The sequence below is a fragment of the Salmo trutta genome, chromosome 27 (assembly GCF_901001165.1).
Source record: "Salmo trutta chromosome 27, fSalTru1.1, whole genome shotgun sequence".
Taxonomy (NCBI): Eukaryota; Metazoa; Chordata; class Actinopteri; order Salmoniformes; family Salmonidae; genus Salmo; species Salmo trutta.
In genome coordinates this window covers 8,638,279-8,705,497 of record NC_042983.1, presented here as the reverse complement: position 1 = coordinate 8,705,497, position 67,219 = coordinate 8,638,279, and the positions used below count along the sequence as shown (strand labels likewise).

At 41.5% G+C, this 67,219-nt stretch overlaps 2 protein-coding genes, 1 long non-coding RNA gene and 1 pseudogene across 8 annotated transcripts; 2 read left to right on the top strand and 2 right to left on the bottom strand.

The window, feature by feature from the left end:
* Positions 1-8,513: 8,513 nt before the first annotated feature.
* LOC115164253 (rab-like protein 6) lies at positions 8,514-39,381 on the bottom strand. Of its 2 annotated transcripts, XM_029716541.1 has the most exons (17): positions 39,203-39,381; positions 35,881-36,361; positions 35,633-35,767; positions 28,772-28,819; positions 28,513-28,542; positions 27,859-27,911; positions 27,584-27,672; positions 19,204-19,344; positions 18,885-18,990; positions 18,377-18,480; positions 17,826-18,235; positions 16,938-17,079; positions 12,023-12,259; positions 11,483-11,789; positions 11,034-11,241; positions 10,688-10,746; positions 8,514-10,605 (listed from the first exon to the last, which is right to left on the bottom strand). In XM_029716541.1, the coding sequence occupies exons 2-17, from the start codon at positions 36,008-36,010 to the stop codon at positions 10,414-10,416; spliced, it is 2,391 nt and encodes a 796-aa protein (XP_029572401.1). In that variant the 5' UTR covers positions 36,011-36,361; positions 39,203-39,381; the 3' UTR covers positions 8,514-10,413. The 2 variants fall into 2 exon arrangements, with proteins under 2 accessions (XP_029572401.1, XP_029572403.1); XM_029716543.1 differs by lacking the exon at positions 28,513-28,542.
* A 9,481-nt stretch (positions 39,382-48,862) lies between these two features.
* LOC115164252 (uncharacterized) lies at positions 48,863-49,386 on the bottom strand. Its single transcript, XR_003869893.1, has 2 exons — positions 49,318-49,386; positions 48,863-49,135 (listed from the first exon to the last, which is right to left on the bottom strand). It is a non-coding gene; the product is annotated as an uncharacterized LOC115164252 (long non-coding RNA).
* Positions 49,387-50,365: 979 nt separating this feature from the next.
* Positions 50,366-64,532, top strand: traf2a (Tnf receptor-associated factor 2a). 5 transcript variants are annotated; one of them, XM_029716538.1, is made up of 11 exons: positions 50,366-50,619; positions 51,083-51,161; positions 53,691-53,789; positions 55,486-55,647; positions 55,765-55,839; positions 56,963-57,037; positions 57,284-57,703; positions 60,050-60,227; positions 60,419-60,567; positions 60,831-60,863; positions 61,042-64,532. In XM_029716538.1, the coding sequence occupies exons 1-11, from the start codon at positions 50,432-50,434 to the stop codon at positions 61,258-61,260; spliced, it is 1,677 nt and encodes a 558-aa protein (XP_029572398.1). In that variant the 5' UTR covers positions 50,366-50,431; the 3' UTR covers positions 61,261-64,532. The 5 variants fall into 5 exon arrangements, with proteins under 5 accessions (XP_029572398.1, XP_029572396.1, XP_029572397.1 ...); XM_029716536.1 differs by having other exon boundaries at positions 57,197-57,703; XM_029716539.1 differs by lacking the exon at positions 50,366-50,619 and adding an exon at positions 50,632-50,996 and having other exon boundaries at positions 57,197-57,703.
* Positions 53,908-54,748, top strand: LOC115164251 (60S ribosomal protein L8 pseudogene; annotated as a pseudogene).
* Positions 64,533-67,219: the final 2,687 nt, after the last annotated feature.

Below are 67,219 nucleotides of genomic sequence, written 5' to 3'. Positions count from 1 at the left end.
CGACAATTCACCAGCTTTGCAAGCGTTATAATGTCAAAATACGTTCGTTACTCACCAAATATGTCTGCCTGCAAACTATCGATAGCTGCAGGCAGGAAAACCACATTTTGAACTAAAACTAAAAACTAGCAAATCGGGTCTGAAAACTAACTGAAACTAAAGGGAATTTGTAATAGAAAAAGAGCCTCATATAAAAACACAAAACTACAGTGAACAAAAATGTTTCATGAGCTGAAATAAAAGATACCAGAAATGTTCCATATGCACAAAAATCTTATTTCTCGCAAATTTGGTGCACAAATTCGTTTACATGCCACAGCCCCATGTCCACAATTCCTGGAAGCTGAAAATATACCAGTTCTTTCATGTCCTGCATACTCACCAGACATGTCATCCATTGACCATGTTTGGGATGCTATGGATCGACGTGTACGAAAGCGTGTTCCAGTTTCTGCCAATATCCAACAACTTCACACAGCCATTGAAGAGGAGAGGACAACATTCCACAAGCCACAATCAACAGCATGATCAACTCTATGTGAAGGAGATGTGTCACGCTGCATGAGACAAATGGTGGTCATACCATATACTGACTGGTTTTCTGGTCCACACCATATATTTTTTTAATGGTATTTGTGACCATTTTCAAACAGAAATCTGCGTCCTGTAGCACTAATTCCACAAAGTTTTGGGACACTGTAAAGTCCATGGAGAATAAGAGCACCTCCTCTCAGCTGCCCACTGCACTGAAGCCAGGAAACACTGTCACCACCGATAAATCTACAACAATCAATCATTTCAACAAGCATTTTTCTACAGCTGGCCATGCTTTCTTCCTGGCTACCCCTACCCCGGCAACAGCTCAGCACAGCAACTTGCCCAAGCCCCCCCCCCCCCTTCTCCTTCACCCAAATACAAACCGCTGATGTTCTGAAAGAGCTGCAAAATCTGGATCCCTACAAATCAGCTGGGCTGGACAATCTGGACCCTGTCTTTCTAAAATTATCTGCCAAAGTTGTTGCAACCCCTATTACTAGCCTGTTCAACCTCTCTTCTGTATCGTCTGAGATCCCCAAAGTTTGGAAAGCTGCCGCGGTCATCCCCCTCTTCAAAGGGGGAGACACTCTAGAGCCAAACTGTTATAGACCTATATCCACCCTGCCCTGCCTTTCTAAAATATTCGAAAGCCAAGTTAACAAACAGATCACCGATCATTTCGAATCCCACTGTACCTTCTCCACTATGCAATCTGGTTTCCGAGCTGATCATGGGTGCACCTCAGCCACGCTCAAAGGTCCTAAACGATTTCATAACCGCCACCGATAAAACACAGTACTGTGCAGCCATCTTCATCGACCTGGCCAAGGCTTTCGATTCTGTCAATCGCCGCATTCTTATCGGCAGACTCAATAGCCTTGGTTTCTCAAATGACTGCCTCGCCTGGTTCACCAACTACTTCTCAGTTAGAGTTCAGTGTGTCAAGTCGGAGGGCCTGTTGTCCGGACCTCTGGCAGTCTATGGGGGAGCCACAGGGTTTAATTCTTGGGCCGACTCTTTTCTCTGTATATATCAATGATGTCGCTCTTGCTGCTGGTGATTCTCTGATCCACTTCTACGCAGACGACACCATTCTGTATACATCTGGCCCTTCTTTGGACACTGTTAACAAACCTCCAAATGAGCTTCAATGCCATACAACATTCCTTCCGTGGCCTCCAACTGCTTTTAAATACTAGTAAAACGAAATGCATGCTCTACAAACAATTGTTGCCCGCACCCGCCCACCCTACTAGCATCACTACTCTGGATGGTTCTGACTTAGAATATGTGGACAACTACAAATACCTAGGCGTCTGGTTAGACGACTTCCTATTTTGCAGCAAAGCCTCCTTCACTCATGCTGCCAAACATACCCTCGTAAAACTGACTATCCTACCGATCCATGACTTTGGCGATGTCATTTACAAAATAGCCTCCAACACTCTACTCAGCAAACTGGATGTAGTCTATCACAGTGCCATCCGTTTTGTCACCAAAGCCCCATAAACTACCCACCACTGCGACCTGTATGCTCTCGTTGGCTGGCCCTCACAACATATTCGTCGCCAAACCCACTGGCTCCAGGTCATGTTTTTGCTAAGTTAAGCCCCACCTTATCTCAGCTAATTGGTCACCATAGCAACACCCACCCGTAGCACGCACTCCAGCAGGTATATTTCACTGGTCATCCCCAAAGCCAACACTTCCTTTGGCCGCCTTTCCTTACAGTTCTCTGTGGCCAATGACTGGAACGAATTGCAAAAGTCACTGAAGCTGGAGACTCATATCTCCATCACTAACTTTAAGCATCAGCTGTCAGAGCAGCTTACCGATCACTGTCCTGTACACAGCCAATCTGTAAATAGCACACCCAACTACCTCATCCCCATATTGCTATTTATCCTCTTGCTCTTTTGCACCCCAGTATCACTACTTGCACATCATCATCTGCACATCTATCACTCCAGTGTTAATGCTTAATTGTAATTATTTCACCTCTATAGCCTATTTATTGCCTTACCTCCCTACTCTTCTACATTTGCACACACTGTACATATATTTTTCTATTGTGTTATTGACTGTACGTTTGTTTATGTGTAACTCTGTTTTTGTTTTTGTCGCACTGCTTTGCTTTATCTTGGCCAGGTCGCAGTTGTAAATGAGAACTTGTTCTCAACTGGCCTACCTGGTTAGAAAAAGGTGAAATATAAAAAATAAAACAAATCTGTGACCGACAGATGCATATCTGTATTCCCAGTCATGTGAAATCCATTGATTAGGGATTGTTGCCTTTATATTTTTGTTCAGTGTATAATAACCTTGCTGCGTACTGAGCCTATCTGTTTGCCTTTTTTAAAATCACAAGTCAACCTAACTATGCAAAAAAGAAAAAACAGTTCTCTCTATATTAGGCAAGACTACTGTGGTTGGCCATTTCCTGACATCTTCCATAGTAGAGCCTGACATACTTTCTTCTGTGTTTTACTTCATATTTTGACTCCAGCAACATTCAGCAACAAAAATGCTTCTACTGATTACATTGGTTTTCTGGCTTGCTGGTAAGGACTACGTGTGTTTCATGTACATTTATTTGTATGTTGCCTGCACTTCATAGTAAATAGCTTATGACTATGTATTTATTTTGCATATTGTCATCTTTAATCTGACCAATGATGGAGTTCAGACGGACATTTTCAGCAATGTAAGCTAAATGAAGGCATAGCAACAAAAACATGGATTACAGAGGGATTATTGATTTGGCTGATATGATTTTCAATAATGGAATGAGTCAAGTCAAAACATACTGTACATTTCATAGTATTCCCATTTCTTTGTAAGTATTTGTTACAAAGTTACAACTCATACTGTCAGCGGTTTTCAAAATGGCGGTGATGTAGAGTACAAGTAAAAATACTTGAAAGTACTACTTAAGTCGTTTTTTGGGGTATCTGTACTTTACTATTTATATTTTTTACAACTTTATACTTTTACTTCACTACATTCCTAAAGAAAATGATGTACTTTTTACTCCATACATTTTCCCTGACACCCAAAAGTTACATTTTGAATGCTTAGCAGGATAGGAAAATGGTCTAATTCACACAATTATCAAGAGAACATCGCTGGTCATCCCTACTGCCTCTGATCTGGCAGACTCACTAAATACATGCTTCGTGTCTGAGGGTTGCAGCATGCCCTTGGCTATCTGTAAATTAAAAAAAAAACAAGAAAATGGTGCGGTCTGGTTTGCTCAATATAAGGAATTTGAAATGATTTATACTTTTACTTTTGATACTTAAGTATATTTAAAGCCAAATACTTTTAGACTTACTCTAGTATGGTTTTACTGGGTAAATTTTACATTTACTTGAGCAATTTTCTATTAAGGTATCTTTACTTTTACTCAAGTATGACAATTGGGTACATTTCCACCACTGTAAAATGGAGATGAGAAAATGATAGATTAAATTGTCAGTGTAATTTACTCCAAATGATTCAAAGAACAATTCATTCTTTTACTTCATGAAACAATTTGGGCTGAATAACAAGTTGCATTGTACAAAACATTCTCTGCTCTTGACACATGCCATATGGTTGGTTGTGATATTTGAGACAGGAAATTAAAAACTTTTCTGGGAACTTTTGTCTTGATAGATTCACTATATATACAAAAGTATGTGGACACCCCTTCAAATTAGTGGCTTCGGGTATTTCAGCCACACCCGTTGCTGACAGGTGTATAAAATCGAGCACACAGCCATGCAATCTCCATAGACGAACATTGGCAGAAGAATGGCCTTACTGAAGAGCTCAGTGACTTTCAATGTGGCACTGTCATAGATTGCGATCTTTCCAACAACTCTGCCCTGCAAGAGCTGCCCTGGTCCACTGTAAGTGCTGTTATTGTGAAGTGGAAACGACTAGGAGCAACAACAGCTCAGCCGGGAAGTGGCAGGCCACACAAGCTCACAGAACAGGACCGCCATGTGCTGAAGTGCACTCACTACCGAGTTCCAAACTGCCTCTGGAAGCAACACCAGCATAAGAACTGTTTGTCGGGAGCTTCATGAAATGGGTTTCCATGGCTGAGCAGCCGCACACAAGCCTAAGATCACCATGCGCAATGCCATGCATCGGCTATATATATATATATATATATATATGGAAGGTTTCATTCAAAACAAAAAAGGTTGCTTTCAAAAAGTGATTGAATTCAAATTGATTTACCCCTCTAACTTTATCAATTATCATAATTTATTCATGATTTTCCTTAATCATGGCATTATCAGGATTAACTTAAAAGTATTTAGAAACATCTTATCTACTCACAGAAATAAAAATACTCCAGTCATTATTTACCAATCATTTCCTATTGGACCAAAAAATATAAGAAACACAACCAAAACACACTGCTAATGCATCCAATGAGTGTGTAGAGTCACAAGCTTGATGTAGTCATTGTGTGCTAGGATATTGGAACAAATACTACACTTTTAACTACTATAATACACTATACATTAATTTTGTCTTCAAATGGGTGGACTAGATAGTGTTTTCATCTCTAAATGGTAAAAAATACATGTATAAAAATACCCTCAAATTAAAGATGACATTCTTTTAACATTTAATCCAAAATCCAAAATGCTGGCGTATAGAGCTAAATTGATCATTTTAGCTTCACTATCCAAATACAGTACATATGGAGGGGAGTGTAGATATTAAATTTTTCTAATATGAGTCTAAGATTTCTAATATTAATCTATAATTATATTTCACAGGTACATGTGATGGTGTGCAGAGACTTACCTGTCCTTATGATCTAAAGGATGAGGACCTCCCCAGGGTGTGGTGTAAGGAGACGTCCCCACAGTGCTGTTCAGGCTTCAGCTTCAGCAGGGAGAGCCAGTCTTTGGATGCAGGAAGGCTGAAGGTGACCCAGGGTGTTGATTCCTTCATTGTGGATGTCCTGGGCCTGGCCCAGGGAGAGGGAATGTATTGGTGCGGTGTGCTGAGCAGCAATAAAACCATCATCAAACTGGCTGAAGAGTACTTCTACAGCAGTAAGTGTGATACTTGTCCTTGACTGTGCACAAACAGACATTGCCAGATAATGTCTTGATGTAAGTCAAAGTAAATATGAGTGAAGAAGCGAGAACCCTGAAATGTAGCCTATGGTACCTACACTGATAGGCCTGCTAGCTTAATTGCTTTCCAACCTCTTACAAATCCATCACAAGGTCTTGGATTACATGTGCTCTGCTGTAAATGGTCCTTTTTCTATGTAGACGGTGCCTTCGGAAAGTATTCAGACCCCTTGACTTTTCCCCAAAAAAATTCTCACCAATCAACACAATACCCCATAATGACAAAGCAAAACCAGGTTTATACATTTTAGCAAATTTATTAAATAAAGAAAATGGAAATATCACATTTAAATAAGTATTCAGATCCTTTACTCAGTACTTTGTTGAAGCACCTCTTGGTAGCGATTACAGCCTTGAGTCTTCTTGGGTATGATACTATAAGCTTGGCACACCTGTATTTGGGGAGTTTCTCATTCTTATTTGAAGATCCTCTCCAGCTCTGTCAGGTTGGATGGGGAGCGTCGCTGCACAGCTATTTTCAGGCCTCTCCAGAGATGTTCGATCGGGTTCAAGTTCGGGCTCTGGCTGGGCCACTCAAGGGCATTCAGAGACTTGCCCCATAGCCACTCCTGTGATGTCTTGGCTGTGTGCTTAGGGTCATTGTCCTGTTGGAAGATGAACCATCGCCCAAATCTGAGGTCCTGAGTGCTCTGGAGCAGGTGTTCATCAAGGATCTCTGTACTTTTCTCCGTTCATCTTTCCCTCGATCCTGACTAGTCTCCCAGTCCCTACCGCTAAAAAACATCCCCACAGCATTATGCTGCCACCACCATGCTTCACTGTAGGGATGGTGCCAGGTTTCCTCCAGACGTGACGCTTGGCATTCAGGCCAAAGAGTTCAATCTTGGTTTCATAAGACCAGAGAATCTTGTTTCTCATGGTCTGGGAGTCCTTTAGGTGTCTTTTGGCAAACTCCAAGCGGGCTGTCATTTGCCTTTTACTGAGGAGTGGCTTCCGTCTGGCCACTCTACCATAAAGGCCTGATTGGTGGAGTGCTGCAGATATGGTTGTCCTTCTGGAAGGTTCTCCCATCTCCACAGAGGAACTCTGGAGCTCTGTCAGAGTGACCATCAGGTTCTTTGTCACCTCCCTGACCAAGGCCCTTCTCCCCCTATTGCTCAGTTTGGCCGGGCGGCCAGCTCTAGGAAGAGTCTGGGTGGTTCCAAACTTCTTCCATTTAAGAATGACGGATGCCACTGTGTTCTTGGGACCTTCAATGCTGCAGACATTTTTTTAGTATCCTTCCCCAGATCTGTGGCTCGACACAATCCTGTCTCAGAGCTGTACGGATAATTCCTTCGACCTCATGACTTGGTTTTTGCTCGGACATGCACTGTCAACTGTGGGACCTTATATAGACAGGTGTGTGCCTTTCCAAATCATGTCCAATCAATGTAATTTACCACAAGTGGACTCCTAGTTGAAAACATCTCAAGGATGATCAATGGAAACCGGATGCACCTGAGCTCAATTTCGAGTCTCATATCAAAGGGTCTGAATACTTATGTAAATAAGGTATTTCTGTTTTTAATTTTTAATAAATTAGCAAACATTTCTAAAAACCTGTTTTCACTTTGATTGATGAGGAAATTTTTTTATTTAATCCATTTTTGGAATAAGGCTGCAACGTAACAAAATGTGGAAAAAGGTAATGTGGTCTGAATACTTTCCGAATGCACTGTAGAGAACTTTTGACTTAATTTGTGTCTCCTCTACTCGCTTCGGCCTCAGGTTCCTACGTTTGGGACATTCTTCGCTGGATTCTGATGCCTCTGCTCCCCATGGTGATCATCTTTTCGTACTGTTACTCAAAAAGTAAGTCCTTACAACCTCCAAGCATGCAATGAGCCCAAATGCATACATAAAGTACTGCTCTTCCATTGACAAATACTAGTCCCATAACATTTTAAGTAACTAACTTCAACACTTTCTCTCCAAACAACAGGAAAAGACCAAAACAAGGTAAATTATGACATTAAAACATTGAATTCCTTAAACAGAATAGCAATTGCAATGTAGTTACTGTTTTTTCAACAGCTATAACATACACCTGGTATTTCTTAATTCAGAAGGAGGAGGGAGTATACATGACCATCACTATGATCTCAGATCTGGCACAAAATAATCCACATACTGAAGAAGAGATAACTGAGCTGGAATGATGGACATTGCCAAAGGGCACACAACATGCCGAAGGGGCTTTCAATTCTATGCTACAAAACAAGACAGCCATTACAGCTTTTTACAGCTACACAAACTGAAGTACTGTACCTCAATAAAAGGTATTAGTCTCCCTGGTGGTTACAAGAGCTAAGTGAAAATAATCTAAACCAATAGTTTGTCGTAGCTTTCATGATTTTCATAATGGGAAAAAATGGAAATGCCATCTATGAAGAAATATGTTTGCATTTATTAGGACGAGCCAAACACAGGTTCACATCCAGTGAAAATATGGAAACACTTCACGGGATGAGAATAAATATCAATTTACCTTTCTATACGTTATTTTGTTATTGTACAACATAAGCCTCATGCGCCAATTGGAACTTTGCTCTTCGCATTATTTTTGCCTCATGAACCACCCATTGAATGACACCAATAGACAGACAATGCAGCAGTATTTTAGATTAATGCATAGTTTCATATTTTGAAAGATACATTTTACATTTTAAACCATTGAATGGAATCTAACGTGACAAGATTGTAATACATCTAAATGTCTATTGTCTCGCCAGTTAATGAACATACCTTCTAACATTGTCGAAATAAAAGCTTCATGTACTGTATATCATTCCTGAATACCACCTGCATTTCTTTTCTTGTCTGATATGAATTCATGCTGCTTTTAATTGAATTGATGGGTGTCTGTCATCATTACAGAATAGCATGGTATCTTGGCAACGTAAACAGATTGGAATGACTGCTTCCGTCTGCAGTGATGCATTTACATAATCATTTGGGTGATGCAACTAGTCAACCTGCTTTAGCACACTAACACATGGGAAACATGTATACATTTGGAGCGGGCAATATAAACCTTATGTTGAAGTCAAACCAGATGACAATCAATCCCATTTGTATTTTCCTTGTCGGGAAAATATGATCATGATAAATACCATAGACGAGAGTACTATTAATGAAGCGTTGTTGTTGACATGTTTCAATCCAAAAATAGCTGCATTCAATGTTAGTAGGCTGCCATTGAAATATCTCCAAGAACTACTACAGCTATTGCCAGAAATTGTATTTCAAATGGACATCTGAAGCACAGGTTAAGTTCATGGAACCTCATGAGACAGACGTGATAACGGTTATGTATAGTTAACACAAGAACAATAGGAGCCTTGGAATGCAGAAAATGATTGAGAAAATATATATAGTAGCAGTTCATTATTTAAGTTACCTAATTGTGTAAGCAGTTTATGACTTTAGCAATCATTCATTTCTAAACTGGTAGGAGTCCCTTAACAACATAAATCAAGATTATTATCTAAAAGCAAAAGTTTACATATATTGTGTAGTGTGCTGCCAAGATTTTGGTACTGGCTTCAGCCAAAAAAAGACAGTATATGACACATTTCAGAGTGACATAACATTACAGTTCACCAATAGAAGGCACCAGACATCTCACATCTGTCTGAAGCTACTACCTGTCAGTTCTGATGCATTATAGTCTTGACTTCCTGTAAGAACACTTGACACATAGTTGATAAGGATTGCAGACATGTACGTGTGTTGTATGTCACTTCCTTTTAAGGCATCTAATTAAAACACACTGAAATGTGTACTGAGGCGGTAGAAAAGGTGACAAAGGCTACATCCCAAATGGCACGTTATTCCTTATAAAAATATTATGCATAGGGAATAAGGTGCCAATTTGGGATGCAGACAAACTGACAACTACAGTCACTGTAAAATGGTGCATTGGGGGACCTGTTCCATTGTGGGGGTGGAGGGGATTAAATGATCAAATGGAGCGAGATAGTACTTTGTCAAAAATAGAAAAAGTCAATTAAAGCAGCACAACTTTCAACAACCATTACATCACCGAGTCGGAGAAACAAAACCAGTGGATCAAAGTAAGAGGACAATCTTCAATATGTGAAATATGACCATCAAGCATGTATATGCTCCACTATGTAATGTCAACACTGTCAAGCAACCATCACTTTACAGGAATATGCTCTCAAGCAATTCTTACACCAAATAGAGGACATTCAGACAAAAACGTTAGCCCTGCCAAGCCCATTTGGAGTGGTTCACTTCAGGAGAGCATCATTTAAAAGGTTAAAATTAAACAGTAAGCAAATACACATTTTAAGTTAAACGTCTGAAAATAAAAAAGTCAAATCTTTCCTTAGTGGCTCTACTAATTATCATATAGTTTGTATCACACCACAGTGAGTGTCAGTCATCTCCTTCCTGTTTCTCATCAAAGGTTGAAGGTAACAAGATTGTATCTTCAACCTAGTTTCTCATCTCATCTCATTTAAAGATAATGTGTGACATCATCAGTAGTGCTCATGGGAAATAATATTAACGCATCATACAGCCCCAGCAGAGTCTAGATTTTTGCCTGGGAATGGGTGACTATGAACCATGGGTATGGCTTGCGGATGCTGCTTGTGCACAAATTAATCTGGTTCTAGGAACCAAACAAGTTTCAAATGACAACTTGGGTTCCGCATCTCTTTAGAGTCAAGTTCTAAAAATAAGGATGACTTTGGATCTAGAGTTCTTCATAGTCTCCGCCCTCTCTATTTGCTGACCCCTCCCCTCCAGCCAAGAAATCCTCCAAGTCATCCATTTTCTTGGTCCGAGATTTCTTCTTTTTCCTCTCTTTGTCATCTTCTGTTCCGGTCTCATCTTTCTCCTTTTTCTTGTCCTTTTTATGCTTCTTCTTGCTGCTCTTCTCATCCTCCTAAGAAAAAAGGTTTTTAAAATGTATGTCTACTATGCTGAATAAACACGATCGCCATATGAAAAGACATCCACTCCCTTACCTCTTTGCTTTTCTTCTTCTTTTTCTTCTTTTCTTTTGCGGAGTGTTTGCTTTCCTTCTCTGAAAAGCAATGAATAGAATTTGAGAAATGAATGAATACAATGTCATTTTGTTTTATAATGTGATTTGGTACAGTTCTCTGTCATGTGCTAGGATAATGTTCTATGGTACTTGGTTGTATTCACTAGATGCCAAACGGAAGAAAACTGATTTAAACAGAGAAGGACTATCTAAACTCTTGTCCAAAAATAAACAATTGTTTTCATTTTACGTTGCTAAACTTTGAAATACAGTATGCACTAATGAATACGACCCTGTTCTCTATAGATTTGTGGTAGTGGACTTGCCTTCTAGGTCCTCACTGCTGTCCTTGGCTTTGGGGGCTTCTTCCTCCGTAAAGCCCAAGCCAAACAGGTCTGTCTCATTCTTGCTCTGAAAGCAGGGCTTCAGGACCGGTGTGGGCTTCAGAGGCTCTGGGATCAGCGTGGCTGGAGGGATGTCATCATCCGACAGCTCCAGATCAGACAGTACTTCATCCCTGACTGGGAAAACCTCCTGTGGACGGATGCAGAGGGAAATAATGAAGTCCAAACTATTACAAATACTAATATACATTGTAACCATGCGTCCAAACCAAAAAGGCCCATCAAATAATTTATTGAAAATGTATTGGATATTTCACAAATGCAGCACTACATATTTTACGAGGAAAGTCATTTCAATAGGTTGACTACTCAATCTAACTATGATGACTTGTAACCTACAACCCTAAATAACATCATTTTGACCTAGCTACCTTAGTTATCTTCTGGATGACTGCCTCCTCCTCAGACTCAAAGTCAAGATCATCCATCACGAAGGAGAGCATCTGCTCAGCAACAGGGGCCCCTGGGTCAGAGTCCGAGTCCACCCAAGGGGTTCCTCCCTTTTCCCCACTGGGTAGGCCTGGCTGCTCCAGGGCTACTGCAGGTGCAGAGGTTAGGGTGAGGGTGATGGGCTCAGCCACCTGGGGGAAAGTGTTCTCCAAGAGTTGGCCAGCAGGTGCCAAAGGCTCCGGAGCTTGGGGCTCCATGGCACGGGGCATTATGGACTCAGTGCCCGGTCTAAAACAGAGTAGAAAAACATCACTTAAAAACAGAAATGTTTTACTCTTGACGACAAGAGTCATCTAATAATGTATACGATAGAAATTAGTTTCTAAAACAGATGACAAAAAAACAAAGAAATAGATAAGAGCTTATAAAATTCTAAATACAACAAGTTACTTAAATTGAAATGGTTTACTCTTGATAAGACTACAGTACATTAATGGATATGCTGGATATAAGTGGCTTACTTTTTCAGCTCTGAATCACTGTCAAGGTCGAGGTGGTCATCCTGAGTGACAGCAGGTACTGGTGTTGATGGTGGTGGGGGCTGTGCTTCCAGCTCCTCCTCATCACTAGACATAGTGAAGTCTTTACTGGTGAGAAGGCCCAGGGTGTTGGGCAGGGGCAGCGGGGGCTCCTTGTCATCTGGGTCCAGCTCATCCTGATAACCTGCCACCATGGGGTTCCCTCTGTCCTCTCCATCACTGTAATAGATGATAACAATAGTAAATACATTATATATATATATGTACACACACACTGTATATATATATATATATATATATTTACATTTAACATTTAAGTCATTTAGCAGACGCTCTTATCCAGAGCGACTTACAAATTGGTGCATTCACCTTAAGATATCCAGTGGAACAACCACTTTACAATAGTGCACCTAAATCTTTCGGGGGGGGGTAGAAGGATTACTTTATCCTATCCCAGGTATTCCTTAAAGAGGTGGGGTTTCAGGTGTCTCCGGAAGGTGGTGATTGACTCCGCTGTCCTGGCGTCGTGAGGGAGCTTGTTCCACCATTGGGGTGCCAGAGCAGCGAACAGTTTTGACTGGGCTGAGCGGGAGCTGTGCTTCCTCAGAGGTTAGGGAGGCGAGCAGGCCAGAGGTGGATGAACGCAGTGCCCTTGTTTGGGTGTAGGGCCTGATCAGAGCCTGAAGGTACGGAGGTGCCGTTCCCCTCACAGCTCCGTAGGCAAGCAGCATGGACTTGTAGCGGATGCGAGCTTCAACTGGAAGCCAGTGGAGAGAGCGGAGGAGCGGGGTGACGTGAGAGAACTTGGGAAGGTTGAACACCAGACGGGCTGCGGCGTTCTGGATGAGTTGTAGGGGTTTAATGGCACAGGCAGGGAGCCCAGCCAACAGCGAGTTGCAGTAATCCAGACGGGAGATGACAAGTGCCTGGACTAGGACCTGCGCCGCTTCCTGTGTGAGGCAGGGTCGTACTCTGCGAATGTTGTAGAGCATGAACCTACAGGATCGGGTCACCGCCTTGATGTTAGTGGAGAACGACAGGGTGTTGTCCAGGGTCACGCCAAGGTTCTTAGCACTCTGGGAGGAGGACACAAGGGAGTTGTCAACCGTGATGGCGAGATCATGGAACGGGCAGTCCTTCCCTGGGAGGAGGAGCAGCTCCGTCTTGCCGAGGTTCAGCTTGAGGTGGTGAGCCGTCATATATATATACAGTTGAAGTCGGAAGTTTACATACACTTAGATTGGAGTCATTAAAACTCTTTTTTTTTTGAGCATGACACAAGTAATTTCTCCAACAATTGTTTGCAGACAGATTATTTCATTATAGATTATTAACTATATCACAATTCCAGTGGGTCAGAAGTTTACATACACTAAGTTGACTGTGCATTTAAACAGCTTGGAAAATTCCAGAAAATGATGTCATGGTTTTAGAAGCTTCTGATAGGCTAATTGACATCATTTGAGTCAATTGGAGGTGTACCTGTGGATGTATTTCAAGGCCTACCTTCAAACTCAGTGCCTCTTTGCTTGACATCATGGGAAAATCAAAGGAAATCAGCCAAGACCTCAGAAAAACAATTGTAGACCTCCACAAGTCTGGTTCATCCTTGGGAGCAATTTCCAAACGCCTGAAGGTACCACATTCATCTGTACAAACAATAGTACGCAAGTATAAACACCATGGGACCACGCAGCCGTCATACCGCTCAGGAAGGAGACGTGTTCTGTCTCCTAGAGATGAATGTACTTTGGTGTGAAAAGTGTAAATCAATCCCAGAACAACAGCAAAGGACCTTGTGAAGATGCTGGAGGAAACAGGTACAAAAGTATCTATACCCACAGTAAAACGAGTCCTATATCGACATAACCTGAAAGCCGGCTCAGCAAGGAAGAAGCCACTGCTCCAAAACCGCCATAAAAAAGCCAGACTACGGTTTGCAACTGCACATGGGGACAAAGATCGTACTTTTTGGAGTAATGTCCTCTGGTCTGATGAAACAAAAATAGAACTGTTTGGCCATAATGACCATCGTTATGTTTGGAGGAAAAAGGGGGAGGCTTGCAAGCCGAAGAACACCATCCCAACCGTGAAGCACGGAGGTGGCAGCATCATGTCGTGGGGGTGCTTTGCTGCAGGAGGGACTGGTGAACTTAGATGGCATCATGAGGACAGAAAATTATGTGGATATATTGAAGCAACATCTCAAGACATCAGTCAGGAAGTTAAAGCTTTTTCGCAAATGGGTCTTCCAAATGGACAATGACCCCAAGCATACTTCCAAAGTTGTGGAAAAATGGCTTAAGGACATCAAGGTATTGGAGTGGCCATCACAAAGCCCTAACCTCAATCCTATATAACATTTGTGGGCAGAACTGAAAAAGCGTGTTCGAGGAAGGAGGCCTACAAACCTGACTTAATTACACCAGCTCTGTCAGGAGGAATGGGCCAAAATTCACCCAACTTACTGTGGGAAGCTTGTGGAAGACTACCCGAAACGTTTGACCCAAGTTAAACAATTTAATGGCAATGCTACCAAACACTAATTGAGTGTATGTAAACTTCTGACCCACTGGGAATGTGATGAAAGAAATAAAAGCTGAAATAAATCACTCTCTCTACTATTATTCTGACATTTCACATTCTTAAAATAAAGTGGTGATCCTAACTGACCTAAGACAGGGAATTTTTACTAGGATTAAATGTCATGAATTGTGAAAAACTGAGTTTAAATGTATTTGGCTAAGGTGTATGTAAACTTCCAACTTCAACTGTACACACACACACACACACACACACACACACACACACACACACACACACACACACACACACACACACACAGTGGCTTGCGAAAGTATTCACCCACTTGGTATTTTTCCTATTTTGTTGCCTTACAACCTGGAACAAAAATGTATTTTTAGTAGGTTTGTATCGTTTGATTTACACAACATGCCTACCACTTTGAAGATGCAAAGTACTTTTTATTGTGAAACAAACAAGAAATAAGACAAAAAAACAGAACTTGAGCGTGCATAACTATTCACCCTCCCAAGTCAATACTTTGTTAGAGCCACCTTTTGCAGCAATTACAGCTGCAAGTCTCTTGGGATATATCTCTATAAGCTTGGCACATCTAGCAACTGGGATTTTGGCCCATTCTCCAAGACAAAACTGCTCCAGCTCCTTCAAGTTGGATGGGTTCCGCTGGTGTACAGCAATCTTTAAATCATACCACAGATTCTCAATTGGATTGAGGTCTGGGCTTTGACTAGGCCATTCCAAGACATTTAAATGTTTCTTCTTAAACCACTCAAGTGTTGCTTTAGTAGTATGCTTAGGGCTATTGTCCTGCTGGAAGGTGAACCTCCATCCCAGTCTCAAATCTCTGGAAGACTGAAACAGGTTTCCCTCAAGAATTTCCCTGTATTTAGCGCCATCCATCATTCCTTCAATTCTGACCAGTTTCCCAGTCCCTGCCAATGAAAAACATCCCCACAGCATGATGCTACCACCACCATGTCTCACTGTGGGGATGGTGTTCTCAGGTGATGAGAGGTGTTAGATTTGCGCCAGACATAGCGTTTTCCTTGATGGCCAAAAAGCTCAATTTTAGTCTCATCTGACCAGAGTACCTTCTTCCATATGTTTGGGGAGTCTCCCACATGCCTTTTGGCGAACACCAAATGTGTTTTGTTGTGAAGCTTTGCAGCTCCTTCAGGGTTATCTTTGGTCTCTTTGTTGCCTCTCTGATTAATGCTCTCCTTGCCTGGTCTGTGAGTTTTGGTGGGCGGCCCTCTCTTGGCAGGTTTGTTGTGGTGCCATATTCTTTAAATTTTTTAATAATGGATTTAATGGTGAGATGTTCAAAGTTTCTGATATTTTTTTATAACCCAACCCTGATCTGTACTTCTCCACAACTTTGTCCCTGACCTGTTTGGGGAGCTCTTTGGTCTCCATGGTGCCGCTTGCTTGGTGGTGTTGCAGACTCTCAGACGATCCTGCAGGTGAAGAAGCTGGACGTCGAAGTCCTAGGCTGGTGTGGTTACACGTGGTCTGCGGTTGTGAGGCTGGTTGGACATACTGCCAAATTGGGGCCTTTCAGAACAGGTGTATATATACTGCGATCATGTGACAGATCATGTGACACTTAGATTGCACACAGGTGGACTTTATTTAACTAATTATGTGACTTCCGAAGGTAATTGGTTGCACCAGATATTATTAGGGGCTTCATAGCAAAGGGGGTGAATACATATACACGCAACACTTTTCCGTTTTAAATGTTTTGTAATTCTTTGAAACAAGTAATTTTTTTCATTTCAATTCACCAGTTTGGACTATTTTGTGTATGTTCATTACATGAAATACAAATAAAAATTCATTTAAATTACAGGTTGCAATGCAACAAAACAGGAAAAATGCCTAGGGGGATGAATACTTTTGCAAGCACTGTATATGGTACTTTAATACAAGATGACACAAAAGAAGGAATTTCAGTAGAAACTTCAGATTACATTCTACAAAAATTAGAGAATGCTGGAATACTCTTTGGCCCTACCCCCTAGAACGTATAAAATAACAACTATCTATTAAATGAAACATTGTTTGCAATTCTTAAATCCTCTCTTTCCACAATTTATTCAATGGAAGCATTGAATAAATAGAGCCATCTGAAAATTCTCACCACAGATGGCCTGCTCCAGATGGTACTGTGTGTTGTAAACATAGAGCATGTTTTCCAGCAGGGAAGGAAATAAACCGTGGCAACACAGACCACGTTCTAAATGTCACCCTATTATATAGTGCACAAATCAGTTTTACTAGAGCCCTATGTGAATAGGGTACCATTTGAGACGCATCCAGGGATAAGAACCCCTACTCTACTACTACTTACCTGTCACTGTCCAGTGCAGGTTGGGGAACCTTAACTTTAGAGGGCAGGCTGTCCTCCAGGAAGCTTTTATCCAGACCCTCGTCTGGCACAAAGTCATCCACACTCTGAACGTTAGCAGGACACACGGGGGCAGGCTCCGGCTCTGAATACAGACAGCAGTGATCAGAAGAGCCTTTGATGTGTTCCAAATGGAAACCTATTTTCACAGTGCACTACTGTGTGTTTTGACCCTGTTCAAAAGTATTGCACTATATAGGGAATAGGGTGCCAATTGGGACTCATCCTTTGCTATTATTCAACAGCATAGACTTACTTACACTGGCATTGTACAGTATCAGGCCTTACTCATCTCATGATGATGGTTTACATGAAAACAACCCAGCATCATGTAAGTGTGACTGTCTGGATGTGGAGAGCAAATAGGCAAACTAAACACTTCCTTCTTAACTCTATTGATTTAAAAGATCAATGATTAACTTCCCTCAATATAAAGTGTTGTTCCAATGCCAGGCAGGGCAGTGATCCTTACAAGCACTTCCTAGAAATCCAATCATTCAAGAAGATATCCTGTGACAACTTCCTGGTCTAATACACTCATGTGTATAACATGCATAGTCTAGTCCTTTTCCGGGCATTTATAATAAAATATTGGACAAAACACATCGACGACAAACGATTAAAATCAGTGGGTGGCCGTCCTATCGCCGCTGACCGGAACATTGGTCATCATTTTTTGTTAATTTCCCAACGATTCTACATGTTGAATTGCCACACCATACAGGTGATCGCCAGCACTCTGCGGCCACCCGCTGCTTTTAGCCGTTCGTCTTTGCATTGTTTATTTGCTATAACGGAGTAGCGGAACACTGAAGCACCAACCAGACTCACCTGGCATGGTGGCAGTCACCTCTGGGGCGGGGGCGGAGCCAAAGAGGCGTGCAATCAGGCCACGTTTCTGAGGAGGCGGGGCCTGGGCAGGGCCCGATGCTGGGGGAAGCGGTGACGGTCCAGGATGTTCAGGACTCTGAGCCTGCGTCAGAGTGGGGGATTGAAGCTCAGCTGTGGGGGAAACCATCCCAGCTGCCAGGGCAGGAGGCGGAGGAGAGGGCGAGGGGGCCTGGAGGCCGGGGACCTGGGCAGGGATGGTTGGCTGATGAGGGGTGCCAGGGCTAGAGCTGCCAGTGGAGGCCCCGCTTGGAGGAACGGTAGGGGACTGGGAGCCCGAGGAGGGGCTCCGGCCGTTGGCTGGACCAGGAGAACCATAGCCTTTACTGCGGGTCTCTATGTTCTCCAAGAAACTGCAAAACAATGGGTGCTGTGCTGTTAGTATTGGCAAATCGGTGCTGCCCGAAGAAAGCAAGAAACATCTAAAAATGTGGCTACAAGTGTTAAGGATCAAAACAAACAAAGTGATACACAGAGGGAAAATATCACATTACATTTCATAGTTTTGATCCTCAGTCTCCTGCTGCACGGTGAGCTCCTCCAGAGTGGCGTCCATGTCTAACTGGTTGGTCTCCAGCTGCCGTAACAGAGTCTCCCTCTGTAGAGATCAACAGGTGGGTGGCTGGGAATAACTGACCATGAACCAGAGCACTAACACTCCTTTCAAAAGAAAAGAGAAACCCTTTCACAGGGTGTGCCCATGGTATTTCTGATCAGATTTTCCCGACCCTCACGAAATTCATTGGGGAGGCAGGTAGCCTAGTGGTTAGAGCGTCGGACTAGTAACCGAAAGTTTGCTAGATCGAATCCCCGAGCTGACGAGGTAAAAATCTGTTGTTCTGCCCCTGAACAAGGCAGTTAACACACGGTTCCTAGGCCGTCATTGTATATAAGAATTTGTTCTTAACTGACTTGCCTAGTTAAATAAAGGTTAAATACACGGTTATGACAATAGCGAAGCTATACATTTCACAATACAATGTAGTCTAAGCTAGAACTCACCTGAAGTTGCAGGAAAGGAATGTTGAAAAATCGGTGTAAATATTTCAAACCAAATCCATTCTTCATAGAGGCTTCAGCGTAGTGAATATAAGAAGAACCCATGGGTCTGCAAGAACCATAGAAACCATCAGTCAAGTATATGGACACATTAACCATTGCAAAATTCTGGTAGCTTTACCCCAATTCCAAAGTGTCCTTATTCCCTCCTGATTCCAGGAATAATCCAACAGGGATTTCAGGAAAATCAGGACATTTTGGTAATGATATCACAACTTGGTAACCCTAATAAGACTAAAACAGAGAGAGTTAAGTTCATTACCTATTCAGATTAGCGATAACCTGGCGGATGTCATCAGGTAGAATGACACGGTGGTCACCCATGTCCCTGTGGTTGCCTAGGACACACACTGGAACATGAGTGGGTACTTTGGGCAGCTCTCTCAGGATGTAGTTGAATGTCCTGCAATGACAAAAAAAAAAGAATGGAACAATTTATAGCTGCTATTGTTTCTCCATAAGTGAGGAATTACAAATATGTGTGTCTCCCCATACTTGGCCCAGTTCAAAGTGAGTATAATGGTAATCTTTTTCACATTGTTCTGCTTTTGAAGCTAAGCAGTTAGAAGCCAGCCAACCACTGTGGGCTAAGTGGTTAATAGCCACACACAGGCTTACGGAAATCTAATCCCACCCAAGCTTTAATTAAACAATGCACATTGTTTAATTAAAGCTCGTTGATCTATTAATTGAGCCATGTCTATGTTCCAAATGTCACCGTATTGCCTATGTAGTGCACCACTTTTGACCAGAGCCTTATGGGCCCTGGTCATAAGTAGTTCACTTTGTAGGGATTAAGGTGCCATTTGGGATGTACTCCATGTTTATATGGACAATACTTTTGCTGTTGTTGCTATAAAGTTGATTGTTTTAGCTCAGTTGGTAGAGCATGGTGTTTGCAACGCATGGTGTTTGCAACGCCAGGGTTGTGGGTTCGATTCCCACGGGGGCCAGCACAGAGAAGAAAAAAAAAAAATGTATGAAATGAAATGTATGCATTCACTACTGTAAGTCGCTCTGGATAAGAGCATCTGCTAAATGACTAAAATGTAAAATGTAAATAAAAACTAAGAATAACAGTACAAACAAAACATCAAAATTGGGGAAGGGGAGGTCTCCTAAACTGTTCTTGAATGTCTGCCATTTTGAAAATGATATGTAGTGGAAACCTTTCGGAACAGAGCGGTATACTACGAAGCAAGCTGATCTACTTGGGGTTTATCTAAAGCTAACCAGCTTCAGTTAGCTTCCCATTCCAGCTCAGGCTTCCTCCTACTACGACGGTGGATATTGCTCGTCTGCCTGCCGCTAACTGTTGCAGGCTTGTAACTGCGTGTGCATGTCGCACATGGCTAGTCAAACACCGAACTCTTCACTGAGACCATGCTGAAACGTCAATCCAAAACCAGTCAGTGCCAGAGCACATTTCCCCCACTTCTATCACTCCTGTGGAACAGCTTGATGCATTGTGGCCATTGACATATAATCCATTGAAGGACTTTGGAACCTCCATAGACATAATCCATGGAAGGGTTTTGGAACATCTAAACGTGGCAATTTTACTGTTAAAGGCATGGGTACGCTATCGCCGCTAGTCTCGATTTGAATCAGAGCTGGTATTTTCTATGGGTTTATATGTCTACGGTTGGTTGCGGCTGTCATTTGCCTTTCGCAAACGTCTAAATATAATCGAGCAAAAAATGTAAAGTTTGGAAAGCATTACTAAAAGTGTCATGTGATGGGTATTTTAACATTACTATATTTTTTTACACACACAAAAAAACATTTGATTAATAAAACATTTAAAATCAGTTGTCTTCCTTTAATGAGGGGTATGATAACACGATCTTTGAGAGAGCTATCTGAGCAGCTAACCGATCGCTGCAGCTGTACACAGCCCATCTGTAAATAACCCATCCAATCTACCTACCTCATCCCCATATTGTTTTTATTTACTTTTTGCTCTTTTGCACACCAGTATTTCTACTTGCACATCATCATCTGCACATCTATCACTCCAGTGTTAATTTGCTAAATTGTAATTACTTCGCAACTATGGCCTATTTATTGCCTTACCTCCTTAGGCCATTTGCACACACTGTATATATACTTTTTTCTATTGTGTTATTGACTGTACATTTATTTATTCCATGTGTAACTGTGTTGTTGTTTGTGTCGCACTGCTTTGCTTTATCTTGGCCAGGTCGCAGTTGTAAATGATAACTTGTTCTCAACTGGCCTACCTGGTTAAATAAAGGTGAAATAAAATAAATAAATAAAAGAGGGAGGGTATGTGATTTCACTGGTCCTAAACTCGTTGCTCAGACACTTCATTCAAGATAAATGGAGTTAGCCCTGAGTTAGCCTGCCCCAGAAGGATTCTTTACCATAGAAATGTACCTGGCTAAAAGGTGAGCCACTTTCGTAAAACCGGTTATCCCGAATTGAAAGTTACCTAGGTAACTCCTCAAACCCGATACCCCTCAGCGATAAGTACAGTTATAGTTAAATATGCTTTGGGTGAATAAATATTTACTTTGGAGATGACTGCAACTTTTTGAATACAGATCTGAGAAAGCAACTACTTAAAACAAATATTTGAATACAGATCTCAGGAAGTGACTACTTTTCTGAAACTATTAGATTGGCTGCCTTAACTAATGGCAGGGCTGTGTCTAGAACTGCATGTTGAAGATAGATTGCAATATATAGGAGATTGTGTGTGCTCTTCATTCTGACAGTCATATTTGATCTACACAATACATTTCTATCTGAACATTTTGTAAATGTACAATCTCCTGAATGTCCATTGCCCCAGATATACATAATCAAGTCAAACCAATTAACCAATGATATTTTGTAAAGATAAGTATAAATAAGTTGTGACCCTCAACTACTGTATGGGGCTGTATTTTTAACAAACCTAATGCCAGTGGTGTAAAATACTAAAGTAAAAATACTTTAAAATACTACTTTAGTTATTTTGGGTATTTGTACTTTACTATTTAAAAAATGGTGCCGTCTGGTTTGCTTAATATAAGGAATTTGACATGATTTATACTTTTACATTTGATACTTAAGTATATTTTAGCAATTACATTTACTTTTGATACTTAAGTATATTTAAAACCAAATACTTTTAGACTTTTACTCAAGTAGTATTTTACTGGGTGACTTTCACTTGAGTCATTTTCTTTTAAAAGAGGTTAAGGTATCTTTACTTTTACTTTTAAGTATGATGATTGGGTACTTTTCCCACCAATGCCTAACGCAATGGTAGATCTTAGTTCTGGCGGTAGTGCTATAGGTCCGGTGGTGTCCGATTTTTGCTAAATACACTAAATATTAGGGGATTCGGCTATTTCAGCTCAGGTGTATAAAATCGAACACACAGCAATGCAATCTCCATAGAAAAAATGGATAGTAGAATGGCCTTACTGAAGGGCACAATGACTTTCAACGTGGCACCGTCATAGGATGCCACCTTCCCAACAAGTCAAATTTCAGTCCTGCTAGAGCTTCTCCGGTCAACTGTAAGTGCTGTTATTGTGAAGTGGAAACGTCTAGGAGCAACAACGGCTCAGCCGGGAAGTGGTAGGCCACACAAGCTCACAGAACGGGACCGCCGAGTGCTGAAGCGTATAAAAATCGTCTGGTTGCAACACTCACTACCGAGTTCCAAACCTCCTCCGGAAACAACGTCAGCACAATAAATGTTCGCTGGGAGCTTCAGTAAATGGGTTTCCATGGCCGAGCAGTGGGGCACAAGCCTAAGATCACCATACGCAATGCCAAGAGTCGGCTGGAGTGGTGTAAAGCTCAATGTCATTGGACTGGAGTAGTGGAAAAGCGTTCTCTGGAATGATGAATCACGCTTCACCATCTGGCAGCCCGACTGACGAATCTGGTTTTGGCGGATGCCAGGAGCACGCCCCAACGCATAGTGCCAACTGTAAAGTTTGGTGGAGGAGGAATAATGGTCTGGGGCTGTTTTTCATGATTCGGGCTAGGCCCCTTAATTCCAGTGAAGGGAAATCTTAAATGCTACAGCATACAATGACATTCTAGATGATTCTGTGCTTTCAACTTTGTGGCAACAGTTTGGTGAAGGCCCTTTCCTGTTTCAGCATGACAATGCCCCGTGCACAAAGCGAGGCTCATACAGAATTGGTCTGTCCACATCAGTGTGGAAGAACTTGATTGGCCTGCACAGAGCCCTGATTACCTTCATTAGGCTATTGATAAGACCTAAAAAGACAGCGTATAATTCTAATCAAATTGTAATAAAAATGTCTAAATACAGTCACAGGCACCATAATTTCTCCCCGTAGGCGTATAATACAGCCAATCCAATTTAGACTATGGAGGGTTTTTACGCACATCCAAACTTTTCACAGGACTTGGACAAAGATCCAATATAAAGAGAAAGGGGGGAATGTCCACCACCATTATACTGCTCCCAAATGTAATGTTTTATAAACATCATAGAACCATCTTACAGATCATATTTGCACTTCTCCAGAAATAGGAGCCAAAATGGCATAGCATTTGAGCCATATACATTCTCACCATAAACCCGCAGATGGTGAATCTTTCTAAGTTTGTTTTTTGTTTAATTTGAATAAAAAACAATCACTGTTGGAAAACAACAACATTTTCTAAACAGGATCAGGTCAGAAGAATGATGTCATAAATCGCATCTCTAGTTCCATGACAAAGGGCTATTCGGCAAGAGGCATGGATGTTTGTCCTATCCATTGAAGTTTATTAACCAGTATACAATAACAGTACAACAGACCTAGTTATAACAAACACGTAGACAATCTAGTATTTTTTTTTTACATTGAATAAGTAATTGGATTCGTCTACACACATTGAATTTGCATTTCGAAAATGCACTGCATGTTCGAGCCATGGACAATTGGACATTGCCTTAATGTTCTACCACGATTACCCAACCATCGCTGTTGATGTGGCCTGTTAGTGACTTTCCCATGTGAAAGGTAAACAAACAAACAGGCAAATAGCCTAGGCTACAAGCGGATTCAGCACCAAGGACATTGATTGTAATTCCCGCGATTTGACAGTTAGGTCCAACAGATGAAAATGGAAGATGCAGTTTTTTAAACAAAAATGATAAACAGTCTTTTGTAATAACTTCATGTTCCTAAACAGACTTCCAACAGTCACTGACACTTTTCATTCAATAGGTATTGTACATAGGCCTAATGAGTCCAAACTTATCACAGAAGCTGGACAAAAATAACGTCCAATATAAAGAAAAAAATGGAATGCATGCTTTATATGATTACATAAGAATACATGTATAGTTACAGTAAACTCAAAATGTGGCCATGGATGTGTTACTCATTTTAAGTTGGATGTTACATTCGTTTGTAAGATAGCCTTAACTTAAGGCTTTTTACTGTATTACAAAAGTAATATTGCAAACAAATATCAACATTTAAAGGAGATGTATCTACTGCTTGGATAGTTCCATCTGAGCCACTGACTTAATCCCATTCTTTCATTTTGATTTCTGGTTGAATTGTGTTTGGTTTTCAACACAACTAAATATCAATATTTGAAGGCGACGTATCTTTTATTTGGATAAATCCATCTGTGCCACTGACTTAGTCTGTCTTTAATCCCAGTTTGTCTATTTAATATGTTCGATTCAAGTCTTCATCTCAACCAAAAATCTAAGTTAAAGAATGGGATTAAGCCAGTGGTACAGTGGGGAAAAAATCCCCTGCTGATTTTGTACGTTTGCCCACTTACAAAGAAATGATCAGTCTATAATTTTAATAGTAGGTTTATTTGAACAGTGAGAGACAGAATAACAACAAAAAAATCCAGAAAAACGCATGTCAAAAATGTTATAAAATGATTTGCATTTTAATGAGGGAAATAAGTATTTGACCCCCTCTGCAAAACATGATTTAGTACTTGGTAGCAAAACCCTTGTTGGCAATCAAAGAGGTCAGACATTTCTTGTAGTTGGCCACCAGCTTTGCACACATCTCAGGAGGGATTTTGTCCCACTCCTCTTTGCAGATCTTCTCCAAGTCATTAAGGTTTCGAGGCTGATGTTTGGCACCTCAAACCTTCAGCTCCCTCCACAGATTTTCTATGGGATTAAGGTCTGGAGACTGGCTAGGCCACTCCAGGACCTTAATGTGCTTCTTCTTGAGTCACTCCTTTGTTGCCTTGGCCATGTGTTTTGGGTCCTTGTCATGCTGGAATACCCATCCACGACCCATTTTCAATGCCCTGGCTGAGGGAAGGAGGTTCTCACCCAAGATTTGACGGTACATGGCCCCGTCCATCGTCCCTTTGATGCGGTGAAGTTGTCCTGTCCACTTAGCAGAAAAACACCCCCAAAGCATAATGTTTCCACCTCCATGTTTGACGGTGGAGATGGTGTTCTTGGGGTCATAGGCAGCATTCCTCCTCCTCCAAACACGGCGAGTTGAGTTGATGTCAAAGAGCTCCATTTTGGTCTCATCTGACCACAACACTTTCACCAGTTGTCCTCTGAGTCATTCAGATGTTCATTGGCAAACTTCAGACGGGCATGTATATGTATTCTTGAGCAGAGGGACCTTGCGGCGCTGCAGGATTTCAGTCCTTCATGGCGTAGTGTGTTACCAATTGTTTTCTTGGTGACTATGGTCCCAGCTGCCTTGAGATCATTGACAAGATCCTCCCGTGTAGTTCTGGGCTGATTCCTCACCGTTCTCATGATCATTGCAACTCCACGAGGTGTGATCTTGCATGGAGCCCCAGGCCGAGGGATATTGACAGTTCTTTTGTGTTTCTTCCATTTGCGAATAATCGCACCAAATGTTGTCACCTTCTCACCAAGCTGCTTGGCGATGGTCTTGTAGCCCATTCCAGCCTTGTGTAGGTCTACAATCTTGTCCCTGACATCCTTGGAGAGCTCTTTGGTCTTGGCCATGGTGGAGAGTTTGGAATCTGATTGATTGAATGCTTCTGTGGACAGGTGTCTTTTTTACAGGTAACAAGCTGCGGTTAGGAGCACTCCCTTTAAGAGTGTGCTCCTAATCTCAGCTCGTTACCTGTATAAAAGACACCTGGGAGCCAGAAATCTTTCTGATTGAGAGGAGGTCAAATACTTATTTCCCTCATTAAAATGCAAATCAATTTATAACATTTCTGACATGCGTTTTTCTGGATATTTTTGTTGTTATTCTGTCTCTCACTGTTCAAATAAACCTACCATTAAAATTATAGACTGATCCTTTCTTTGTCAGTGGGCAAACGTACAAAATCAGCAGGGGATCAAACACTATTTTCCTCCACTGTATCAGATGGAACTATTCAAGCTGTATATACAGTGCCTTCAGAAACGACTAATTCCCCCTGTTGTTACAGCCAGAATTCAAAATGGATTAATGACACACCTCAAATATTTCCACCCCTCCCACCTTTGCGCAAGCAAGTAAATTACCAATCCTGGCACCAGGATTGGAAAATTGCAGTGCACTGGCTTTTACAAGTCGAAATTGCCAAAGAGCGTGTTTTTGACACTAGTGCCGCCTTAACGCCAGTCAAAAATAGAGTCCTATGACTCCTTCAACATGCCACTGAAAAGGTTGAAAGCTGCAATTCATTTGAAGATACCTGAAAATAATTCAAAGCCATTTGCAAATGGCAAGTTGGATGCTTAGCAAAAACAACTTCGAACCTCTTTGTCCATCTGAAGGGAAGTGTTCTTGTTTAAAATACACACTATACCGTTGTTAAAGGAACGGTTTACTCAGAATACAAACTAACATGATTTTCTACCTACCTTGGCTGCAGTTGATTCAACAAGGCAGTTTTGGGATATTTTGTTTCCTTTTTGACAATACTTTGTTACTGTTATCATTCTCAGTAACACTTAACATTAAACTGTTCTTGTGCCTGTGTAATAAAACTGTAATTACTTTTGGAGCAACATTTTTTTCGCATGTTGACATAATACTTCGGTAATTGTATTTTAATTCCATAGCAATGAGATGAGAGTTTTTGTAACTACTGTACACAAGAGAAATAGTGACTGTTCCTTATTCCACTTGTAATAACTATTATGAAATTATAAAGCAATTTCCAGTGCTATGTAATAACAATGTTGCTATTGTAACAATAGGAATGTTGCTATTGTAACAATCACAAAAAGTGGTCTACTGTAATGTTGAGGTAATTTTATGTCCATCATGTATTTCATTCTATGCTATAGTAAGATCCTTATCTAAGAGCCCTCTAAACCATGTGCTTATAATCATACTGTATATTTAGACTACTTCAACTGTTGTAATTGTTGGTTCTTCATCAAATATTTGGCAGCCAACAAATAAATATGTTTTTGTTTTCAAATAACTTAACTATTATTTGGTTTTCTGAGAAGTATTAAAAATGTTCTAATATAATTTGTTTTTCTGAGATCTTTATTTAAATATCAAAGAAAATAGTTGCCTTTTAGTTGAAACTATAGATAAACTATATTCGATTACCATGGCTATTTGAAAAGTTGGTATTTTCAAATAAACTACAAAATACAAGTATTTTCTGCCCAGGTCTGTAACCTTGTAACTAATGTATTGAACGTTTGTATAATGCACGACACTGACTCTTACCATTGCTTGGTAATGTCAAACATCATGATCACACCGTTGCAGTTCTTGTAAACATCGAGGAACTCTGCATCCAAGGCCACTTCGTCAGACTGCAACAAATCAAGCGTTATTATTTAGATTATTGAACATGAATGAGTCTTGTGAGAATGTGACCTTTGTTTACATCTTACTAGCTACTTAACAAAAAAAATGCCCCAGGGAGACTACTTAGATGACCCAAATAAAGGAAAAGACATCTATTGTACTCTTAAACATTATCAGCATGTGATAATCACCTCTTGGGGTTCATTCTCTACTTTCAAAGTGTCCCCTCGCTTTTTACCTCTGCCTGTGGGAAAGCAGAATGTCAAGAAGCTGCAATTCAGAACATAAAACTGGACATAACATTGAACTAATGCCTTCAAGTGTAACAATGTGAGAAAGCCATACCATAGAAATAGAATGACTAGAATGGGTAACCCAATTCAAATGAATGGGTCTAATGTGGTCTGAGGGGCTATTCTCGTTCTAGTGATTATATTTATATGAGCCAGACATACAGTACGACTACACATGGCATTTATTTTAAAACACAAAAACTTGAATCCCTTTATTTTATAGCTTTGATGTTAGCAAAGTGCAGCAAATACAGTAGTAACAGAAGCAGAAAAGCTCTTGTTATATTTTAATTGGCAAACATACTCAATTCTGTCCTTTCAAAAAGTGAGTCAAACCTTTCTTGACTGTAGCTCCAGGTTATTGTACACAAAGTAGTCAAACAGAACATTTTCTAGCAAGCAATCAGCCATATTTCCATTTCAGCCACGCTGGAAACTAAGCAATGACTAACCTTCACTGTGTTTGCATTCAGATAACACAGAAGCACAAGAGAGACAAACCCACTGCACACAAACAAATAACTTCTAGGAACTACACACAGTGACTCTCACCTACACCCTCAGGGAGAGGGTATTTTTGGCCTGATGCAAGTGCAAGAGAGGAGCAAGAAAAACAACATTAATATAGTGTGGAGAAAAAAATCCAGACAGAAGACTCTTGAACATTTCTGAAAATAATTTGCAATAGGCAAAGATGGACAATGGGAGAATACAAAATACATGGACACTTCTAATACAGCAGTAGGTAGATGTCAATTGAATGACTCATGTGAGTCTCACGCATGTACCCAAAGTAATGAATCACACTGACCTTTATCCACCACGTCCCACACTTCCACCTTGACCACGTCATCAGTGGCTGAGGGATAGAGAAAGTCATCACAACAAGCATCACAACAGACAAAGCCTGTCCCATACTCAAGCTCGAACCACTAGTATATGTCCCAAGGCTCCATACTCAAGCTCTAACCACTAGAATGAGTCCCAAGGCTCCATACTCAAGCTCTAACCACTAGTATGTGTCCCAAGGTTCCATCCTCAAACTCTAACCACTAGTATGTGTCCCAAGGCTCTGTGCACTAGGACTGGGCGATATGGCCAAAATATCAAATTTAAAAACAATTCAGATTTTTGACGGTATTTTATGTTTTTCAATAACAAAAATGCACTTTCACCACACTGTGAAGTTCATCATATCTAATTTGATCTGTAGCTTAATAAACTGCATGCTTTCCTGAGTCGTAGTTGAAGGAACACACAATATATAGTTGCGTGACTCCAAGTTTACTTATTACAGTTGAAGTCGGAAGTTTACACACACTTAGGTTGGAGTCATTAAAACTCGTTTGTCAACCACTCCACAAATGTCTTGTTAACAAACTAGAGTTTTGGCAAGTCGGTTAGGACATCTACTTTGTGCATGACACAAGTCCTTTTTCCAACAGTTGTTTACAGACAGATTATGTCACTTATAATTCACTGTATCACAATTCCAGTGGGTCAGAAGTTTACATACACTAAGTTGACTGTGCCTTTAAAAATTCCAGAAAATGATGTCATGGCTTTAGAAGCTTCTGATAGGCTAATTGACATCCTTTGAGTCAATTGGAGGTGTACCTGTGGATGTAATTTAAGGCCTACCTTCAAACTCAGTGCCTCATTGCTTGACATCATGGGTAAATCAAAAGAAATCAGCCAAGACCTCAGAAAAAAATTGTAGATCTCCACAAGTCTGGTTCATCCTTGGGAGCAATTTCCAAATGCCTGAAGGTACCACGTTCATCTGTACAAACAATAGTATGCAAGTATGAACACCATGGAACCACGCATCCGTCATACTGCTCAGGAAGGAGACGCGTTCAGTCTCCTAGAGATGAACGTACTTTGGTGCGAAAAGTGCAAATCAATCCCAGAACAACAGTAAAGGACCTTGTGAAGATGCTGGAGGAAACAGGTACAAAAGTATCTATATCCACAGTAAAACGAGTCCTATATCGACATAACCTGAAAGGCCGCTCAACAAGGAAGAAACCACTGCTCCAAAACCGCCATAAAAAAGCCAGACTACGGTTTGCAACTGCACATGGGGACAAAGATCGTACATTTTGGAGAAATGGCCTCTGGTCTGATGAAACAAAAATAGAACTGTTTGGCCATAATGACCATCATTATGTTTGGAGTAAAAAGGGGGAGGCTTGCAAGCTGAAGAACACCATCCCAACCGTGAAGCACGAGGGTGGCAGCATCATGTTGTGGGGGTGCTTTGCTGCAGGAGGGACTGGTGCACTTCACAAAATAGATGGCATCATGAGGATGGAAAATGATGTGGATATATTGAAGTAACATCAGTCAGGAAGTTAAAGCTTGGTTGCAAATGGATCTTCCAAATGGACATAGACCCCATGCATACTTCCAATGTTGTGGCAAAATGGCTTAAGGACAACAAAGTCAAGGTATTGGAGTGGCCATCACAAAGCCCTGACCTCAATCCTACAGAAAATGTGTTGGCAGAACTGAAAAAGCACGTGCGAGCAAGGAGGCCTACGAACCTGTCTATTACACCAGCACTGTCAGGATGATTAGGCCAAAATTCACCCAACTTATTGTGGGAAGCTTGTGGAAGGCTACCCGAAACGTTTGACCCAAGTTAAACAATTTAAAGGCAATGCTACCAAATACTAATTGAGTGCATGTAAACTTCTGACCCACTGGGAATGTGATGAAAGAAATAAAAGCTGAAATAAATCAACATGCTTCAAGCAGACCACCATAGTCCCTGTGCCCAAGAACACAAAGGCAACCTGCCTAAATGACTACAGACCCGTAGCACTCACGTCCGTAGCCATGAAGTGCTTTGAAAGGCTGGTAATGGCTCACATCAACACCATTATCCCAGTAACCCTAGACCCACTCCAATTTGCATACCGCCCAAACAGATCCACAGATGATGCAATCTCTATTGCACTCCACACTGCCCTTTCCCACCTGGACAAAAGGAACACCTACGTGAGAATGCTGTTCATTAACTACAGCTCAGCGTTCAACACCATAGTACCCTCAAAGCTCATCACTAAGCTAAGGAACCTGGGACTAAACACCTCCCTCTGCAACTGGATCCTGGACTTCCTGACGGGCCGCCCCCAGGTGGTGAGGGTAGGTAGCAACACATCTGCCACGCTGATCCTCAACACTGGAGCTCCCCAGGGGTGCGTGCTCAGTCCCCTCCTGTACTCCCTGTTCACCCACGACTGCATGGCCAGGCACGACTCCAACACCATCATTACGTTTGCTGACGACACAACAGTGGTAGGCCTGATCACCGACAACAACGAGACAGCCTATAGGGAGGAGGTCAGAGACCTGGCCGGGTGGTGCCAGAATAACAATCTATCCCTCAACGTAACCAAGACTAAGGAGATGATTGTGGACTACAGGAAAAGGAGGACCGAGCACGTCCCCATTCTCATCGACGGGGCTGTAGTGGAGTAGGTTGAGAGCTTCAAATTCCTTGGTGTCCACATCAACAACAAACTAGAATGGTCCAAATACACCAAGACCGTCGTGAAGAGGGCACGACAAAGCCTATTCCCCCTCAGGAAACGAAAAAGATTTGGCATGGGTCCTGAGATCCTCAAAAGGTTCTACAGCTGCAACATCGAGAGCATCCTGACTGGTTGCACCACTGCCTGGTACGGCAATTGCTCAGCCTCCAACCGCAAGGCATTTCAGAGGGTAGTGCGTACGGCCCAGTACATCACTGGGGCAAAGCTGCCTGCCATCCAGGACCTCTACACCAGGCGGTGTCAGAGGAAGGCCCTAAAAATTGTCGAAGACCCCAGCCACCCCAGTCATAGACTGTTCTCTCTACTACCGCATGGCAAGTGGTACCGGAGTGTCTAGGACAAAAAGGCTTCTCAACAGTTTTTACCCCCAAGCCATAAGACTCCTGAACAGGTAATCAAATGGCTACCCGGACTATTTGCATTGTGTGACCCCCAACCCCTCTTTTTACGCTGCTGCTACTCTCTGTTTATCATATATGCATAGTCACTTTAACTATACATTCATGTACATACCACCTAAATTGGCCCGACCAACCAGTGCTCCCGCACATTGGCTAACCGGGCTATCTGCATTGTGTCCCACCACCCGCCAACCCCTCTTTTTACGCTTCTGCTTCTTCTCTGTTCATCATGCATAGTCACTTTAACCATACCCACATGTACATACTACCTCAATAAGCCTGACTAACCGGTGTCTGTATATAGCCTTACTACTCTTTTTTTCAAATGTCTTTTTACTGTTGTTTTATTTCTTTACTTACCTACACACACACACACATACCTTTTTTCGCACCATTGGTTAGAGCCTGTAAGTAAGCATTTCACTGTAAGGTCTACACATGTTGTATTCGGCGCACGTGACATATAAACTTTGATTTGATTTGAAATCATTCTCTCTACTATTAATCTGACATTTCACATTCTTAAAATAAAGTGGTGATCCTAACTGACCTAAGACAGGGAATTTTTACTAGGATTAAATGTCAGGAATTGTGAAAAACTACATTGAAATGCATTTGGTTAAGGTGTATGTAAACTTCCAACTTCAACTGTATATCAATATTTGCGAATAAAGGATAAATCCACCGCCATTTCTCTCATAATACATTTTACAAACAAAAAGATCCCACCTTGTCTTGTGTAATTTGTTTTGTCGACATTTGTAAAATTTACTGACAAATGTTCTGTTTGCTGTCTCCATTTGCTGTTTCCATCAGCCTTTAGTGACCTTTTGAATCCGACATGTACTTTACTTGCATAAAAAGGTTGGATGGAAACATGGTTTATGAACACGTAGGATACATTTGGAAAGTATTCAGACCTCTTCCCTTTATCCACATTTTGTTACGTTACAGCCTTATTCTAAAATGTATTAAATTATTAATTTTATTTCATCAATCTACACACAATACCCCATAATGACAAAATGAAAACAGGATTTTAGAAATGTTTGCAAATTTATTACAAATAAAAAACAGAAATACCTTATTTACAAAGTATTCAGACCCTTTGCTTTGAGACTCGAAATTGAGCTCAGGTGCATCCTGCTTCCATTGATCATCCTTGAGATGTTTCTACAACTTGATTGGAGTCCACCTGTGGTCAATTCAATTGATTGGACATGATTTGGAAAGGCACACACCTGTCTATATAAAGGTCCCACAGTTGACAGTGCATGTCAGAGCAAAAACCAAGCCATGAGGTCGAAGGAATTGTCCGTTGAGCTAAGAGACAGGATTGTGTCGAGGCACAGATCTGGGGAAGGGTACCAAAAAATGTCTGCAGCATTGAAGGTCCCCAAGAACAGTGGCCTCCATCATTCTTCAATTGAAGTTTGGAACCACCAAGACTCTTCCTAGAGCTGGCCGCACGGACACGTGAGCAATCGGGGGAGAAGGGCCTTGGTCAGGGAGATGAACACGATGGTCTCTCTGACAGAGCTGCAGAGTTCCTCTGTGGAGATGGGAGAACCTTCCAGAAGGACAGCCATCTCTGCAGCACTCCACCAATCAGGCCTTTATGGTAGAGTGGCCAGACGGAAGTCACTCCTCAGTAAAAGGCACATGACAGCCCGCTTAGAGTTTGCCAAAAGGCACCTAAAGAACTCTCAGAACATGAGAAACAAGATTCTCTGGTCTGATGAAACCAAGATTGAACTATTTGGCCTGAATGCCAAGCATCACGTCTGGAGGAAACCTGGCACCATCCCTACGGTGAAGCATGGTGGTGGCAGCATCATGCTGCGGGGATGTTTTTCAGCGGCAGGAACTGGGAGACTAGTCAGTATCGAGGGAAAGATGAACGGAACAAAGTACAGAGAGATCCTTGATGAAAGTCTGCTCCAGAGCGCTCAGGACCTCAGACTGGGGAGAAGGTTCACCTTCCAACAGGACAACATCCCTACGCACACAGCCAAGACAATTCAGGAGTGGCTTCGGGACAAGTCTCAATGTCCTTGAGTGGCCCAGCCAGAGCCTGGACTTGAAAACGATCTAACATCTCTGGAAAGACCTGAAAATAGCTGTGCAGCAACGCTCCCCATCCAACCTGACAGAGCTTGAGAGGATCTGCAGAGAAGAATGGGATAAAGTCTCCAAATATAGGTGTGCAATACTTGTAGCGTGATACTCAAGAAGACTCGAGGCTGTAATCACTGTCAAAGGTGCTTCAACAAAGTACTGAGTAAAGGGTCTGAATACTTTTAAATTTGCTACAATTTCTAAAAAACAGTTTTTGCTTTGTCATTATGGGGTATTGTGTGTACCGTAAATTCCGGACTATAAGCCGCAACTTTTTTCCCAGGCTTTGAACCTCGCGGCTTAAACAATGACGCGGCTAATATATGGATTTTTCCCCCTTTCAATTTTTTTTCACAAAAAAACACATTCTGTGACGTGCTCAGTTTTTTGGCGGCATGAAGCTTTCATTAGACCAATGAAATTGCCGAATGGGTTAAGGTCAAACAACTTTTTTGTTTACTGTTTAGATTAAATCGAGCGCTCTCAAACTTCCCATCATTCTGATTACGGTAGTCATTTTGTCACCCTCATCATGGCAAAGACACGGAGAAATGCATATGATGCAGCTTTCAAGTTGAAGGCGATTGATCTGGCTGTTGGAAAAGGAAATAGAGCTGCTACACGGGAGCTTGGTCTTAATGAGTCGATGATAAGACAGAAACAGCAGCGTGAGGAATTTATTTTTTGTTACAAGCCATGTTTCGTTAAAGCCTATTTATTTTTGTTACAAGCCGTGTTTCGTTAAAGCCTATTTATTTTTGTTACAAGCCGTGTTTCGTTAAAGCCTGTGAAAAGTTCATTTATTTCAATGTACCGGTAGGCACCTGCGGCTTATAGACATGTGCGGCTTATTTATGTTCAAAATAATATTTATTTTTTTATTCAGTGGGTGCGGCTTATATTCAGGTGAGCTTAATAGTCCGGAAATTACGGTAGATTGAAGAGGGGGGGGAAAACAATTTAATCAATTTTAGAATAAGGCTGTAACGTAACAAAATGTGGAAAAAGGAAAGGGATCTGAATACATTCCGAATGCACTGAAAATTTTCATAAACCAGGTTTCCATCCAACCTTTTTATGCCAGTAAAGTACAAGTCGGATAAAAAATGTCACAACAGGCCTGATGGAAACAGAAAATGGAAACAGCAAACAACCGTGCTTTTTCACAAGTGCCCAGTTTTAAAAACAACTTATCTATCTGGATTTTGCTTATCGTATAGGATTAAATGCATAAAAATAGAAACTGTTTGTGAGAATAGGTCTATTGTGGTCTGGATGTACACAAGAGATGTGTTTTCACCATCCCACTATTGACACAAAACACTTGTAGGCAAAGCTATTGATCTAGCTAACTACGCGAGACTATTTCTCAAACCTAGTGGGCTTACCTAGATAATATTTACCTTTATATGTGCCATGTTCAACTGAAGTGAATTACAGTTGCAGAAGTAGGAAAAGTACATGTCAGAAATATACAATGACAACACGTCGGCATAATTAGATACTGTAGGGTAAGCCTGGGGTGAATAAAAAAAACATAGGACTAAAACATAGATAAATGTGTGTAAGTAAAGAGCCCAATTCTCTTACTTTTGTAGTTCCAATGGATGCTGGTTGCCTGGATCTCTTGAGTGGGTACGTAGTCATCCGTGAATTTCTTTCCTTGCAGTCGATGCCATAGAGTGCTCTTGCCAGTATTTCGGTCTCCGCGGATAACTATTTTCACTTGGAAGAAATAACAAAACAAAGTAAGACTAGCCTACCTCTAAATATATGTACAGTAGCCTACATTCTATAATACGTATTGCTATGAGCATAACAAAATATACATCACTTACTGTTGTATTGTACTCCTTTGGCAAAGCGTCTCTGTAAACTCTGGTTCATGGACTGCATGCCAGCAGGGATGCTCTTGTCCCTCGGCTGGCCTGGTTCGGAACCAACTAACTTCTTCAAAGCTGAAAACATCTTGACTGGAAGCTGATCTAACTAACCCTGTCAGAATTGTGTGAAATATAGTGTATTTGACTGAACCAAAAATGGTGGACGAGTTTCTAGACTACTGATGTAGATTTAAATGTTATATTAAGTGATGATCTGATCAACACAAGTAGGTCTAAGCTATGATTCCAGAATTTTAAAGTAGTACTGTATTTTGGTACACAGAAGTAGCATTACCCCCCCATCAGGAAGATGCATGGCCAGGTAGGTAAGCTTTATTTCCAGTATACGACTAGATTTTTCTACTAAGAGGATTCCTCAAGGGCAGACAATAGCTTTCTCTCAGTTTCTTCTCATGTGGTTTTGTGTTACGATCATCTGCAAGAAAGAAACCAAATGCGAAATTGAACTACCAGTGTTTCCCCTATATGCATTTAGCAGTAGCACAGCATTTAACAGTTTTAGTGGGGGTTCCCCCAATTCTCCCATATTGGGGAATAAGTGATTTGAAAGTCTTGGTTTGAGATAAAATATGTCACAAATTACTGTTCCAAAAGGCTTGCTCCAAATTCCCATTGGAACACAGCCATTTTAAAAGTGCAGGGCTTGTGCAACATGCCATACCTTTTTCGTCTTACAGGAATGATATACATATGAAGAGAAAGCTGAAGTCTACCTATCCATTGATTGTAAATATATCCCCTGTCTGATTCCCAGTTCGTCCACTAGATAGCAGTAGGAGATCCCAAAGTCTCTTGGCCACTTGAAACTGGTTTGGGTAGTGAGTCACTGTGCCAAAATGGCTGAACGGATTTTCACGCCTGACATCTTAAAACAACGGTAGTAATCAGGGCTTTCACGTTATGGAGTTTGTCTTTTTGAAATAAGACACAGACAGGTGAAGAAAATTCAAACGTATTTTCCTATTCCTATGAACGCTGAGCTAGCTAAACATAGCATGTATACAAGATAATGTGGATGGAGAAGCAAATGCGTTGCTTTATTATGACTATCAGGGTGTAACCTTTCCATGCATACTAAATGTTTGTACTTTCAGTTACTTGACCTACATTGCATGAATATGACCATAGTGATTCAAAAAATTTTTTTTACGCTAATTACCTGCAATTCTACATATTTTGACATGGCTTAGGCCTATGACCAGGGTCGAAAATAAAAAAATTCAAACCACAGGTCAGGTGTATTCAGGATGCTTTGAACATTAAATGAACACTCAAAATTCAACAACTTTGTTACTTAGACATTTTTGGGGGATGAAATTGAAAGTATGTAAACCTTGTTTGGGTGGTTTGGCACTACTCAGACAGTAATGAAATTAGATAGGGAGATAGGCAAATGCTAGAAACAGCAGGAAGGGTTGAAGCAGTGATTGATCCCTGTTCTCAGGTGGAAAGTTGTATGTGGCACGTGCCACAGGGAGTTACCACTACACACCAAGGCTCTGTACAGGAAATACTAATATTAATCAAAATCACCCAACCTTCAAGAAAGATCTAATGAATATCAGTACTAATGATATTACTAAATCTTATGAATATCAGTACTAATGATAGTACTAAATCTAATGAATATCAGTACTAATGATAGTACTAAATCTTATGAATATCAGTACTCAGGTGGTTTATGCCTACTAGTTGAAGATCTTTGCCATCATCTTACTCTACATAGACAAAATATGCATTTATGAGTTGTGAGTCCCCCTACCCTCCCTGCCTAGCATGTGCACAATACTACACTTTCTATTTTCCAATTGTCTTTTTTTGGGACTCACCGGGCCCTGTACAGGGCCCAAAACAACCTCAAACATACAGAAGACGCCTTCGTCCATTAACTCTTAAATGTAATATAATGTAACAGTGTCATGATCAAGGGCTAGTGAAAACCGATTCTTGGCTATTCAGATGTTTCAACTAAGCAATAGGGTAACTTACATAACAGTATATTTTTCAAATATTGTCAGTGTTAACAGTGTAACACTTTTCCTTGGGCATCAGCTGATACAAGGTATACTGAACAAAAATAGAAACGCAACAATTTCAACTATTTTACTGAGTTACAGTTCATATAAGGAAATCAGTCAATTAAAATGAATTCATTAGGCCCTAATCTATGGATTTCTCATGACTGGGCAGAGGCACAGCCATGGTTGGGCCTGGGAGGGGTTTATTTTTTTATTGAACCTTTATTTAACTAGGCAAGTCAGTTAAGTATAGGCCCACCCACTGGGGAGCCAGGCCCAGCCAATCCAATTTTGTTTTCCCCAAGAAAAGAGCTTTATTTCAGACAGAAATACTCCTCCATTTCATCAACTGTCCGGGTGGCTGGTCTCAGACAATCCCGCAGGTGAAGAAACTAGATGTGGAGGTTCTGTGCTGGCATGGTTACACATGGTCTGCAGTTGTGAGTCCAGTTGGAAGTACTGACAAATTCTCTAAAACAACGCTGGAGGAGGCGTATGGTAGAAAAATGAACATTAAATTATCTGGAAACAGCTCTGGTGGCAATTCCTGCAGTCAGCATGTCAATTGCACACTCCCTCAAAGCTTGAGACATCTGTGGCATTGTGTTGTGACAAAACTGCACATTTTAGTGGCCTTTTATTGTTCCCAACACAAGGTGCACTTGTGTAACGACCATGCTGTTTAATCATCTTCTTGAAATGCCACACCTGTCATGTGGATGGATTATCTTGGCAAAGGAGAAATTATCACTAACTGGGACGTAAACAAATTTGTGCACAACAATTCTGAGAAATACGCCTTTTGTGCATATGGAACATTTCTTGGATCTTTTATTACAGCTCATGAAACATGGGACCAACACTTTCCATGTTGCGTTTATAATTTTTGTTCAGTATAGTAACAGTTAGCTAGCTTGCCGGCAGAGTCTGGTGTAACTAGTGAACACGTTAGCTACCTAGCTAGTGTGATGTTGATCTAGCTATCTGATATACCCTCTGATTATATAACTTTGTTAACTAGCTAACGTTTGATAGCTACCTGCCTACCTGTTTTGCGATTGCATCTAATAAAGTCACAAACTCACCGGCACATATGCTGCCATGACTAATGTATATACTACCTAGCTTATGACGTTATTGACGATGTGGCTTGTTAGTTAGCATCACGATAAAGTAGCTTGCTAGCGGTAACATTGGATAACGTTGACAGTGCTGAGTGGTGTCCTAAAAATACCCACCGGCAATCAAAGGATTCTTCAATGTAGCAAAGGTGACATGGTTATTTCCAAATCCAACTCCTCCTGATGCACGTGAAAGACGCTAACGTTACACACTCTTAGCTAAACAGCTTGCTTCCTGGTGGTACCATAGATACTTTTGAGGAGATGGGGAAACTCCATTGGAATCGTATTAACGCCCATTGTGTGAGAAGCCCCTGTGCAGTTCCGGGCCACGCTCAATGTGGGCGGAGTCAAACGTCGGGTAGGTCTCAATGTAGGCGGAGTCAAACGCGTTTAAACCGAACCCTTCCTGTCTCCTTCGAGGTCACCCAAATTGAGGTAAACGTCAAAGAATCTTAATCTACATGGATAAAAATATAAACCATGGAAGTAAGTGAGACTGTCATTATGCATCATGTACTTTGTAATATTCATGTTATACCAGTGCAGTGGTATGTCTTTATATGACAAACTACCGCACCGATGTTAGCCTGTTGGGGTTAGGGGCAGTATTTGCACGGCCGGATAAAAAACGTACCCGATTTAATCTGGTTACTACTCCTGCCCAGTAACTAGAATATGCATATAATTGTTTGATTTGGATAGAAAACACCCTAAAGTTTCTAAAACTGTTTGAATGGTATCTGTGAGTATAACAGAACTCATATGGCAGGCCAAAACCTGAGAAGATTCTAAACAGGAAGTGCCCTCTCTGACCATTTCTTGGCCTTCTTTGTCATCTCTATCCAAAACAGAGGATCTCTGCTGTAACGTGACACTTTCTAAGGCTCCCATAGGCTCTCAGAATGCGCCAGAACGTTGAATGATGACTCTGCAGTTACTGGCTGAAAAACAGTAGCGCATTTGGTAAGTGGTCGATCTGAGAACAATGAGACGGGCGCACGCGTGCACGTGAAGAGTCCATTTTCTTCTTTGAGTCTTTGAACGAAAACAACTTCTCCCGGTCGGAATATTATCGCTATTTTACGAGAAAAATCGCATAAAAAATGATTGTAAACAGCGTTTGACATGCTTCGAAGTACGGTAATGGAATATTTTGAATTTTTTTGTCACGATATGCGCCGGCGCGTCACCCTTCGGATAGTGTCTTGAACGCACAAACAAAACGCCGCTATTTGGATATAACTATGGATTATTTGGAACCAATCCAACATTTGTTGTTGAAGTAGAAGTCCTGGGAGTGCATTCTGACGAAGAACAGCAAAGGTAATCCAATTTTTCTTATAGTAAATCTGAGTTTGGTGAGTACCAAACTTGGTGGGTGTCAAAATAGCTAGCCTGTGATGGCCGGGCTATCTACTCAGAATATTGCAAAATGTGCTTTCACTGAAAAGCTATTTTAAAATCAGACACCGCGATTGCATAAAGGAGTTCTGTATCTATAATTCTTAAAATAATTGTTATGTTTTTTGTGAACGTTTATCGTGAGTAATTTAGTAAATTCACCGGAAGTGTTCGGTGGGAATGCTAGTCACATGCTAGTCACATGCTAATGTAAAAAGCTGGTTTTTGATATACATATGAACTTGATTGAACAAAACATGCATGTATTGTATAACATAATGTCCTAGGAGTGTCATCTGATGAAGATCATGAAAGGTTAGTGCTGCATTTAGCTGTGGTTTTGGTTTTTGTGACATTATATGCTAGCTTGAAAAATGGGTGTCTGATTATTTCTGGCTGTGTACTCTGCTGACATAATCTAATGTTTTGCTTTCGTTGTAAAGCCTTTTTGAAATCGGACAGTGTGGTTAGATTAACGAGAGTCTTGTCTTTAAAATGGTGTAAAATAGTCATATGTTTGAGAAATTGAAGTAATAGCATTTCTAAGGTATTTGAATATCGCGCCACGGGATTCCACTGGCTGTTGACTAGGGTGGGACGCAAACGTCCCACCTAGCCCAGAGAGGTTAACATAGCGTTAATTAGCACCCATTTGCACGTGAGCAAGCTAATTGCTCACAATGAGGGAATCTTATTTGGACAAATGTGTCTACTTGAGCAATAAGCCTAGGTTTACATGTACAGTTATGTAATCGATTTGATCGTTGAATTTGTGTTTCTTCAGTGTGTGCTGTGTTTGGCTGGCTCTAAATGTGAATCGTTGATGCCATTCCCTTACACATAGTGAGTCTACACAGCCTACACATAGTGTATATACAATAATGAAATCACCTGGTCCCAACATGCATGGCAAGTCAAAAGTAATTTTAACTTGTCCACACTGCAAACTGAAGTTAAAAAAGAAACTTCAAAACACATTTATGAAGAAAGCATATACATTGCTTTGAAACTGTGTCCAAGGAAAGATTTGTTTTAGGCATGCGAGTACATTGATGTGAGAAATGGTGTGTTTGCAGTCAAATACATTTTCTGGTCCAGCAACACCAATACATTCTGTGAAAAATACTTGGGCTAATTCAGTTCCAACTGTGTTCAAACCTGTTATGCATGCTGGAGTATTAAAAAGCTGCTGAATTGTACTTTCTCTTTACTTTCACATACACTGTGTTCACAGAAACATTGCTTGGATCTTGTTCCCTGGACCTTGGATGACTTTTGGTGTGGAGGATGTTCAGGTTAGATAGTCCTTTAAATTGTTCCACCGAACTGTACCATTTGATTGCCATTCCTTTATTGAAAATTGTACGTTCACAGTGCAGGGCCTACCAAAGCAAGGTTTCTCTAACAACTGTGGGGTGTTTGTTTTGACGGTAAGATGCTGGCTATTCAGTTTTGTTAGTCCAATTTTCTGTTATAACAATTCATGAAAATGTATTATTTCTGTGCTTTCTGTGCAAGCACACTTGTTATTGCTCATACGTTTTCTTGTTTATTGTTCTTGACACTTTGGGACCTATTTCCTACAGTTTTTACACAATTCATACATCACACACCTGCAGAGCTGGATGCTGATTTGACATGTGACTTCTTGGGGGGGATGTATTATTTGCTATCATAACTATCAAACTTAACAACCTACTCTTAACTTACAGTATGCTCTGTACATTGCAATGGAAGCACAGTGATTTCACTGAGGTATGTATAAATTATGAAATTCTCATCACTAATGGATATGTTTTTTGGGATCCCCATCTGATTGTGATTTTTATTTTTCAAAGCCTAATTTTCTGCATGTTTCCCTATGGTGGTGCTTAGTTCTCCTGCAGAACCTTCCTATGCTGTAACATTATATAAACTTTTCATTTGCATCCTTAAAATTAAATGCTTCGCTATAGCCAGACTGACCTGAATATATGTTCATATTGAATGTATGTCATTCACTCACTGAGGTCTGAAGACGAGGTTGAAAGCTCGAAAAAGGCAGTGAAAACAAAACACTACTACAGGTAGTGGTCATATGATGAGTGGTAGTCTTAAACCGATGTTTAAAGACGTAAGCCCCCCTCCAATATATTTCAGGGTGATGTAGAAGATGTCCCCCCCCCCAAGAAGTCACATCAGCATCCTGCTCTGCAGGATCAGGTACTGTATTGGCTCTTAGCCAATAAGGTACATTCTTGTACACACATCCCTAGAGGTTCCCTTACATTACTTAATGACCACAATCTGTTTTCTTTCTAGACGATACTGAAAACTAAATGCGCTGGGAGCTGTGAACTGGGTATGTAGTCTTTGTGTAATGCCCATAGGCTTGATGCATGGCAAGATATTATAGTTGTGTTGACTTGAGTAGTTATATCACTGAAAACCCCTTTAGTATGTCTTGTTTGCATAGTGGTATTGTGAAAGTGGGCTGTAATTTGACTCACCCAATGAGGCACTACTCTTAATATTTATTCTTCCTTCTTCAAGGAAGCAGATGTTCTTCTAAGGGACACCCTAGAGGCAGCAAGGTGGTGCGAACTCCGAAGATTTAAAGGCACTGTTTCCCTCCCTAGTGTAATTGGGATGGATGGGGAAGACTGCATTACAACCCTTAAAGAACTACAGTTGTGTGATGGCCAGGATGAAGAGGAAATATTATCCTCAAGGAACCATTGATGTTAGAGAGATTGAGATGTTCTATGTGGAGGTAGTCAACAAGAAAATTACTGTCTTTGCCTCTTTTGAGCAGGAGTAAAGCCATTTTTGAGGAGTGGTCAAACCTTGTTTTTGTATGCTGTGATATGTTGTTTAGTAAAGATGATGTAGAAGTCACCCGAGTCTCTGATCTCTTTTACTGGAGCTGGTGAAACTTAATGTACAAAGCACCTTCCAATCCAAGATGGCATAGCAGTCAGACGTCCTTGTCGTGTCCCGTGTGTGTATATGTATTTACATATTTTCTTCACATATCTTTTATATATATATATATATATATATATATATATATATATATATATATATATATATATATATAAACGCTCAACTTCAAAACACTCTCCTGCAACCTGCCTCACTAATTAAAATAAATAAATAAATATGTATTATTTACCTCATCTGAAATCTAAAACAGAAGTTAGCCAGTTCACTAGCTAAAGTTAGAATTCAGCTAACCACGGTTGGCGGTCATCAGCTATCCCTTAGCTCGAAAAGCTATCGCCAGTCTTGTACAACGTGACTCAGACCAGAGCATACCGGACCTATTTTCTCCCCATATCCCTGGATTTCTACCGCAAGCTCTGGACATTTACACCTGGATCTTGCAGCTAGCTAGCTGCTATCCAAGTGACTATTGGCTAACGTCGGTCCCGGAGCTGACATCAATTTTTCCGGAGCTAGCCAGCTGAAGAGTTCCATCAGCCACTCCTGGGCTACAAACACCTATCCGGACCCGTTTTACTGCCGATGCGGAGCCCCATCGGGCCTTCACGACTGGACTACCGACGTTATCTGCCTGAGGGAGTTATCCAACTGGCCCCTCCGTCACGACGTAACCTGAACGCCCATCTGCGGCCAGCTAATCGTTAGCAGCGGATAAGACCGCTATATGAATAGGTCTATCGGCCAATTTGTTTTGGGCCACTATAACTAGTTTGCCGATTGGTTCCCTCTACCGACGGAAACGCGCGAGGTGGCTAATAACAGACCATCTTCTGCCAACTTCTACCCATGGCCCGGCTAGCTATCTGAATTGCCGTGACCGCAACCGACCTCACTACTCACTGGACCCTTTTGATCACTTGGCTAAGCATGCCTCTCCTTAATGTCAATATGCCTTGTCCATTGCTGTTCTGGTTAGTGTTTATTGGCTTATTTCACTGTAGAGCCTCTAGCCCTGCTCATTATACCTTATCCAACCTCTCAGTTCCACCACCCACACATGCGATGACATCACCTGCTATCAATGATGTTTCTAGAGACAATTTCTCTCTCGTCATCACTCAATGCCTAGGTTTACCTCCACTGTATTCACATCCTACCATACCTTTTGTCTGTACATTATACCTTGACGCAATTTTATCGCCCCAGAAACCTGCTCCTTTTACTCTGTTACGGACGTCCTAGATGACCAATTCTCATAGCTTTTAGCCGTACCCTTATCCTACTACTCCTCTGTTCCTCTGGCGATGTAGAGGTGAATCCAGGCCCTGCAGTGCCTAGCTCCACTCCTATTCCCCAGGCGCTCTCTTTTGATGACTTCTGTAACCGCAATAGCCTTGGTTTCATGCATGTTAACATTAGAAGCCTCCTCCCTAAGTTTGTTTTATTCACTGCTTTAGCACACTCTGCCAACCCGGATGTCCTAGCCGTGTCTGAATCCTGGCTTAGGAAGACCACCAAAAACTCAAATCTCCATCCCTAACTACAACATTTTTAGACAAGATAGAACGGCCAAAGGGGGCGGTGTTGCAATCTACTGCAGAGATAGCTTGCAGAGTTCTGTCCTACTATTCAGGTCTGTACCCAAACAATTTGAACTTCTACTTTTAAAAATCCATCTCTAAAAACAATTCTCTCACCGTTGCCGCCTGCTATAGACCACCCTCTGCCCCCAGCTGTGCTCTGGACACCATATGTGAAATTATTGCCCCCCCATCTATCTTCAGAGCTCGTGCAGCTAGGTGACCTAAACTGGGACATGCTTAACACCCCAGCCATCCTACAATCTAAGCCTGATGCCCTCAATCTCACACAAATTATCAATGAACCTACCAGGAACCACCCCAAAGCTGTAAACACGGGCACCCTCATAGACATCATCCTAACCAACTTGCCCTCTAAATACACCTCTGCTGTTTTCAACCAAGATCTCACCAATCACTGCCTCATTGCCTGCATCCTTAATGGGTCAGCGGTCAAACGACCTCCACTCATCACTGTCAAACGCTCCCTGAAACACTTCAGCGAGCAGGCCTTTCTAATCGACCTGGCCCGGGTATCCTGGAAGGATATTGACCTCATCCCTTCAGTAGAGGATGCCTGGTTATTTAAAAAAAAAATCCTTCCTCACCATCTTAAATAAACATGCCCCATTCGAGAAATTTAGAACCAGGAACAGATATAGCCCTTTGTTCTCTCCAGACCTGACTGCCCTTAACCAACACAAAAACATCCTGTGGCGTTCTGCATTAGCATTGAACAGGCCCCGTGATATGCAACTTTTCAGGGAAGTTAGAAACCAATATACACAGGCAGTTAGAAAAGCCAAGGCTAGCTTTTTCAAGCAGAAATTTGCTTCCTGCAACTCAAAAAAGTTCTGGGACACTGTAAAGTCCTTAGAGTAAGAGCACCTCCTTCCAGCTGCCCACTGCACTGACGATAGGAAACTCTGTCACCACCAATAAATCACTATAATTGAGAATTTCAATAAGCATTTTTCTATGGCTGGCCATGCTTTCCACCTAGCTACCCCTACCCCGGTCAACAGCACTGCACCCCCCCACAGCAACTCGCCCAAGCCTTCCGCATTTCTCCTTCTCCCAAATCCAGTCAGCTGATGTTCTGAAAGAGCTGCAATATCTGGACCTCTACAAATCAGCCGGGCTAGACAATCTGGACCCTTTCTAAAATTATCTGCCGAAATTGTTACAACCCCTATTACTAGCCTGTTCAACCTCTTTCGTGTTGTCTGAGATTCCCAAAGATCGGAAAGCAGCTGCGGTCATCTCCCTCTTCAAAGGGGGGACACTCTTGACCCAAACTGCTACAGACCTATGTCTATCCTACCCTGCCTTTCTAAAGTCTTCGAAAGCCAAGTCGACAAACAGATTACCGACCATTTCGAATTCTAACGCACCTTCTCTCCTATGCAATCTGGTTTCAGAGCTGGTTATGGGTGCACCTCAGCCATGCTCAAGGTCCTAAACAATATCTTAACCGCCATCGATAAGAAACAATACTGTGCAGCCGTATTCATTGACCTGGCCAAGGCTTTCGACTCTGTCAATCACCACATCCTCATCAGCAGACTCAACAGCCTTGGTTTCTCAAATGATTGCCTCGCCTGGTTCACCAACTACTTCTCTGATAGAGTTCAGTGTGTCAAATCGGAGGGCCTGTTGTCCGGGCCTCTGGCAGATGACACCATTCTGTATACTTCTGGCCCTTCTTTGGACACTTAACTACCCTCCAGACGAGCTTCAATGCCATACAACTCTCCTTCCGTGGCCTCCAACTGCTCTTAAATACAAGTAAAACTAAATGCATGCTCTTCAACCGATCGCTGCCTGCACCTGCCCGCCCAGCATCACTACTCTGGACGGTTCTGACTTAAAATATGTGGAAAACTACAAATACCTAGGTGTATGGTTAGACTAAACTCTCCTTCCAGACTCACATCAAACATCTCCAATCCAAAGTTAAATCTAGAATTGGCTTCCTATTTCGCAACAAAGCATCTTTCACTCACGCTGCCAAACATACCCTCGTAAAACTGACCATCCTACCGATCCTCGATTTCGGCGACGTCATTTACGAAATAGCCTCCAACACCCTACTCAATAAATTGTATGCAGTCTATCACAGTGACAACCGTTTTGTCACCAAAGCCCCATATACTACCCACCACTGCGACCTGTACGCTATCGTTGGCTGGCCCTCGCTTCGTACTCGTCGCCAAACCCACTGGCTCCAGGTCATCTACAAGACCCTGCTAGGTAAAGTTCCCCCTTATCTCAGCTCGCTGGTCACCATAGCAGCACCCACCTGTAGCACGCGCTCCAGCAGGTATATCTCTCTGGTCACCCCCAAAGCCGGTGACCCGATCCTGTAGGTTCATGCTCTACAACATTCGCAGAGTACGACCCTGCCTCACACAGGAAGCGACGCAGGTCCTAATCCAGGCACTTGTCATCTCCCGTCTGGATTACTGCAACTCGCTGTTGGCTGGGCTCCCTGCCTGTGCCATTAAACCCCTACAACTCATCCAGAACGCCGCAGCCCGTCTGGTGTTCAACCTTCCCAAGTTCTCTCACGTCACCCCGCTCCTCCGCTCTCTCCACTGGCTTCCAGTTGAAGCTCGCATCCGCTACAAGACCATGGTGCTTGCCTACGGAGCTGTGAGGGGAACGGCACCTCCATACCTTCAGGCTCTGATCAGGCCCTACACCCAAACAAGGGCACTGCGTTCATCCACCTCTGGCCTGCTGGCCCCCCTACCTCTGAGGAAGCACGGTTCCCGCTCAGCCCAGTCCAAACTGTTCGCTGCTCTGGCACCCCAATGGTGGAACAAGCTCCCTCACGACGCCAGGACAGCGGAGTCAATCACCACCTTCCGGAGACACCTGAAACCCCACCTCTTTAAGGAATACCTGGGATAGGATAAAGTAATCCTTCTAACCCCCCCCCCCCCCCCCCCTTAAAAGATTTAGATGCACTATTGTAAAGTGGTTGTTCCACTGGATATCATAAGGTGAATGCACCAATTTGTAAGTCGCTCTGGATAAGAGCGTCTGCTAAATGACTTAAATGTAATGTAAATGTAAGCCAATTCCTCCTTCGGCCGCCTCTCCTTCCAGTTCTCTGCTGCCAATGACTGGAACGAACTACAAAAATCTCTAAAACTGGAAACACATCTCCCTCACTAGCTTTAAGCACCAGCTGTCAGAGCAGCTCACAGATTACTGCACCTGTACATAGCCCATCTATAATTTAGCCCAAACAACTACCTGTTCCCCTATTGTATTTTATTGATTTTGCTACTTTGCACCCCATTATTTCTACTTTGCACTTTCTCCCACAGCAAATCTACCATTCCAGTGTTTTACTTTCTATATTGTATTTACTTTGCCACCATGGCCTTTTTTGCCTTTACCTCCCGTATCTCACCTCATTTGCTCACTTTGTATATAGACTTATTTTTCTACTATATTATTGAATGTATGTTTGTTTTACTCCATGTGTAACTGTGTTGTATGTGTCAAACTGCTTGCTTTATCTTGGCCAGATCGCAATTGTAAATGAGAACTTGTTCTCAACTTGCCTACCTGGTTAAATAAAAATCAATATGTCTATATGGTATAGTCTGTCCCCATTCTCATGAGTAAAGTAACATGCATTATAAATCAGGCTAGGTAGTAACTGGGTGTATATATGCTCAATGAAATAATATAATTAAAGTGATAACATTTATCAACACAATTTTACCAGTACATGACATGCATAACAAGTCTGTTCATTGTAACAATATCAGTAGCTTGTCTCAAATATAGCATGAGGCAAAAAAGTGTTACAACACAGCTGCTGGTACCACTTCATATATTTCTTACGATCTTCCAACATGAAATACATTTGTATTCAACGTGTGTCTTGCGCAAACGTGGCTTTGCATTCAGTGTGTGACTGTCAAATCTCAGATGGACAAAAGGTGGGCGGGGCCAACAGTTTGACTCCGCCCACATGGAGCCTTTACCGTAATTGCACACTGCAGTCATGCGTAGACCCGAATTGCACAATGCGGTCAGGGGTACTTGCATTGTGTACGTTGCCCATGTGTCGTCAATGGGCCGCGCAGTGCATTCTAGGCTATTTTGGGACATGGAGCTCCTTCAAGGAATGAATGGGAGTCAATTGGGTGCCAACTCAAAAACATTTAGCATGAATTACATGAACAAAAACTACAACATTACGAATATTTTCCTAGATGTGAGATTAACTTGTTTTCTGGAATATCGTATAGCTTTGAAATCACGTACTTTTGAGGAAAATGGGCTGGTTTCTCGACTCACCCTGACTTGTAGACGGGATTGCATGACGACGTGGACGCGATTGGTCGACAGTCTGCCTGGCGGAGCTTCATACGTTGCTCCAGTCATTTCTGTTGGGATTCTTATCGACTCATTTTCTATTTTTTCTGGTGGTACTTGCTCCATCAAGCTACACGTAGTTAGATTTTTTTTCTGGCTCACCCTGGCGGTTGCTATGGGTGAATACTGTACAAGGGGCAAATAGCTAGCAACTTTACTACACTTTTCATAGGCTTTTGATGGATTTCTTGTGACCACTGAATTTGAGCAATATATTAAAGGGATAGTTCACCCAAAATACACAATTACATATTGGTTTCCTTACCGTGTACAATATATTACACAAAGCCATGCTTTGGTTTAGTTTCCCTGGCACTGTTTCCAATTGGGGCACAAATCTCATTCAAGTCATGGTACCGATATTAGCAATTTTCGTGCATCATGTTCATATCTATAAGTGACTGTTGAGCTTCACAGTGAATTCTAGAAAATTGCAAATATCGGTACCATGACTTGAGTGGGATTTGTGCCATAAATGGAAACAGTGCCATGGAAATAAAACCAAAGCATGGATTGCTGTCATATCTTGTCTATAGACAGGTTGGCTGACAATGTCACGAAAATGATGCACGACCATCGCAGGGGTAGAAGTCCTAAAGATCAACAACATTTTCTGTTCGACAAGGGTGGATTTTTCTTTTTCCTAATCAATGATGATGTTTTTCGACAAATGATGATTGCCGCATAATGATTAAAATCAGTAAAATTGTTAATTGCTGCATATTGTCTTTATATTTTTGTTCAGTGTAGGTAAGTTAAATATTCTATAAGAATCAATGGCTACATATTCATTTAAAAGTCAAAAAATGGATGTAGCAACTGCAGTAAAAACAAATAGATGTTTCACACATTTTATCTAACTATGACAAGCCATTCATGTCCATAACAGTGATTATATCTAAACGTAGAACACATGAATGTAGCAAAAACGTTGGAAGTTCGGCTTGAGTTCAGTCAATCAGCTGTTCCAGCCAAACATTGCTCTCCTGAAAGCGCCCCCAGCGGCAGCGTCATTCTCTTGCGTGTTCGGGGAGAAATGGCTGCACAAGAGCCATCACCACCATCTTCACTGGAAGGCAACAAACCAGGGTTCCCTAAGAAAATTTTGGCGAACAACCTCGAAGAAAAACACATGTGTAATTCTTGTTTGAAAATATTGAGAAGGCCTCTACAAGCCCAATGTGGCCATCGTTTTTGTTCATTCTGTTTCAACAAAATTGTTAGGTGAGTGTCGTGCTCAGACTGGGTGATGTTGCTCGTACAAACGCGAACATTAGCTAGCTCGTTAGCTAGTTACACTTGCCCATAGCATTCATGAACAAGCTAACTGTCAGTGTATGTCAACACGTTGCGAGGCTTGCCAGGTGTTTATAAACTCAGTTAATCAATGGTCAAGTATTGATCTAGGTACTGTCACCCTGTTGTATCCCCACAATGACCTTGTTCAAACACATCAATGGTTCTGCAAGTGCAAGCTAACTACTCAGTGGACGAGGATGGGGAGCATTGTTTAGAATGGTTAATGTTAAGTCCGTAGGCAATCATCAGTGATTGGTTAGCTATAACGTTAGCTCTTGCAACTGGGTGTTAATTGAGATGAGGTAACAGTTCGCTAGCTAAATTAACTGTTTATCTGTATGTAGAATACTCGAGAAATGGCTGTGCTACATATTTTATGTCTTTCAAGTTCTGGACCACATAAATGCAGTGCTTGCATCAAAGAGGACTTGTTTGAGGACCCCACATCTATTCTTAAAGAAGGCGGTGTAAGTACTTGTGTAGTTGATTTAGATATTTGCACAGACTACTGCACATAGCTAACAGTAGCTAATATCATTTCAATGATTACCAGAGACTAAGTAGATTGTAACAGAGGCTATAGTCGTGCATTGATTTTGTAGTCTGTTAGTGTTTTTCCTACTGACTAGACATTTAATTACATACTGTAGCCCAGTGGTACTAGACAGATTGGATCTCAGTCTAGCAGTTTAACATACACCTACCTCAGTGGAGGCCATTGTTATTATGAGCCATCCTCCCCTCAGCAGCCTCCACTGACCTAAATTGCGAGTTATTATCTGACCCGTGCTATGCTTGTTGGCAACACCTTTCCCACAGCCGAGCCTATATCCGTAATCGGTAGACTGTTCAGATTAGGAACTCGTTGTTTACATCGCTGAGCATTGCACAAGAAAAAATAATTCCAATGGTTAGATGCAACCTCCCCTCCTAATCAAAACTGAACATGAATGTCAATGTTTGCACGTACACGCTCCATTCTACTTGTCTGCTTCCTGTCTTGCGAGGCTGATTAGCTAAAACAAACAGGTGTGAAACGACAGGTGTCTGCTCAAAACTGGGGCACAACATTTGGCAAGTTCGTTTTGTATGGCCCGGTGCTCCTGGTGAGTGGAGATTTCACGTAAGGACCAATGGAATCGTCTAAAATGTGCGAACTCCGCCTACCCGGACAGAGTATGTGAGCGGAGCGTGAAGGCTGGAGTGTCGGCCTTCTCGCCCGCTCTAATTTCGCTCCAGTAGCACTCCCTTCACGAGCTCAGGGCATGCCCGGCCCAGCATGCATTTGTAGTCTACCTGTGAGCTGTTATAACCCCTTGCCTTATCTACTGTCATGGAGGTCGCTAAATATTTTCATAAAGAAACTGATAAAACACACAGGTGCTAAATCAAGGTGACTTACAAAGATGAGGACCAAGAGCAAGAGAGGGCGTGCAGTGATGTAGTGTCCACAACTAAATAATTATTTTGGAATGTGAAAAGACACGTATCCCAAAAGCATGATGGTGTACCTACTATGTGCACATGCTAAAAGAAAGGAACGAATCAATCAAGTTTATTCGTCACGTGCACGTGCGCCGAATACAACAGGTGTAGACCTTACAGTGAAATGCTTACTTACAAGCTCTAACCAATAGTGCAAAAAAGGTATTAGGTGAACAATAGGTAGGTAAAGAAATAAAACAAAAGTAAAAAGACAGGCTATATACAGTAGCGAGGCAGTAAAAGTGGCGAGGCTACATACAGACACCGGTTAGTCAGACTGATTTAGGTAGTATGTAGGGGTGGGTGGGACACAATGCAGGTGGGTAAATAACTTGTCATTGTAGAAAAGTATTTATAGGAAGAAAAAAAAAATATATATATATATCTTCATCTCTGCCCAGCCTGGCAAGAGTGGCCAAAAGGGTGTTTAGCATCCCCAGTGGCTTTGCAAGTGTGGAGAGGATATTCTCAGCTGCTGGCCTGCTCTCCAGGCACCATCGCATGAGCCTGAAGCCACAGACTTGCCAAACTCGTGTTTCTAAAAAATGAATTCTAAAAATGAAGTCAAAGGCACTAATAAGTAATTTTTCGCTAAATTTGTATTTAATTCTAAGTAAGTCACAACCTAAATGCGCAATGTGTAGACTATAATGATTTAATACGACAATGTTTAAATGCCGAGGGCTCTATGTCCCTTCCAGCCTATTGTGTCGCACTCGAAAATGCTTCACAATGTATTTCTTTGTAGGCTATAGCTTTGAAGTAATTGAAATAATAGCCTAAATAATTCATTTTCATTCCTTCTTAGGCTCCCTGTCTGGCTCCTGACCTTTTTAGTGTTTTTATATGCTGTTTATTAATATGACATGTAGCCTATTTGAAATAATGTGCTCTTCTTACATTCATCTTTTCTTGTTTATTCAAATACTTTTCATTCAAGTCCATATGGTTTGGTTTCAATACTTCAAAACCAATTGGTAGGTCCAGGTAGTCACAAAAATAGGTGGGTGTTAGTTAAATTGTAATTTTAATGAATGGAGCGAATTTGGAGCTGCAGTTTTCTTTTCCTGTGAGTGCAGAGCGGTTTTTAGCGGTGCTGTTGGAAAGGACATACTCCATGAATGATGAGTAGGATTGCTCAACTCCGCTCATAGTCTCTTCACCCAGGGCACCGGGCCATGTTAAACGAACTCATCCATGGAATCCATGTTTGGTTTTTATTTGGAAGGGGGGGTGGTAGCATCTAACAATTGGGTTTAATTATTTCTTGGGCACTACTCAGCGACCCAAAGAACGACTTCCGAATCAGAACCCACTACGGATATAGGCTCGGACATGGGGCAAGTGTTGCCAAACAACAATAAGCTCAGGTTGGCAAATACCTCAGAAGTTTATAAGACTAAACTGGGCTATGCATACTGGTTTGGTGTTCTCATTTACACAGATTACATGTATGTGTTGAATCTTTGTGCTTTAATAATACAATAGTCTAACCTTCCCTTTCCCTCAAGGCTTTTCCTGACAATGCAGCGCGGAGAGAAGTGGAAGCATTGTCAGCTGTTTGTCCAAATGAAGGATGCCCTTGGACGGGCAATATCAAAGAATATGAGGTATGGGATTGTTTTGTGTTTCTTTATACCAAATAATGTACATGTTAAAAACTTGTTCATAGTTGTAGGTTTTAAATATGCTGCTCCACTTTTAATTTAACATCAAATTTGATGCAATTGCTCATTCCGTCATCGGGGTTTAGTCACAATGGGCCGTGTTATTAGGGGACAGAGGAAAGGTGCTGGCTCTGTGTTCAAAGCCCACGTGAAGCACAGAAAAGGTGCTGCTAAACTCCGACATTGACTTTGCTGAACGTCATGATTACATCAAGGGAATTGTGAAGGATATCATCCACGACCCAGGCCTTGGTGCTCCCCTGGCCAAGGTGGCTTTCCGTGACCCCTACCGATTCAAGAACAGGACGGAGCTGTTTATTGCTGCAGAGGGCATCCACACCGGACAGTTCAACTACTGTGGCAAGAAAGCTCAGCTGAACACTGGTAATGTCTTGCCCGTGGGCACCATGCCTGAGGGAACTATCATCTGCTGTCTGGAGGAGAAGCCTGGCGACAGGGGCAAGCTGGCCAGGGCGTCTGGGAACTACGCCACGGTCATCTCCCACAACCCAGAGACCAAGAAGTCCAGGGTCAAGCTGCCCTCTGGCTCCAAGAAGGTCATTGCTTCCGCAAGCAGAGCCGTTTGTTGGTGTGGTTGCTGGAGGTGGACGTATTGACAAGCCCATCCTGAAGGCCGGTCGTGCCTACCACAAGTACAAGGCCAAGAGGAACTCATGGCCACGTGTCCGTGGTGTGGCCATGAACCCTGTTGAGCATCCCTTCGGTGGTGGTAACCACCAGCATATTGGAAAACCCTCAACTATCAGGAGGGACGCACCTGCTGGTCGCAAGGTCGGTCTCATTGCTGCCTGTCGTACAGGCAGACTGCGTGGAACAAAGACCGTCTCGGAGAAGGAGAACTAGCTGTCTTGACAATAAAAATATGTTCCAAGGGAAAAAAAGAAAGAAAAAAAAATTGATGCAATCAATAAACACTTTTCCATCCATAGTTGTGAGTGATGTCATACCAAAAAAATCATGACAGCTGTGATGGAAACAGGAAGTTTTGGTACAATTTTATAAATGCCGACAGATAATTTGTACTTTCGACATGGTGGGATCTTTTTGTATCGGTAAAGAAAATTATGTGAGAAGTGGTGGTGGAAACGCCTTTATGTGCAAACATTTATACAATAACCATCAAATCGAAGTAAACTTGGAGTCACGCGATGATATGGTGTGTGGTTCTCCCTTGGGCTGTGGCGGTCATGACATTTTGTCAGCCCGTGATTGTCAAGCAAATAACTGCCGGTCTCACAGTAATTGACCGTTAATAAACATAAACACATTTAGCATCTCCTGCCTTCCACACACAGCCTACAAGCCACATATGCAGACCTTTGGAAGATCTATGTTTGATGGAAACACCACGGGTGGGAAAAGTAGCGTATTGTCTTCATGCGGATTTCAGAATATTTACATAAATATGTTGCTGATTGGATGGAACCTCGCTATTGTCATTTGTATTTTTTGCAACTCTCAAATAGCGCTGATGATTAAAAAAAAATCCAGTTTCAATTACAGATGAACAAGAATGGAAAAAATTGCTAAGTCTACTACATGAATGTTCTTAACAGATTACTAGACCTACAGTATATTCATTTGTTTTGAAGTGTTGTTGTTGTTGTGTGTTTTCCAGGTGAACCACGAGGGAAAGTGTGACTTCATGATCATTCTCTGTCCCTCCTGTAAAGAACTCATGAGAACCAATGAGCTGGAGCGCCACAACGAACGAGAATGTCCTGAGAGGACTCTAAACTGCAAATACTGCAAAGAACCTTTCCATTTCAAGAACATCAAGGTAAATCACCATACTTGTCTGCGTTTTGTTTCATTATCGAACTCAGATGTAGAACATGTACTGTTTTGTTATTGGGTGTAGCCTATATGAAAATACATGAACAGTTTTGTTTTCTAGGCTCACGATGAGATCTGTCCAAAGTACCCTATGATTTGTGAAGGCTGCGCAAAGAAAAAGATTCCCAGAGAAAAGGCAAGGATGGACACATTGTTTACTGATTGATTAACCAATTAATAATGTTACAGTGCAAACGAAAAGTTTTCAAACCCATTGACTTTTTCTAAATTTTGTTACGTTACAGCCATATACTAAAAAGGATTAAATAAAATATTTTCCTCGTCAATCTACACACAACACCCCATAATGACAAAGCAAAAACTGGGTTTTAGAAATTTTTGCAAATGTATAAAAAAATAGAAATACCTTATTTACATAAGTATTCAGACCCTTTGCAGTGAGCTCAGGTGCATCCTGTTTTCATCCTGTTTTCATTGATCATCCTTGATGTTTCTACAAATTGATTGGAGTCCACTTGTGATAAATTAAATTAATTGGACATGATTTGGAAAGGCACACACCTGTCTATATAAAGGTCCCACAGTTGACAGTGCATGTCAGAGCAAAAGCCAAGCCATGAAATCGAAAGAATTGTCCGTAGAGCTACGAGACAGGAATGTGTCGAGGCACAGATCTGGGGAAGGGTACCAAAAAATGTCTGCAGCATTGAAGGTCCCCAAGAACACAGTGGCCTCCATCATTCTTAAATGGAAGAAATTTGGAACCACCAAGACTCTTCCTAGAGCTGGCTGCCCAGCCAAACTGAGCAATAGGGGGAGAAGGGCCTTGGTCAGGGAGGTGACCAAGAACCCGATGGTCTCTGAAAGAGCACTAGAGTTCCTCTGTGGAGATGGGAGAACCTTCCAGAAGGAAAACCATCTCTGCAGCACTCCACCAATCAGGTCTTTATGGTAGAGTGGCCAGACGGAAGCCACTCCTCAGTAAAAGGCACATGACAGCCCGCTTAGAGTTTGCCAGAAGGCACCTAAAGACTCTCAGACCATGAGAAACAAGATTCTCTAGTCTGAATCCAAAATTTGCTAACATTTCCAAAAACCGTTTTTTTCTTTGTCATTAAGAGGTATAATGTGTAGATTGATGAGGAAATAAACAAAATTTAAGCCATTTTAGAATAAGGCTGTAACGTATCAAAATGTAGAAAAAGTCAAGGGGTCTGAATACTTATGAAAGGTACTGAATATTTTTGCAGTAAAAGTGCTTGGATGTTGCTTGATATAACTTTGTTCTCTCCCTGCAGTATGTGGACCACATCAAGTTCTGCAGTAAATTCAGAGCACCTTGCAGATTTCACGTCGTTGGCTGTGATATGTCTGTAAGTGGACTTTATTTTATCATTACTATATGGATGCCACCTGTAAGTTTACTGGGTGAAATTGGAGTGGATTTCTTAAGTTTACCAGTTTTTGTGAATGTGTTGGCCTTAACCCTACTGTGTATGTGTGTGTGTTTGTATGCAACAACTTTGCCCAAGGTGGAGAAGGAGAAGACCCATGACCATGAGCGTGCATGTTCCTACGAACACTTAAATCTACTCTTGCATTTCATCATGGGCATCAAGGTGAGCCTGGAGAGCTTGCAGCCCCAGAGCCTGGAGCTCGCAGGTCACAAGATCCACGAGCTGCACCGGGCCTTGAGAGAGCTGGAGCTGAAGCTGGGACAGCTGACTCTGGGTGGGGGAGCCCCCGTGCAGGGAGCCTGTGCCCCTACCCTCCCTACCCTGGCCCTCCCCGCCCTGGCCACCTCCTTCACCCCCCTGCCCAGCGCGGTGGGCGCCGCCCTGGAGCTGCAGCTCCACAGTGAGAAGACCAAGGTGGCAGAGCTCAGCCGGCGGTGCCAGGAACTGGAGCTGAAAGTGGGCACCTTCGAGAACATTGTCTGCGTCCTCAACCGAGAGATGGAGCGCTCCTCCACCACCATCGAGGCCTACAACCGCCAGCATCGCCTGGACCAGGACAAGGTGGAGATCCTCAATAACAAGGTAAGGAGGAAGACATCCCCAGTCCCCACTCTGCTTCTATCGACACCAGTCAACTTGCCTCTCTTGTGGCCTGGCTGGTCTAGTGCTAATGCCGCAGCCATTGGAACACATGTCTAAGGTGTCGTCTTTGGTCTGAAAATCCCTTGAAAAATAAACTTGCCTCTTAGTTTTTGACACTTGACTTTTGTTAATGTAACTGACATGAACAGTCAGAGATGTACTACGTCCTTGTGGTACTAAAAAAAAGGATTGGGTGGACTATAGGTACAGATATATATCTATATATAACCTTTATTTAACTAGGCAGGTCAGTTAAGAACACCTAGGAACAGTGGGTTAACTGCCTTGTTCAGGGGCAGAACGACAGATTTTTAGCTTGTCAGCTCGGGGATTCGATCTTGCAACCTTTCGGTTACTAGTCCAGCGCTCTAACCACTAGGCTACCTGATGCCCCCTATTTTTTATATATATTTTTTTTCACCTTTATTTAACCAGGTAGGCAAGTTGAGAACAAGTTCTCATTTACAATTGCGACCTGGCCAAGATAAAGCAAAGCAGTTCGACAACATACAAAAACACAGAGTTACACATGGAGTAAAACAACATACAATCAATGATACAGTAGACAAAAATAAGACTATATACAATGTGAGCAAATGATGTGAGATAAGGGAGGTAAAGGCAAAAAATATATATATAAGGAGGAGGTTTGTATAAGGAGGTTTGTAATGGCTTGCTCAGAGTTCAGAATGCCACCATGGCGCAGCTATCAGAATGCAGATTAAATGAGGTGACGGAGCAGGGATCCAAATACTGTGTTTTTATTGCACACAGACACAGGAGCACGTGAGGAAGGGTTGCAGGATAAGGCATTATTGTGGTTTACTAGGGAAATACAAGAGGGAGATACAAACACTTGTTAAAAGGAAAACAAACTGAAGTGCATCTTACTAACAAATTGTGGATATTGGAAATTGGCAGCAGCATATAAACTATTATCAAACTAAAAGGATCTTAATATTAACATTTATACATTAGTAAGGAAGACTAGAGGGAAAAACCTACTGCTTGAGTAGTCAAGGGGTGCTAATGAACAGAGTGGGAACGGGTGAGTTGAGTGTCAAGAAAGGGGTGAGGCCTAAGGTTAGGGCTGAGGACATGAGCCTTCAAAACAGGTACAGAATTGTTTCTATTATTATTATTATTATTATTATAATTATTATTATAATTATAGGAGTTTTTTCCCCCAATTTCAATCTTGTCTCATCGCTGCAACTCCCCAAAGGGCCCGGGCGGCGAAGGTCGAGTCATGCGTCCTCCGAAACATGACCCGCCAAACCGCACTTCTTAACACCCGCCCACTTAACCCTGAAGCCAGCTGCACCAATGTGTCCGAGGAAACACCGTTCAGCCTGCAGGAGCCCGGTCCGCCACAAGGAGTCACTAGAGCGCGATGAGCCAAGTAAAGGCCCCTCGGCCAAACCCTCCCCTGACGACGCTTGTGCGTCGCCGTATGGGACTCCCGATCACGGCTGGTTGTGATACAGACCGGGATCGAACCCGGGTCTGTAGCGACGCCTCTAGCACTGTGATGCAGTGCCTTAGACCGCTGCACCACTCGGGAGGCCCCAGAATATATTTTTTAAGACTAGGTTTCCATCCAATTGCTGACATATTTCTATGCAAATATTCTAAAATCTGCACCAGAGATGTGTTTCTATCAAATTGACTTGTTGTTGATAAAAGGCTGTGCGTGATAATGTAGTTCACATAAAAATAACTTTTGTGGTTAAATTGCCATGTACCGAAGAAAAAAGTACAAGTTAAATGGGTTTCCAGTGCATTTTTCACATATACAGTGAGGGTATAGCCTACATGATGAGATTATTATGGGCTAAAGAGCAAGATTCTTTTTATTTGACAAACGGCAGCTAAGCATCGATAATCATGTCACCAGAAGAAGACCCTTGATATTTATTGAAAGGAGCGTCAAGCTCATCACTTTGCGCTTTGACATCCTGGGAAGTTCATCATAACTTATTTTATCTGTAGCCTTCCTAGTGGGAAGACCACTTGGACCACATCGCGTGACTCCAAGTTTACTTCAAAATGTTTTTTATATAAATATTTGCGCATAAAAACGTTCCCACTGTCATTTCTCGCCTAATTTTACTGACACAAAAAAATCCCACTTTGTCTAGTGTGTTTGGTTGACATTTGTAAAGTTCACTGACAAATTATCTGTTTCCTTCAGGCCTGTCGTGAAATATTTCATCCGCCATGTACTTTACTCGCATGAAAAAGTCGGATGGATACCTGGTTAATTCCTGTCTTTTGTTGCTGCAGGTGCGTCAGCTGGAGAGAACTGTGGGCCTGAGAGACCTGTCCATTGTGGAGATGGAGGGGAATATTCGGGAAATGTCTGCAGCTACGTTTGATGGTATCTTTGTCTGGAAAATCTCCGATTTCACAAAGAAAAGACAGGACGCTGTTGCTGGCAGAGCCCCAGCTATGTTCTCCCCAGGTAATGTGTTTTTGTTTTTAATCTACCACTTTTATAATTCAAACATCAAAGTAATCCACTCTATGGTACAATGTGCCTAATGTCCAATCATGCATTCCGTATTACTATATTTTATAATTGTTCATTCATGTTTGAAAAATGGTCTGGTTCTGACAAGGCTTACTTCCTAACCATATTTATTCATTTTGTAGCATTTTTCACCAGCAAATATGGCTACAAGATGTGCCTACGGATTTATCTGAATGGGGACGGGACGGGACGGGCCAGTCACTTGTCTTTGTTCTTCGTGGTGATGAGGGGACACAGTGACGCCCTCCTCAAGTGGCCCTTCAACCAGAAGGTAAAACTCACTCCTATAACATATGTTATATATCCTACCTGCAATATATACTGCACGTTAAACACTCATTACCCTTTTGAACAATATTTCACTCATGACATATTGAATGCGTTGTTGCTTGTACCTTTGTTTGGTGTGTGTGATACTGTGAGAAGCAGCATGTTAATGTCAGTGTTATCTACTGTACCTGTATCATAATGACAAAGGTCATTATGTATTTCAAGGGCAGCAACATCACTAGTAGCTTTCTGCCCTTCTGCTAGGTCTATTCTTGGTATTTGTCTTGCATGATAAATGTAAGTAGATAAATGTTTTATTTTGTACATTTTCATCAGTTCCTTGCTACTTGTGTATATTTGTAAAGCCAAATAAACAATTCTTCATCACAGAGCATGAATGTTGTCATTGAGGCTCGATGTACAGTACAGTAGGCCTTGCCTAGATGTTGGAATCTGCCAATCCTCTTGTGTTCAGGTGACCCTGATGCTGCTGGATCAGAATAACCGAGAGCACATCATCGATGCCTTCCGTCCCGACATCTCCTCCTCCTCCTTCCAGAGGCCCGTCAGTGACATGAACATCGCCAGCGGCTGCCCACTCTTCTGCCCTCTTCCCAAACTGGACACCAAAAACTCCTACATACGAGATGATACTATATTCATCAAGGCAATAGTTGACCTCACTGGCCTCTAGGTGAAAAGTGTGCCCACTGCCCAGGCTCTCTCCCTTGGTTACTCATGTAATCCACTTGTAGGGGTTTGCCATGCCATCTAGGGGCCTTGCTGTGCTGTTTTATGTCTCAAATGGCACCCTATTCCCTATGTCGTGCGCTACTTTTGATGCATTATTTTTCGTGCATTATGGGCCCTTGTCCAAAGTAGTACACTACATGGGGAATTGGGTGCCATTTGGAACACGTCCGAGATCTTCAGTTAGTATGTGGTTTCTTGGCTGGTTGAAGAGTCCACCCTTCACAGCACAGTGTTGTGCTAGCCATCATTTAGCTTGACGCCATTGTTACCAAGCAACCAATATCACAATCACATTTTGCGATGTAGTTCTTGTTAAATTGAAAGTAGAAAGTGTTTGAAATTTCCCTTCAGTTAGTGGGATAGCCGTTTGCTGTTATTGTATTGATACTACTATGCTACCGCTAACGCTTATACCATGGACCTCTGGCACTTTAGCTTTATTGAATGAAAACAGAAACAGAGCAATGGTCATGTCATTCTGTTAGCGCTAGGCGCTTGTGTAACTGCATTTGATGCTAGATATTTGGTAAACCACTCATTTCGAGCAACTTTTGCATAGACAGACGTGGAGTTCCAACAACTACAGTTGATGCCCATTACCTTTTAAATGGTCAGCTTGACACATACTTTGCAGTGCATTTAAGAGTAGGAATTTGAAGTCATCTGACATTTGTGTCAAGCGTTGTGTGCCTCTAATCTCAAGTCCTGTGTTTGTAGTAATTTCTTGAATTCCATGAATTCCAGGTGCAGTATTTGGATTTTGAATCAATGTCGTCTGCGCACATTTTCTTTTCTCTTTTTGAACTGAGTTGCTATATTAGTTTGCATGTTGGATCTGTGGAAGATACACTGTAGTTTGCAACGGGGTAGATCACTAAACCTGAATCGCAGCGACCGAGAAGTTGCCATCAGCCTGGTGTTATAGCTTGACTTTTATTGTGAAGAGATCAAGGATTGTTTACAAATCACTAAACAGGGTCTTAGAAATCTAATGCTATTCAAGGGTAGATGTTTATTTGTATTAGTGTTTTCTTCACAGCTTTGAGCTGTTCATTGATTCCAGATAGAATCTGTGACCTAGCTTTTACTATAAGAAGTGCCTGCGTCCGTCATAAGTTCATTCTGATCAATGAGCCATTGAACTGTTGATGTGCTATCCTGTGAAACTGATGGATCCAAAAACCGTTTCAGTTGTGTGAAAAAGAGCAGTTATATATCCTTATAAAAAACCCTTTACTGCCGTATTTTGGTATGTTCATATGTCCGGTGAAATAATTGTTTGATTTTACTACACCACACAGGCCTAAATATTGCACACTGATGAATGCATGTCATTATACATGGGAGATGGTCTATTTGGGATCCTTCAGTTGAATAGGGGAGTCTTGGATAACTAACAACTGGCTTTACATCTAAACGCAAATTAACCCAGGATGTTTTCAAGCCTGTCTCGACACATATTGAAACCTCTCTGTGCATGAGGTGTTTCAATAAAGATACACGTAATATTAAATATTGGTTTACTTTCAAGACCAACATTTTATTTGTAATTGTTCTTAATATATGATTATGAGTGTTCTATTGCTAATTTACGTCACGTACGCAAATCGGCAAACGCTGTTAAATTACAGGTTTTGCTATTGATGTATGCAGAGTGAAATATAGTTACATATACTCTCCTCTGTATTTATCTGGACATTGAAGAAATAAATGGTAAATGTCACCCTATACGCCAGCATTTTGGATGTGAGATCAAATGTTTCCTATGAGACGACAGTACAGAATGTCACCTTTTTATTTGAGGGTATATTCATCCATATCTGTTTTACCATTTAGAAATGAAAGAACTTTATGTATCTAGTCTCCATTCAGTTCCTATTGGGCAAAACAATATCCGAAACACAACAAAAACAAACTGTAAATACATCCAACAAGATTGTAGAGTCACAAGCTTGATGTAGTCATTTCGTGCTAGGAATATGGGACCAAATATAAAACTTCTGACTACTTTAATACACTATATGTGGAGTGCTTTCATTTCTAAACAGTAAAACAGATATGTATAAAAATACCCCCCAAAAAAGTGACATTCTAGCATGTACTGTTGTGTTAATTATAACATATACATGCTGCTAGAATATAGTGTCACCTCATAAAACATTTGATCTCAAATCCAAAATGCTGGGGTATCGGGCAATATTTGCAAATCTTTGCTTCACTGTCCAAATAAATACGGAAGGGAGTTTATCTATAGAATATATATATATGAGAGATTTTATTTATTGATAACATATTATACTGTATGTTGAGATGGTTTAAAAGCATGTCTGGGCTAATTTGAATTGATTTAGGCAAATCAAGAATATAAATATCAGTGGGAACTTTTCTTGATTTCCTCAACATTTTCAGGGTAAAGACATGTTCAATTGCAGTTTACACGCCTTCAGTAATCCGTTTGAGAAATTGTCTGTGGTATTGTTTGTACATGCATAAATAATCGACTATTTATTTTATCTAGCCAGTAGACATGGTTGTCATCTCCCATTATGCAGACTGCATTTAGCATGTACTGTTGTGTTAATTATAACATATACATGCTGCTAGAATATATACAATTATTCTCATACTAGTCTACGCTGAAGCATATTACAGCCATATCTTTGCATTTATGTGCCAAGTATTGCTAATTGATATGGTATCTATTTTTGTATGTCTTGCAAAAGTAACTTTGTGTTGTAACATTAATTTGATCGTCTTGGTTAATAACGTTTTCAGTTCTCTCCCCCTCCATAGACTTTCAGAGGTGCCATCTGATGATCATACTGATCTGCACATGATGTATGAGGTAATTACCTTTAGAAATAGAATCACTAGAACAGGCCTGCAGGAAACTCAGACCATGGCATGTTCACTGGTAAATTCATGGGTACACTCCAAATGGCATACCTTGTATTCTATTTCTACGGGGACAATACTCACCACTCTTTTTGTTTCTGTCCATCCAAATGTGTTGAATGCTCTGTTTTTGCTTGTTTCATTTTGATCAGTCTGTTGCTTTAGCAAGGTTTTGCATGAGTCCTTGCCTGTTAAGGGAAAACATCAAACGTACTGTATCGTCATAGGAAATACCCTCTATGGTTACATTGCAAGACGTTGTTCGTTAGATGCTGTTATTCTTTAGTCGTATATAAAAAACGTGTTTCTCTACCTGGACTACTTTTTGTTATTGTCTTTTCTCCTTGTTTTTCTTTTCCTGATGTTTCCCAATATTTCCAAACTACTGACTGAAGGTCAAATCAAAGATAATTAGTCCTATACACATGTTTTAAAATGTGATAGTCAGTTAGTTTCCAGAACTAATTTCACCACATGGGGGCACACTATACTAGCGGTTGAAAAAGTAATGTACGATAAGGAAAATAACAATTGTGTTACATCAGAGACCTGACAAGTTTTATTGAGAAGAAAACGGAAAGAAATGGGATTGGAAATTGATAAACAAATCTGATTCTATTCATATAAAATGGCATTGCCAAATGAAAGAACATGGATCTTATAATAAACATTCTGGCTAATTTAACGTATGAAAATACAGGGGTACTAGAAAGTTTTCCTTTTATATGATCAGTTTGCCCCTTACATGACACTCTGCTCTACCCTCCTGCCCCCCTCTTCTCTCATTTCACACTCACACGTAGTCTTTAAGGTATGACAGAAAGGACATGTAGAATGGTGCTGCAGAGAGGTCACCCCTCTGTGCTGATGTTTTTCCCAGAGCTCAGTCTTACCTCGGAGACCCTGTGGTTTAGGTCTGTGTGGCGTGTCTCCCCATCTTCCTGACAAAATGATGTCTGTGAGAGTGTCTGATCTCTGTTGGATAGTAGAGGTTCTGTCAAAGCCTCTTTCTTTTCATGTTCCACAAACAATGCCGTGTATAGAGAGCCCATCCAAGATGGCACCAGATTATTCTACATCTGCTGGCTCCTTATTGCTCAGAAGGGCTAACAGTGGTTCTCATTGAATGTCTCCCAACATCTGATAAAGATTTACCTTAGTAGTCCTGATAGAGGTATAGTCTACAATTCAAGATATGCGGCTGTAACTTGACATTTGCAGTAGCAAGAAGATATACATGTCATTCATGTATTAAGGGGTTGTTAAAGGTTTTATACTACTGTAGCCTTTGAATGGATTGGCTAATATGTTAGCGAACAAATCAAGGAACTTGGCGTTAAATAGTTAGAGCTAGTAAGCAAAGCAAGCATCCAGGTGTGTTCCCCCAGTTGTCTTGTCATGAGTACGGCAGTATGGGTTTGATACCCATGGGAGAGCAGTACGAAAAATGTATGCACTCACTACTGCTCTGGATAAGAGCGTCTGCTAAATGACGACTAAAATGTAGTGTTAATGTTTTAGTTAAACAATTATTTGTTGTAAAACAACTTTTGAATCCCTTGAACATGTGCATATGTAAAGCTACGCATATAGTATAGCACAAAAAAAAAAAAGTCGCACATACAATGCATCCCAAATGACACCCTATCCCCTACATGGTGCACTACTTTTGATCAGAGCTCTATGGGCCTAGTAGAAAGTAGTGCCCTATATAGGGGATAGGGTGCATTTTGGGATGCATTGTATGTACAACTTTTTTAATAGTGCTATAGTATATGCGTAGCTTTACACACAGACACCAACATATTTATTCATTTCTCTAGAGAGGGTCAAAGGTTCAAGGTGATTTTTCTTTTGAATGTGGAGGTTCAGAGATGGTGTCCACTTTGAGTAAACTATGCACCGCAGGGATTAGAGGATATGACCAATGACAAGTCCTCTGGAGGAAGGGTGAGGGTAGGTTAAGGATGCTCAAACATTACCTAACATCATCTTTATGAATGAGCCCATGGTTGTTCACACAAGCACATCATTGTAAAGGTAGCCTGTATACCTAGCTTCTGGTTTAAATATTGAACATCAAAAGAGTTCAAAATACAAGTTGGGAAGTGCATGAAGAGGTTTTCTCCTGTTTTGGAATCCATTAAAATAATACATTTAAAGTTATGCATCAGTGGTTAGTTATGTATTCTTCTATAAATCATTTTCTATTTTGCTGTTGGTCCTAAACAGAGTAGCCGGTTGCCGCATTCAGGTCATGTCAGAAACTCGGGAGGTTAGAGAACATTCTGCTGCAAATATATGCAATTTGCGGTGGGGCGGAGAGTAGATTTAGCAATTTTATAACTCATTTCATGCAATTCTACTCTTGTTGCCATGGGCAAGCCTTTTTATATCAGTTTTACAGCAAGTTTCCAGCAATTCTACACATTTTGCCATAGGTTGGACATATTGTTTCAGTTTTTTATATGATATCTGACAGAGTGATTAACAAAATCAATGTGGACCCCGGTCAGAAATTGACCATGATTACTACAAGTTTAGATAGCTTGCCTTGCCTCGACTAACATTCAATCTACTTTTTTTACTTTTTTTTTACTGACATGGGTTAATTAAGTGACTGTCAGTGACTGACCTAACAAGAGAGAAACTGCTGATGCAGTTATTATATATTTCGAAATTACATCTTATATATTCTTTAACTCAACAATAAGTTGAGACCCCAGCGGACATTTCTGAGTTTCCGGCATGACGTGAATATATATGAAGACATTGTAATCTATTTAATATAATAATGTGCATTCTGAGTCTTTTCGGTGAGCCAGATGTTTTAGCTCGATTCACCGAAAAGAGACGTTCATTTGGCTCCCAAACGGCTCTTCTGTTCCGTGGTGCTTAAAAATGTATGAGAAATCAAATATTTCTAATGTAACGCCTAAAGGGTTGCCTACCATTATGTCAGATTGTGACATGTGAGTTCAAATATAAAAAATTCAGACAATTAA

Coding starts and splice junctions, on each gene's coding strand:
- LOC115164253 (XM_029716541.1), bottom strand. CDS start 36,010: ATGTTTTCAGCTTTGAAGAAGTTAGTTGGTTCCGAACCAGGCCAGCCG. Junction 35,768..35,880: donor CAAAGGAGTACAATACAACA/GTAAGTGATGTA, acceptor ATTTCTTCCAAG/TGAAAATAGTTATCCGCGGA. Junction 12,260..16,937: donor CCTGCACTGGACAGTGACAG/GTAAGTAGTAGT, acceptor CATCTATTACAG/TGATGGAGAGGACAGAGGGA.
- traf2a (XM_029716536.1), top strand. CDS start 50,432: ATGGCTGCACAAGAGCCATCACCACCATCTTCACTGGAAGGCAACAAA. Junction 57,038..57,196: donor TCGTTGGCTGTGATATGTCT/GTAAGTGGACTT, acceptor ACTTTGCCCAAG/GTGGAGAAGGAGAAGACCCA. Junction 60,228..60,418: donor CCCAGCTATGTTCTCCCCAG/GTAATGTGTTTT, acceptor TTCATTTTGTAG/CATTTTTCACCAGCAAATAT.